The 70,402-nt window shown below is 48.6% G+C and overlaps 6 protein-coding genes and 1 pseudogene across 6 annotated transcripts; 3 read left to right on the top strand and 4 right to left on the bottom strand.

Annotated features, from left to right (window-relative positions):
* Positions 1 to 820: 820 nt before the first annotated feature.
* Positions 821 to 1,801, bottom strand: LOC140265124 (olfactory receptor 14J1-like). The gene has a single exon (XM_072361006.1). The coding sequence runs from the start codon at positions 1,799 to 1,801 to the stop codon at positions 821 to 823; it is 981 nt and encodes a 326-aa protein (XP_072217107.1).
* A 15,577-nt stretch (positions 1,802 to 17,378) lies between these two features.
* Positions 17,379 to 18,122, bottom strand: LOC140265180 (olfactory receptor 14J1-like). Its single transcript, XM_072361065.1, has one exon. It carries the CDS (start codon positions 18,120 to 18,122, stop codon positions 17,379 to 17,381), a length of 744 nt encoding a protein of 247 aa, XP_072217166.1.
* Positions 18,123 to 33,474: 15,352 nt separating this feature from the next.
* Positions 33,475 to 34,095, top strand: LOC140265123 (olfactory receptor 14J1-like). The gene has a single exon (XM_072361005.1). It carries the CDS (start codon positions 33,475 to 33,477, stop codon positions 34,093 to 34,095), a length of 621 nt encoding a protein of 206 aa, XP_072217106.1.
* Positions 34,096 to 34,401: 306 nt separating this feature from the next.
* Positions 34,402 to 44,654, bottom strand: LOC140265122 (olfactory receptor 14J1-like; annotated as a pseudogene).
* A 6,944-nt stretch (positions 44,655 to 51,598) lies between these two features.
* On the bottom strand, positions 51,599 to 52,522 carry LOC140265183 (olfactory receptor 14J1-like). Its single transcript, XM_072361067.1, has one exon. The coding sequence runs from the start codon at positions 52,520 to 52,522 to the stop codon at positions 51,599 to 51,601; it is 924 nt and encodes a 307-aa protein (XP_072217168.1).
* A 6,346-nt stretch (positions 52,523 to 58,868) lies between these two features.
* LOC140265072 (olfactory receptor 14J1-like) lies at positions 58,869 to 59,801 on the top strand. The gene has a single exon (XM_072360950.1). It carries the CDS (start codon positions 58,869 to 58,871, stop codon positions 59,799 to 59,801), a length of 933 nt encoding a protein of 310 aa, XP_072217051.1.
* Positions 59,802 to 65,555: 5,754 nt separating this feature from the next.
* LOC140265173 (olfactory receptor 14J1-like) lies at positions 65,556 to 66,521 on the top strand. Its single transcript, XM_072361058.1, has one exon. The coding sequence runs from the start codon at positions 65,556 to 65,558 to the stop codon at positions 66,519 to 66,521; it is 966 nt and encodes a 321-aa protein (XP_072217159.1).
* The last annotated feature ends 3,881 nt before the right edge of the window (positions 66,522 to 70,402 follow it).

Raw genomic sequence — 70,402 nt, 5'->3', positions numbered from 1 at the left:
TCATTAGGGGCAGCTTTCTACCCACCAGTATATGCACCAAGAATGGCACCTGTAGGTGATGGATAACTTTTCCCAGACCATGTGCAGGATTCCTATACCTCAGACAATCCTGGAGGCATTGACCACCTCTGTGTATAAAATGGAAGAAGCCCTGGAGGAAGCTTGGAAACTTCTGACATGATAACCCATATCCAAGAACTAGTCCTGTGCAGAGTCTCACAGGGAATAAGGAAGAGGGGAACTGACAACCAATCTGCAAACCAGCTGCTGCTGCTGGTCTCTCAGAGGCACTGCCAGATGTGAGCCTGAAAGCACAGACCCCAGCCAGAAGCCCAGGGATGGCCCATCAGTTCTTGCAGGTTGAAGGCACTGCACAGTTTGATGAACAGATGTGTGCTTCCTGCTGGATTGTGGGTTTCTGAGAACATCTGACCCCAAAAGCTCCAGTAATGTCTCACAAGAAGGACAGACAGAGTCACTGGACATCCTTTATTCTGTTAAGGTTCACAGAGAGCTCAGGGATATGACTTAGCAGAGGGATGTTAGAGTTAGTGTACAGTGGTTAGGCTGTGGTTGGACTTGATGATCTTCAAGGTCTTTTACAACCTGGATAATTTTATGATTCTATGTTTATGTGCAGTGTGTCTGGGCTACAATACAAAGGTACAAGCTGAATAAAAATTGATTTGAGTAATGATGTTTTACAGAAAAACATTACAGTACTTTAAAAAAAAAAAAAAAGAAAGAATTATTATTCTTTAATAAGAAATAAATCACACACATAAAATGGCACAGAACAAACAATAAAAGAGAATTTAATTCAGTAAAAAGCTGCATTATAAGTCATGAATTCAAAAAATCGGCCGTTCACTGCTTTTGAAACACATTTGGTCATCACTTTCCTCACAGCATCTTTGACCTCCTGGTTCCTCATGCTGTAGATGAGAGGGTTCACTGCTGGAGGCACCACCGAGTACAGAACTGCCACCATCAGGTCCATGGATGGAGAGGACATAGAGGGGGGCTTCAGATAGGAAAAAGAGGCAGTGCTGAGAAAGAGGGAGACCACAGCCAGGTGAGGGAGGCATGTGGAGAAGGCTTTGTGCTGTCCCTGCTCAGAAGGCATCCTCAGCACGGCAATGAAGATCTGCACATACGACACAACTATGAAAACAAAGCAACCAAAGGCTAAACTGACACTAAAAATGATGAACACAACTTCCCTGATGTAGGAGCCTGAGCAGGAGAGCTTGAGGATCTGGGGGATTTCACAGAAAAACTGGTTGACAACATTGCCTTGGCAGAGAGGCAGTGAAAACGTACTGGCAGTGTGCAGCAGGGAATTGAGAAGCCCAGCGCCCCAGGCAGCTGCTGCCATGGTGGCACAAGCTCTGCTGTCCATCAAGGTCCCGTAGTGCAGGGGCTTGCAGATGGCAACGTAGCGGTCATAGGACATGATGGTGAGAAGGGAATACTCTGCTGAGACAAAGTAGAAATAGAAAAAGATCTGTGCAGCACATCCTGCGTAGGAGATGGCCCTGGTGTCCCAGTGGGCATTGGCCATGGCTTTGGGGAGAGTGGTGGAGATGCAGCCCAGGTCGAGGAGGGCCAGGTTGAGCAGGAAGAAGTACATGGGGGTGTGCAGGCGGCGGTCGCAGGCTACGGCTGTGCTGATGAGGCCGTTGCCCAGGAGGGCAGCCAGGTAGATGCCCAGCAAGAGCCAGAAGTGCAGGAGCTGCAGCTGCCGCGTGTCTGCCAACGGCAGCAGGAGGAACTCGCTGATGGAGCTGCTGTTGGGCATCTGCTGTTCCTGGGCTTGGAGTCCTGTTCAGAGTGAAGAAGATAATGACAAGTCCAGACCATTCTCAGACACACTCCTTCTGCTGTGCTATGAAATATGTTGATTCTCTTACTATAATGTTCATTTAGCACATGTACTTGCATTTCATTTCATGAAGTTTAGCCATACTTAAGAAGAAGAAGCCTGTGAAGCTTTAAACTTCCTTTGATTTTCTGATCTTATCCCATTTCCCTGGATTTTTTCATATTGTTCATGCCAGATGTCTTTACCCCAAATGCTTTTATAGCACCCAACCCCGGCCTCCGTTCCCTTCAATCTCTGTTTGAAAAAGCTGCCTGTTGGCAGGATATGTGAATTATTCATGTCTTCAGAGTATGATAATAATTACAACTGGTTCCACCCTGCTAGACAGGAGAGACTGAAAGCAAATCACTTGTGACGGATAGCAAAACATCCAATGTATGGAAGAAAAATTCTCAGAGCAGTGAGATCCGCTTTTAGATTTTTGCCTCCAATCCTTTTTTCCTTCCCTCAGTACAGGAAAGAAAAAAATCCCTGCCTTGTCTCTCCTCTCGCAAAGTACTCTTACAAGCATCCTGCTGTGCAGTGGAGCTGTGATCCCCTGCCCCAGGCAGCAGCTGTGGCAGCACAAGCCCTGCCGGGGGGCTCCTTCCCCCCACACGTCTCCCCGCAGCACCCTGGGCATCTCCCCGGGCAGGCTGAGTGCTGAGCCTGGCAGGCGGCAGAGTCCCATAGCCGGCACACAGCCCCTGGGGCACAGCAGGGACCCTGCTCTGCAGGAGAGATCTGAGCAAACGCCTGCAGCCCTCAGGGCTGTGCTCTGATGCTGCAGCATAGAAGCCCTCAGCTGGAGCAGAAGGCTTTTTCCACAGTAATGAAACATGCAGTGTCTGAAGCCAGATCTGCTATTGAATGTCCCATTTATAGTTAACCCTCTATGAACAGCAGCTGCATGGCCTGAAGTGAGACTTACCTTGTCATGGTCTGTCAGCAATGTTCCTGCAGTGAGCTCAGAAGGCTGCTCTCACCTCACGCATCCTGGAAGCTCTCTCCCCTTTCTCTCCTCTCCTTCTGTCACCTGCAGGCTGTGCTGTGCACAAGAGCTGCTCCTGGGAACAGCTGTCTCTGCAGCACCACACACTTTTATGAGCTTCCTGTGTCTCAGGAGCCCAGCCCAGCTCAGTAACAGAGGATGTCATGTTTATCCTTCCCACTCGTCTCTCCTGAGATGATTGGGGTTTTCATGGTCAACAGCTCCTGAAAGACAGCAGCATCATGACAGTACATTAAAATCTGTTGAATTTAACACCAGATTTCTAGTGGTCAGTGACTAGTTCCAGACATGTGGTGAGTCCTCCCAGAGAGTGTTTGCTGAAACTAAAAGGGCACATAGACAACGACACAATAACATGGAATCATAGAATCACCAAGGTTGGCAAAGACCTACAAGATCATCCAGTCCAGCTGTTCACCTATCACCAATAGCTCCCACTAATCCATGTTCTTCAACACAACATCCATTCATTCCTTGAACACCTCCAGGGTCCATGAATCCACCACACCCCTGGGAAGTCCATTCCACGTCCCAAATTGAAGGACGCTGTTTTTGGTCTTGGTGAACTTCATCCCATTGGCTTCAGCCCAGCTCTCCAGCCTTTCCAGATCCCTCTGTAGGGCCTTGCTAACTCCAGGCAGATCCACACTCCCAGCCAATTTGGTGTCATTTGCAATCTTACTTAGGGTTCACTCAATGCCCTGTTCCAGGTCAATAATAAAGAAACTGAAGAGGAAAGGCACCAGCACTGACCTCTGGGGAACACCAAGTAGGCACACAGGTAGGCGTCCAGGTGGGTCTTGAATATCTCCAGACAAGGAAACTACACAACCTCATTGGGCAGCCTGTTCCAGTGCTCCATCACCCTCACCGTAAAGAAGTTCTTGCACACATTCATGCAGAACTTCCTATGCTCCAGTTTCCGGCCATTTCCCCTTGTCCTGTCTCCACACACTGCTGAAAAGAGTTTGGTCTCACCACTTTGCCACCCACACCTCAGGTATTTATAGACCTGGATCAGGTCCCATCTCAGTCTTCTTTTTCAAGGCTAAACAGACCCAGCTCACTTAGCTTTTATTCATATGACAGATGATCCAGAACCTTCGCAATCTTTGTAGCCATTTACTTCAGTGTTTCCAAGAGATCCATGGTTTTTTTTTTGGCCACAAGGGCACACTGCTGGCTCATGGCTAACCTGTCATCCATCAGGAAACCCAGGTCCCTCTCTGCAGAGCTCCTCTCCAGAAGCTCATCCCCCAGCCTGTCCTGGTGCATGTAATTATTCCTCCCTTTGTGCAAGACTCTACACCTGCTTTTTTAAAGCCCCATCTGGATTCTTACTGCCCAGCTCTCCAGCCTGTCCAGGTCTCGCAAAATGGAAGAACAGCCCACAGGCATGTCAGCCAATTCTCCCAACTTCGTTTCATCAGCAAACTTGATGTGTATGGCCACTATTCCTTTCTCAAGTTTGCTGATAAAGATGCTGATCAAGACTGGACACAGCCCTGACCCCTGGGAAACACCGCTACTTACAGGTCACAAACCAGACACTGCACCGCCAACGACAACAATCTGTGCTCTGCCAGTCAGACAGTTCTCAACCCACCTCACTGTCCACTCATCTGTCCCACACTTCCTCAGCTTTGTTCTATGGATGTCATGGGGAACAGTATCAAATGCCTTGCTGAAATCAAGGTAGATGACATTCATCGCTCTCGCCCCATTTACAAAACCAGTGAAAATGTCATAGAAGGCTACCAGGTTGGTCGAGTATGACCTCCCCTTGGTGGACACATGCTGACTACTCCTGATAAACTCCCTTTCTTCCAGTTGTCTGTAGATGGCATCCAACACAAGCTGCTCCATCACCTTTCCAGGGAATGAGGTGAGGCAGCCTAGCCTGTAATAACCCAGATCTTCCTTCTTGCCCTTTTTGAAGACTGGAGCGACACTGGCTGTCCTCCAGTATTCAGGCACCTCCCCCATTCTCCAAGACCTCTCAAAGATGATAGAGAGCGGTTCAGCAATCACTGCTGCAATCTCCCACACCACTCATGGATGCACCCCATCAGGTCCCATGGCTTTAAGAACATCAGTGTGGCCTAGGTGCTCACGGACCACCTCTTCCCAGACTAAATGCAAGCAAAGTCTTCATTCCTCAGACCCTCTCACTAAGCTCCAGGCTCTGGGATTTCTGAGGGAGAGCTTTTTCACTGAAGACAGAAGCAAAGAATGCCTTCAGTATCTCCAGCGTCACAGCATCCCCCGTCACCAGAATACCCCCCTCACTTAGTAGGGTACCCACTGTCTCCCTAGTCTTCATAACATACTTAAAAAAAAAAAAAAAAAAAAAAAAGAATATATATATATATATATTTAATGAGTGTCAACCAATTTATGTAATACTATGTTCTGCTTGCAAGGAACTGTGTGAGAGAGGTGGGCCAATCAGGGCTGGTTCTGCGTTGAGGTGTTTATAACTGGACAATACAGACTGTTAATGGAAAGATAAATGGTAGTAAGGGTGTATATGGGATCTTAAAAACAGTATTGTTTGACAAACTGTCTTGACGGTATAATAAAGTGTAATTGTTGATGGCATATGGAAGTGTACCAGAGGGTGTGTGGAAGTGTAAATGAGGGTACAAACAGTGGAAATGTTTGCAGAGGAAAAAGGGTTGAAGAGAAAGTGAGTTTATCTGCACTGACATGAGCGCAACCCCCCGCACCGTTCCTCTGTGAGCAGAGCAGAGCAGAGACACAGTCCCCATGTATCATGTAGTGCTATTCTGCTTACCAAATGGATGAGCTCGCAACGGAAGAGGCAGATCTTCCTCTCTGCTCCATCTGTGGCATACTCTGGAGTTCACAGCATTGCAAAGCAATGGCACATCAATGTTCTTGCAATGATGACAGTTTAGTATGCTCTGGGCTCTTATTTCAATTGCATCTAAAGAAGTCTAGGGTCATGCCAGTTGACAGGTAGCTGGCAAATGTTGTCTCACTGTAAGGAAGAGTAGAAAGATAATATGGGCAATTATGAACCTGTCAGTCTCACTCCAGTGCCTGGTAAAACTATGGAGACAATGATGGTGGGAGTTATGGAAAAACAGCTGAAGGAAATTCTGCCATTGATCACAGCCAACACAAGTTCTCGAGGGGACGGTCCTGTTTAAATTCAGGTCATTTATGACACATTTATCCATTTAGCTGACCAAGGGAAGCCAGCTGATGTTATCCTTGATGATTTCAGTTGAGCTTCTGATACTGTTTCTTACAGCACTCTTCTGAGCAGAATGTCCTGCATACGGCTAGACAGAAACAGAACATGGTGGGTGATCAGTTGCCCATTAGGTCAGGCCCAAAGGATTATAGTCAATAGTTTTCATCAGGCTGGTTGATGGTCACTGTAATGGCTCCCTAGGGCTGCATTTTAGATCCAATTTACTATCATGTTTTTGTGGATGACTTGCATGCAGGACTTGAAGATGTTCTGAGCAAGCTTGCTGATGAGACCAGAGGAGGAGGTGCTGTTGCATCCACAGAGGGTGAAGAGGGCTTGCAGAGAGATGTGGACAATCATAGAAGTGGGTACCAGTTGGTACTAAGCACCAAGTGCATAAAGTATAACAAGTGCCTGATTGTGCGCCTGTATAGGGGCAACCCTGGACATACACACTGACTGGATAAGGAACAACGGAGGGCATTCTGACTGAAAAGGATTGGGGGTCCTGCTCAGCATCAAATTGAATTTGAGTATGCAATGTGCCCAGGAAGCCAGGAAGGCCAACAGTCCTCTGGAGTGCATCACGTAAGGTATTGCCAGCTGGGTGAGGGAAAGGATCATCCCTCTCTGCTCTGCATTGCTACACCTGGAGCACTGGGTGCTATTCTAGGCACCACGTAGTATAAAGAACATCAAACAATGGGAGGGTGTGCAAAACAGGACACTGGAACAGAGAGATCTGAAGTTCAGAGTTTCATTGGGATTGACTACATGATCAGATTGGGCCTTTCTTACATCCCACATCCTGCGATGAGACACAGGGCACACATGGGACATGAACCTCACAGTGTCCTTGCACCACATGCAGAGCCTGGGATCATCTGTCCTTCTGTCTTTCATTTGACATCATACAATTGTCCATCCACTGCCCCAGGAAGGGCCCTGAGCCAACATGAGGGACAGGATCTCCCTGCCAAGTCTGGAGATCAAGGTTTGGCCTTTCTGCTTCATAAGACAAAGGGGGAGTTTCTCAGCATCAGAGCCACCATGCCAGTGCCTTTGCCTGCCTGAAGTTGTGGCTTCCAATTATCTGCTCTAACAAGTCCCTTGGGAAGCTTGCTTGTTAATGTTCCTCAGTGGGCCCATTAATGCTCCAAGTAACTTCACTGTTACTTCTGACTTTGTCTTGTTGAGCACTTTGAGCTGTTTTCTCTCTGCGCTGGAGGTTGATGGACTTAGCAACAAATGCCGCCTGGGGCTCCTTACCACCTAAAGAGCCTCCTGAGCCTTGTGCCTTCCTGTCATTCTCTTCAGGTTTTCAGAACTTGTTCAGCAAAATGGAGAGATACCTGGAGAAAGCTTAAAGTGGCCGAATCCGGCAGGCGATTATTGTTTATTTATTCATATTTGAGTTTAAACAAAACATTTAAGCAGCACTGCGCAACTGGTACCAATCTGGAATGTTCCCAATGAGTTCTGTTGTGTTACTGTGTGGACAAAGGTCCTCCTCAACCTCCCCACCCCATTTCTACTCACATTGGCCCCATGGGACTTGCATCACTTTTCTTCACATCACTGTTCTCCTCTGCAGCCACCCGCTCAGTGTTAAAACTCCTTTACACCAACTCTCACTATTTTTCCACAGAAAACCAGCTGCACATGTAAAAGGAAAGATTTCTCTCTTTTTTTTTTTTTTTTTGGCCAACAAACTGCAGGAAAGGTGTTGCAATTGAATGAACAGTAAAACACAGTGATCAACTGCATACCATGTCCATGCCGCATCTATTGAGGTTTGTCTTTCACAGGGAATATTTGTACAAGAAATGAGTTAGACACAGTCATGATGCTGTTTTCTTTCAGGAGCTGTTGGCCATGAGGACCCAGGGATATCTCAGGGGAGAGGAGTGGGAAGGATGAAAATGCCATCCTAATCTGCTGGGCTGGGCTGGGCTCCTGGGACACAGGGAGCTCATACAAATGGGCAGCGCTGCAGAGAGACAGCTGTGCCCAGGAGCAGCTCTTGTGCACAGCACAGCCTGCAGGTGACAGAAGGAGAGGAGAGAAAGGGGAGAGAGCTTGCAGGATGTGAACGGTGTGAGCGGGATGTGAGCTCAGTGCAGGAGCATTGCTCACAGATCTCGACACGGTAAGTCTCACTGCAGACCATGCAGATGTTATTCATAGAGGGTTAACTTAATCAGGGACATGCCATAGCAGATCTGGCTGCAGGCACTGCGTGTTTCTTTACTATGAATAAACCTTCTGCTTCAGCTGAGTGTTTCCGTTCTGCAGCATCAGAGCACAGCCCTGAGGGCTGCATGTCCCAGCACGGCTTCAGCCTGTGCATATGGGGCTGAAGGTGGGTGCCCAGAGCTGTCCTGCAGAGCAGGGTCCCTGCTGTGCCCCAGGGGCTGTGTGCCGGCTATGGGACTGTGCCGCCTGCCAGGCTCAGCACTCAGCCTGCCCGGGGAGCTGCCCAGGGTGCTGCGGGGAGACGTGTGGGGGGAAGGAGCCCCCCGGCAGGGCTTGTGCTGCCACAGCTGCTGCCTGGGGCAGGGGGATGACAGCACCACTGCACAGCAGAATGCTTCTGAGGGTACTTTGTGAGAGGAGAGCCAAGGCAGGGATTTCCCATTTCCTGTTTTTAGGGAAGGAAAGAGGATTGGAGGCAGAAATCTAAAAGGGGCTGTCAAATATGAACACAGCTCTGAAACTCTCAAATATTTCTTCAGTGCATCGGTTGTTTTGTGAACAGTCACACAGAATGCACAAAATGTGCTTTCAGCCTCTCCTTCCTAAAAGATAAAAGTTCTCCTTGTTTTCTGCAGACATTAATAGTTCACTTATCCCACAAATAGGCTGATTTCTCTAAGACAAACTGAAGTGCACAGAGGCTCGGGCTGGGGTCTCAAAGAGCAGCAGGAATAAAGAGGAAAATTTCCAGGAAACTGGGATATGATTAGGAAATGTGAAGAAAGAAACAGCTCCCTAATCTTCTTCTGTTCTTTTAGGGTTGGTGTAGCTCATGAAAATAAATTCAAGTTCTGGAGTTAAATGAACATTTTCCAGAAGGAAGAGAGAATTTTCATAATAAATGAGATGTGTCTCTGAGAAGGGTCTGGACTTGTCATTATCTTCTGCACTCTGAGCAGGACTCCAAGCCCAGGAACAGCAGATGCCCAACAGCAGCTCCATCAGCGAGTTCCTCCTGCTGCCGTTGGCAGACACGCGGCAGCTGCAGCTCCTGCACTTCTGGCTCTTGCTGGGCATCTACCTGGCTGCCCTCCTGGGCAACGGCCTCATCAGCACAGCCGTAGCCTGCGACCGCCGCCTGCACACCCCCATGTACTTCTTCCTGCTCAACCTGGCCCTCCTCGACCTGGGCTGCATCTCCACCACTCTCCCCAAAGCCATGGCCAACGCCCTCTGGGACACCAGGGCCATCTCCTACTCAGGATGTGCTGCACAGCTCTTTTTCTTTCTCTTCTTCCTCTCAGCAGAGTATTCCCTTCTCACCATCATGTCCTATGACCGCTACGTTGCCATCTGCAAGCCCCTGCACTACGGGACCTTGATGGACAGCAGAGCTTGTGCCACCATGGCAGCAGCTGCCTGGGGCACTGGGGTTCTCAATTCCCTGCTGCACACTGCCAGTATGTTTTCACTGCCTCTCTGCCAAGGCAATGTTGTCAAACAGTTTTTCTGTGAGATCCCCCAGATCCTCAAGCTCTCTTGCTCAGAATCAAATCTCAGGGAAGCTGTGTTTCTCATTTTTACTTTCAGTTTAGCCTTTGGGTGCTTTGTTTTCATGGTTGTGTCCTATGTGCAGATCTTCCTTGCTGTGCTGAGGATGCCCTCTGAGCAGGGAAGACAGAAAGCCTTCTCCACATGCCTCCCTCACCTGGCCGTGCTCACCCTGCTTGTCATCTCTGGCTTTTTTGCCTACCTGAAGCCCCCCTCTGTCTCCTTCCCATCCATGGACCTGATGGTGGCACTTCTGTACTCGGTACTGCCTCCAACACTGAACCCTATTATATATAGCATGAGGAACAGGAAGGTCAAGGATGCAGTGAGGAAAGTGATTACTAAATGTGTTTCAAAAGCTGTGAACTGCCCATCTTTTGGAATTCATATAATGCAATCCAGCTTTTTTCTAAATCAAGCTCTCTTTTGTTGACTGTTCTGTTCATTTTATATGTGTAATTCATTATTATTCTTTATATATATATACTGTAATGTTTTTCACTAAAATATCATTAGTCAAATCAATTCCTACTCAGTTTGTACCTTTCTAGTGTAGCCCATACACACTGTACATAACGAACCAGGCTCTCTGTGAAGCTTAACTGAATAAAGAACATGCAGTGACTCTGTCTGTCCTTCCTTTGGAGCTGACGGGGTCGGATGTTCTCAGAAACTCACAGTCCAGAAGGAAGCACACGGCTGTTCATCAGAATGTACAGTGATTTCCGCCTGCAACAGCTGATGGGCCATCCCTGGGCTTCTGGCTGGGGTCTGTGCTTTCAGGCTCACATCTGCCAGGGCCTCTGAGAGGCCAGCAGTAGCAACAGGTTTGCACGTTGGTTGTCAGGTACCTCTTACTCATTTCATTTCATAGTTGTGTCCTATGTGCAGATCTTCCTTGCTGTGCTGAGGATGCCCTCTGAGCAGGGACGGCTCAAAGCCTTCTCCATGTGCCTCCTTCACCTGGCCGTGCTCTCCCTGCTTGTCATTGCTGCCTTTTTTGCCTACCTGAATCTCCCCTCCATTTCCTCCCCACTCCTGGATCTGACTGTGGCAATTCTGTGCTCAGTGGTTCCTCCAACACTGAACCCTATTATATACAACATGAGGAACAGGGAAATCAAGTGTGCTCTCAGCAAGGTGTTGCAATACGCATTATTTCAGCTTCAATAAAGTGCACATCTTCCTCACAAGATTCCCAGTGATGGTTCTTTATGTTTTAAGCATTTTTGGTTGTTTGACTGTGTGTGATATAGCAACCTGCAAAAAAATGTTATTGAACTTATAATTTATTTCACTTATTTCCTACCTACTTTCCATTTTCTCACTCCAAGAGCTCATGTAAACATGGAACCAGATTCCTCGAATAGGTTAAAGGTTTCATAAAAAGCTTTAAATATAGTCTTTTCCTTTTCTCTTCTCTCTTCCTCCCTTGTCTGGGTCTGGGGGAGGTACAGCCACAGACAGCAGCACAACATGCTCTTTTCATTCCTGCTCTCTTCACACTGCCACAGTGCTCTAAATTAATCTGAACTGTGAAAGCCTGAAGGTCTTGTTGGTCTCACGACAGTCCTGTTTTCTCTACAGCAGCACTCCGGAGCTGCTGTCAGTAGCCGGCAATACGAATGGCTGTGTCAGAGCTGGTCTCCTTGCTGGCACTGCCATAACAAGACGGCCCCATCAGAGCAGGGCCAGAGAACTGGAGGCCTCTTCCAAAGCTGGTGTAAGGAATATACCTCAGGAGCTACTGCCTGAGAAGACTTCGAGATCTTCTGGTTCTCTTCACTAAGTGATAATGATAGTTTCACGAGTCACAAGGAGATCTTAAAGGTCTCAAGGCAATGCTGTGGTTTAGAATTTGTTGTGTTAAAGCTATTTACTAAGACTGACCAATAATAATAATAATAATAATAATAATAATAATAATAATAATAATAATAATAAATGCATTATGATTATATAGATCTATATTTGTATATATACACATGCAAACATACAATATATTTTCACATATATATGACATTTGCAGTTGTAAAAAGATATGCATAGATACTAATTCATATGCATATCTGTTTACAAGTCAGGACCTGCTGCAGGGGTTTTAACAGCCATAGGGTTCACTGTAGGAGATGAAGCAACTGTTGGGCTGTTCCAGGACTTAGAGCAACTGCAGAGCTCATTGCCAGAGCTGGAATCACCACAGGACCTGTCACTGAAGTTGGAGCCGCCACTGGGCTCATCGGAGGGCCTGGAGTGACCACAGGGCTGTACCTCCTGGCATAGTGCATCTTTCTTGGGAAGAATTTGATTCATTTTCTTATCACAATGTTTGGAACAGCCGTGGGGAACTGAATCCCTTTTCAACCCCAGGGTTTTACATCTGGAGATGAGACACCTGCACTGACTTCCTCGGCTGAATGATGGCCCTGCAAAGGGGAATTCAGATGGTCCCTGTCCTTGTCTGCATGTCTTTTTTATTAAGGGTCAGGAGAAGAGCTTTCCAGATGAGGCATTTCCACTTCTGCTAGGCAAACACAATCTGTTAGGACAAACTGATACAGTAAAAGAGTTAATCTCAAAATCAAAAGTTAGTTACGTGGGCCCATAAACAAGTAGGATGTGTAGTTAACATAAAGGAAGAACATCCTGCATAATAAAGGAAGCATTGCCCAAGAAGCTGTCCAGGACCAGGCAACTTCTATCAAACATGACAGGGTAAAAAGGACAGAGCGAGGAAGACTTTGAACCTTCGCGAGAAAGACATCTGACTTCATCCCCACGAACACTGAAGGGAGTCCACCCACTACAAACTGTGCATGTGCCAGAGGGAGAGGCAGTATGTAAAAGAGTTACTGGAAACAGTGAATAAGTAGTTGGGCTCCAGGAAATTTATTGAATATGTATGAGCTTGGCTTTGAAATATGTAATGCTTCTGCTTGCTGGTGTGCAAGGCAGATGGAGTGATCCCCCTTTGCACCCGACACCCACTAAATGCATTCCTGTTTTATAACTTCACACTGGGTCATAGAGTTTATTCCTGAGGTCAATTTGGTGGCCCAGATGGAACCAGCTCTATTCAGCAGCAGGACCAGCTGAGAGGGGGGACACATTTGGCGCACCCTGAGATTTCTCTGAAGGACTCCCTTCCTCACCTGATCACTGCAGGGACAGACAAGGACCATCCATAGGCAGACCAGGTACGTGTATGGCAAGGGGAGCCCATAAGTCCTGAGGAGACATCCTACTCAGGGTTCAGCCATCCATGCTGCCCTTAGGGAGGTGAGCTCATGGCTTAGGTTGCCAACTGGGGTAACAAGACTCTTTGGGGGAATACCTGTTAAAGGGACATGTAAGTCATAGGCATGGAAACAAGAGCATGTGCTCTCCCCCAGTAGGCTGGCAATAGGACGGACCTAGGCTGGCCTCTCCTATGGGTATGGGATATAGTGGATATCCTGTCAAATGGTAACCTGGGTTCTCCTTGCTGTAATGATGAGGCTTGTAGATTGTGTGGCCAGTATTATCATCTGCTGTAAGTGTTTGGAACCGTGAGTCAATCTGTCTCTGGGAAAAACCTTAAAGGTTGCAACTGGTCAACCAGGGTACGAGCGTTATTAAGATTCCAGCTAGAAGACATTGTCAGCATTGTGTACTATGAATAAGCCATGGATTTTGATCTAAGTGTCAGAGTGACTGTGGTGTGAGTGAGACACAGCACAGCTGTGGGACAATTGCCGAGTCCCGATCTGAGTTTCCTCCCTCCTGCGAGGGAAATGGCCAGAGATGGACGAAGTGAAAGACTCTGTGTTGTCTGTCCACTCGTATGTACTTTCTGCTTGTATGTAAGAAGACGGGAGTTTGTACTCTATAGATTAGGAAGAGGGTCCAGAGGAGCTGCGTACGTTCCACCCGACAAATGAGTGTCAACCCATTTATGTAATCTATGTACTGCTTGTGAGGAACTGTGTGAGGGAGGTGGGTCAATCAGTGCTGCTTCTGTAGCGAAGTGTTTATAACTGAATGATAGGGATTGTTAAGGGAAAGTTATACGGTATTAAGGGTGTTTATGGGAACCGAAGAACTGTATTGTTTGACAAACCTTTTGATGGTAAAAAAAAGTGTAATTGTTAATGGTATGTGGAAGTGTAAATGAGGATACAAGTAGTGGAAAAGTGTACAGAGGAGAAAGAGTTTAAGAAAAAGTGGGTTTGTCTGCACTGACATGAGAGCAACCCTCCTCACCGTTCCCCTGCAAGCAGAGCAGAGCAGAGACACTGTCCCCATGTAGCATGTGGTGCTATTCTACTCACCAAATGGATGAGGTCACAACAGAAGAGGCAGATCTTCCTCTCTGCTCCATCTGTGGCATACTCCAGAGTTCACGGCATTGCAAAGCTATGGCACATCTACATTCTTGCACTGATGACACCTTAGTATGCTCGGGGCTCTCATTTCAATGGTGTCTAAATTAGCCTAGGGTCATGCCAGTTGACAGTAAGCTGGCATATGTTGTCTCATTGTAAGGAGGAGCAAGAAAGTTGACATGGGCAATTATGGACCTGTCAGTCTCACTCCAGTGCCTGGTAAAATTATGGAGATAATGATGGTGGGAGTTATGGAAAAACAGCTGAAGGACAATTCTGTCATTGGTCACAGCCAACAGAAGTCCCCAAGGGGAAGGTCCTGTTTAACTTCAGGTCCTTTTATGACACCGCTATTCATTTAGCTCACCAAGGGAAGCCAGTGATGTTATCCTGGAGGATTGCAGTACAGCTTTTGAAACTATTTTTCACAGCACCCTTCTGGACAGAGTATTCTGCATACGGCTAGACAGAAACAGAACGTGGTGGCTGAGCATTTGGCTATCAGGTCAGGCCCAAAAGATTATAGTCAAGGGTTTTCATCGGGCTGTTAGATGGTCACTGTCAGGTTTCTCCAGCGCACATTTTTAGGGCCCCTTCTCTTTCGTGTTTTTGTGGATGACTGTAATGGGTTAAGTGAAAATCCACCTGCGCCCATGACAGGGGGACAGCCGGCCCACAGGGCCGCTGGCCCAAAAGGAAAGGGAAAAAGAAAAGAAAACAGTGACAACGATCTAAGGAGGCACACTTATTTACTAAATACTATGTCGGAATACAGGATAACACAATATAATACAATATAATACAAATTAAGGCAAACAAATCAAGTAAAATAGGAGAGAGAGTGAGTCCCAAAAACTGAGAGGCCTACTGTAACTCTAGGCGAAATGGCTGGAATTCTCCCACATACTCCCCCCCTGGCTGGCAGGATTCAAGAGAGCAAGTCCAGCCCCAAAGTGAGATTATATAGTGTCCTTGCCTCGTGACTCATCATTGACCGTGGTGTTCTCTGGGATATGTAGTCTTCTTCTGTGAGTAGCACACTCGGTAAAATCATCCATACTTTACATGATGTTATGATGTGGAATACTGGTAGCAAAATTACAAAAGTACAAAACCATGACAATGATTTACATGCAGGACTAGAAGATGTTCTGAGCAAGTTTGCTGATGAGACCAGATGAGGAGGTGCTGTTGCTTCCACTTAGGGTGGAGAGGACTTGCAGAGAGATGTGGACAAGTCAGAGAAGTGGGTACCAGTTGGTACTAAGCACTAAGTTCATAAAGTATAACAAGAACAAGTGCCTGATTATGCAACTGGGTAGGGGCAACCCTGGACACACACTCTGACTGCATACAGGGTACTGGATGGTGGTGTGACTGACATGTAACTATCCGGATCTTCCTCCTTGCCCTTTTTGAACACCAGAGCGTCATTGGTACTACAAAGGTAGTCACAACAGCACCTGAGGATTTTGACTATCCGTGGGATGCTCAAGCCAGCATGCTCCCATTGCTATGTGTCATTAATGTGTTCCAGGTTATGTCTCAGATTAAATAATTATTTGAGAATTTCACTGAGAGATCTGCCCCAAGGAGAGACAGCTCTGCATGGCAGAGGGTGTAGGATGGTCTGGGCAGCTTCCAGGAGCGGTGGGCACCCCCAGGGCTTTGGAACTTCATCTCTGAGCAACTGCAGGATCCTGAGAAACTGGAAGAATATGGGGGGAAGGTCTGCTGTGGCCCTGGTAATCCCATAGAGGCACAAACGACGGCAGCGTGCCAGGGCCTGGCCCACACCTACTGAGCTGTATTCAACACTCTTCAGCATCCTCAAGGGGAAGAGAGCTGGATCTGCTGACAGTGCTGCAGCCTCTGCAACTCCTGGCACAGACCCTGCAGCAGCTCCAAGGCTTTGCTGCACGTCCTGCAGTTGCTCCAAGATCTGGGACAGATCCCGCTGTCACTTCTCCCTTTATAATGAGCTCTGCAGTCACTCTGCAACAGGTCCTGTAGCTGTTCCAAGTATTGCTATAGCAAAATGAAACAAATTCCTCCCAGAGGAGGTGCGCTGTGCCAGCAGGTACAGCCATGTGGTTGCTCCAATCCTTCGAATCAGCCTAGTGGCTGCCCCAGTTTCTGTCACAGGTTCTGTGGTGATTCCAGATAGGGCAATGAGATGCGCTCCTGCAACAGCCCAGCGGCTGCTACAGCTCCTACAGTGAACCCTGTGGCTGTCAAAACCCCTGCCAAAGGTCCTGGAATTGCAAACTTATATGCATACATATTAGTATCTATGCATATATGTTTGCAACAGCATATATTGTCTATATGTGAAAATATACCATATATATAACGTGTATGTTTGCAAATACTTATGTATATGCACTTGTCGTTATGATTACACTTTATTCTCTGTTTCAGAAAGTGGCTTTATTTCAACCCACAAATTCTAAACTGCAGCACTGGCCTCAGTCCCTTACAGATCTCCTTGGGACTCCTGAAATTGACCCAGTCACTCAGTGACGAGCACCAGAAGATCTCAAGGTCTTCTCAGGGAGCAGCTCCTGAGGTACATTCCTTAAACCAGCTCTGGAAGAGGCCTCCAGTTCTCTGGTCCTGCTCTGATGGGGCCCTCTTGTTATAGCAGTGCCAGCAAGGAGACCAGCTCTGACACAGCCGTTCATATTGCTGGCTACTGACTGCAGCCCCGGAGTGCTGCTGTAGAGACAACAGGACCGTCATGAGACACACAAGACCTTCAGGCCTGCACAAATGAGAGGACTTGAGAGCACTGTGGCACTGTAAATAGAGCAGGAATGAAAGGAGCACGTTGTGCTGCTGTCTGTGGCTGTACCTCACCCAGACCCAGTCAATTCAGGAAGAGAGAAGAGTTAAGGAAAAGTCTATTATGAAAGATTTTTAAGGAATCTTTTAACCTATTCAGGGAATCAGGTTCCATGTTTACATGAGCTCTTGGAGTGAGAAAATGGAAAGTAGGTGGGAAAGAAGTTAAATAAAATTTTATTTATAAGTTCAACAACATTATTTTTTTCTGGGTTGCTATATCACACACAATCAAACAATCAAAGATGCTTAAAACAAAAAAGAACATTCACTGGGAATCCTGTGAGGAAGATGTGCACTTTATGAAAGCTGGAATAGTGAATATTACAACACGTTCCTGAGAGCGTGCTTAATCTCCCTGTTCCTCATGCTGTAGATAATAGGGTTCAGTGTTGGAGGAACCACTGCATACAGAAGAGCCACTGTCAGATCCAGGAGTGGGGAGGAAATGGAGGGGGGCTTCAGGTGGGCAAAAAAGGCAGTGCTGACAAATAGAGAGACCACGGCCAGGTGAGGGAGGCACGTGGAGAAGGCTTTGTGCCGTCCCTGCTCAGAGGGCATCCTCAGCACGGCAAGGAAGATCTGCACATAGGACACAACTATGAAAACAAAGCACCCAAAGACTAAACTGACACTAAAAAGGAGCACCACAACTTCCCTGAGGTTGGAGGCTGAGCAGGAGAGCTTGAGGATCTGGGGGATTTCACAGAAAAACTGGTTGACAACATTGCCTTGGCAGAGAGGCAGTGAAAACGTACTGGCAGTGTGCAGCAGGGAATTGAGAAGCCCAGCACCCCAGGCAGCTGCTGCCATGGTGGCACAAGCTCTGCTGTCCATCAAGGTCCCGTAGTGCAGGGGCTTGCAGATGGCAACGTAGCGGTCATAGGACATGATGGTGAGAAGGAAATACTCTGCTGAGATGAGGAAGACAATGAAAAAGAGCTGTGCAGCACATCCTGCGTAGGAGATGGCCCTGGTGTCCCAGAGAACGTTGGCCATGGCTTTGGGGAGAGTGGTGGAGATGCAGCCCAGGTCGAGGAGGGCCAGGTTGAGCAGGAAGAAGTACATGGGGGTGTGCAGGCGGCGGTCGCAGGCTACGGCTGTGCTGATGAGGCCGTTGCCCAGGAGGGCAGCCAGGTAGATGCCCAGCAAGAGCCAGAAGTGCAGGAGCTGCAGCTGCCGCGTGTCTGCCAACGGCAGCAGGAGGAACTCGTTGATGGAGCTGCTGTTGGGCATCTGCTGTTCCTGGGCTTGGAGTCCTGCTTAGAGTGCAGAAGATAATGACAAGTCCAGACCCTTCTCAGACACACTCCTTCTGCTGTGCTATGAATTATGTTGATTCTCTTACTATTATGTTCATTTAGCAAATGTACTTGCATTTCATTTCATGAAGTTTAGCCTTACTTAAGAAGAAGCAGCCTGTGAAGCTTTAAACTTCCTTTGATTTTCTGATGTTTTCCCATTTCCCTGGATTTTTTCATGTTTCATGCCAGATGTCTTTACCCCAAATGTTTTTATAGCACCCAACCCCGGCCTCCGTTCCCTTCAATCTGTGTTACAAAAAGCTGCCTGTTGGCAGGATATGTGAATTATTCATGTCTTCAGAGTATGATAATAATTACAACTGGTTCCACCCTACTAGACAGGAGAGATTGAAAGCAAATCACGTGTGACAGATAGCAAAACATCCAATGTATGGAAGAAAAATTCTCAGAGCAGTGAGATCCGCTTTTAGATTTTTGCCTCCAATCCTTTTTCCCTTCCCTCAGTACAGGAAAAAAAAAAAAAAAAAATCCCTGCCTTGACTGTCCACTTGGAAAGTACCCCCAGAAACATTCAGTTGTGCAGTGGAGCTGTGATCCCCTGCCCCAGGCAGCAGCTGTGGCAGCACAAGCCCTGCCGGGGGGCTCCTTCCCCCCACACGTCTCCCCGCAGCACCCTGGGCAGCTCCCCGGGCAGGCTGAGTGCTGAGCCTGGCAGGCGGCAGAGTCCCATAGCCGGCACACAGCCCCTGGGGCACAGCAGGGACCCTGCTCTGCAGGACAGCCCTGGGCACCCGCCTGCAGCCGTGCTGGGACACGCAGCCCTCAGGGCTGTGCTCTGACACTGCAGCACGGAAGCCCTCAGCTGGAGCAGAAGGCTTTGTCCACAGTAATGAAACATACAGTGCCTGCACCCAGATCTGCTATTGAATGTCCCATTTATAGTTAGCCCTCTATGAACAGCAGCTGCATGGCCTGAAGTGAGACTTACCTTGTCATGGTCTGTCAGCAATGTTCCTGCAGCGAGCTCAGAAGGCTGCTCACACCTCATGCATCCTGGAAGCTCTCTCCCTTTCTCTCCTCTCCTTCTGTCACCTGCAGGCTGTGCTGTGCACAAGAGCTGCTCCTGGGAACAACTGTCTCTGCAGCACCATCCACTTTTATGAGCTTCCTGTGTCTCAGGAGCCCAGCCCAGCTCAGTAACAGAGGATGTCATCTTTATCCTTCCCACTTGTCTCTCATGAGATATCTGGGGTTTTCATGGCAAACAGCTCCTGAAAGACAACAGCATCATGACAGTACATTAAAATCTGTTGAATTTAACACCAGATTTCTAGTGGTCAGTGACTAATTCCTGACCTGTGGTGAGTCCTCCCAGAGAGTGTTTGCTGAAACTAAAAGGGCACACAGACAAGGACACAATAGCATAGAATGATAGAATCACCAAGGTTGGCAAAGACCTACAAGATCATCCAGTCCAGCTGTTCACCTATCACCAATAGCTCCCACTATTCCATGTCCTTCAACACAGTATCCATTCATTCCTTGAACACCTCCAGGGTCCGTGAATCTGCCACACCCCTGGGCAGTCCATTCCACGTCCCAAAGTGCAGGACTCGGCACTTGGTCTTGTTGAACCTCATCCCATTGGCTTCAGCTGAGCTCTTCAGCCTGTCCAGATCCCTCTGTAGGGCCTTTCTACTCCCAGGCAGATCCACACTCTCAGCCAATTTGGTGTCATCTGCGAACTTACTGAGGGTGCACTCAATGCCCTCATCCAAGTCATCAATAAAGATGTTGAAGAGGACAGGTCCCAGCAATGACCCCTGGGGAACACCAGCTATGTGCACAGGTAGGCAGCCAGGCAGGACATGAATATCTGCATAGAAGGAGACTCTACAACCCAATTGGTCAGCCTGTTCCAGTGCTCCGTCACCCTTAACATAATGAAGTTCTTGCACACAATTTTGCAGTATTTCCTATGTTCCAGTTCCTGCCATTTCCCCTTTTCCTGTCTCCACACATTACTGATATGAGTCTGGCCTCACTACTTTGTTCCCCACACCTTAGATATTTATAGACCTGTATCAGGTCCCCTCTCAGCCTTCTTTTTTCAAGACTAAACAGACCCAGCTCACTTAGCCTTTCTTCCTAGGGGAGATGCTCCAGTCCCTTCAACATCTTTGTGGCCCTCTGCTGGGGTGTTTCCAAGAGGTCCCTGTCTTTTTTGTACTGGTGAGCCCAGAACTGGACACAGTACTCCAGATTAGGTCTTACCAGGGCAGAGTAGAGGGGGAGTATCACCTCCATTGTCCTGCTGGACACACACTTTTTAATGCACCCCAGAATGCCATTGGCCTTTTTGGCCATGAGGGCACACTACTGGCTCTTGGCTAACCAGGACACCCAGGTTCCTCTCTGCAGAGCTCCTCTCCAGCAGCTCATGTACCAGCCTGTCCTGGTGCATGCAATTATTCCCCCCTAGGTGCAAGACTCTACACTTGCTTTTGTTAAACCTGATCTGGTTTCTTACTGCCCAGCTCTCCAGCCTGTCCAGGTCTCGCTGAATGGCAGCACAGCCTTCAGGCGTGTCAGCCAATCCTCCCAACTTCCAGTCATCAGCAAACTTGCTGAGGGTGGCCACTATCCGCACGTCAAGGTCACTGATGATGATGTTGAACAGGACCAGACCCAGCACCGACTCCTGGGGAACATGGCTACATACAGATCACTAACCAGACTCTGCACCGCCAGTGACGACCCTCTGTGTTCTGCCAGTCAGCCAGTTCTCAACCCACCTCATTGTCCACTCATCTATCCCACACTTCCTCAGCTTTGTTCTATGAATGTCATGGGGGACAGTATCAAATGCCTTTCTGAAATCAAGGTAGACAACATCCACCCCTCTCACCCCATTCACCAAGCCATGGAAAATGTCATAGAAGGCTACCAGGTTGGTCGAGCACGACCTCCCCTTGGTGGACCCATGCTGACTACTCCTGATAAACTCCTTTTCATCCAGCTGACTGGAGATGGCATCCAGCACAAGCTGTTCCATCACCTTTCCAGGGACTGAGGATAGGCGGTCTAGCCTGTAATAACCCAGATCTTCCTTCTTGCCCTTTTTGAAGACCAGAGTGACATTGTCTGTCCTCCAGTCTTCAGGCACCTCTCCCATTCTCCAAGACCTCTCAAAGATGATAGAGAGTGGTTCAGCAATCACTGCTGCCATCTCCCACACCTCTAATGGATGCACCCCATCAGGTCCCACGGCTTTAAGAACATCAGTGTGGCCTAGGTGCTCACGGACCACCTCTTCCCAGACTAAATGCAAGTAAAGTCTTCCATTCCCCAGACCCTCACTAAGCTCCAGGCTCTGGGATTCCTGAGGGAGAGCTTTTTCACTGAAGACAAAAGCAAAGAATGCCTTCAGTATCTCCAGCGTCACAGCATCCCCCGTTACCAGAATACCCCTCTTACTTAGTAGGGTATCCACAGACTCCCAAGTCTTCTTTTTATTCATAACATACTTAAAACAAACAAACAAACAAATAAATAAATAAATAAATAAATAATAGAATATATATATATATATTTAATGAGTGTCAACCAATTTATGTAATACTATGTTCTGCTTGCAAGGAACTGTGTGAGAGAGGTGGGCCAATCAGGGCTGGTTCTGCGTTGAGGTGTTTATAACTGGACAATACAGACTGTTAATGGAAAGATATATGGTATTAAGTGTGTATATGGGATCTTAAAAACAGTATTGTTTCACAAACCTTTTTGATGGTATAAGAAAGTGTAATTGTTGATGGCACATGGAAGTGTACTTGACAAACTGTGGAAGTGTAAATGAGGGTAAAAACAGTTGAATAGTTTACAGAGGAAAAAGGGATAAAGAGGAAGTGAATTTATCTGCACTGACATGAGAGCAACCCCATGCACCGCTCCTCCGTGAGTTGAGCAGAGCAGAGACACTGTCCCCATGTATCATGTAGTGGTATTCTACTTAGAAAATGGGTGAGGTCACAACAGAAGAGGCAGATCTTCCTCTCTGCTCCATCTGTGGCATACTCTGGAGTTCAAGGCATTGCAAAGCTATGGCACATCTACGTTTGTTCTCTGATGACACCATAGTTTGCTCTGGGCTCTCATTTCAATGGCATCTACATAAGTTTGGGGTCATGCCAGTTTATAGGAAGCTGGCAAATGTTGTCTCATTGTAAGGAAGAGCGAGAAAGATGGCACGGGCAATTATGGACCTGTCAGTCTCACTCCAGTGCGTGGTAAAATTATGGAGGAAATGATGGTGGGAGTTATGGAAAATCAGCTGAAGGACAATTGTGTCATTGGTCACAGCCAACACAAGTTACCGAGGGGAAGGTCCTGTTTAACTTAAGGTCCATTTCTGTCAAGGTTATCCATTTAGTTGACCAAGGGAAGCCAGTTGATGTTATTCTTGAGGATTTCAGTAGAGCTTTTGATACTATTTCTCACAGTACCCTTCTGGACAGAATGCTCAGCATACAGCTAGACAGAGACATAACGTGGTGGGTGAACAGTTGGCCAACAGGTCAGGTCCAAAGGATTATAGTCAATGGGTTCCATCAGTCTGGTACATGGTCATTGTCAGGGTCCCCCTCGGTTCCATTTTAGGGCCACTTCCATGTTTTTGCAGATGACTGGCATGTGGGACTAGAAGATGCTCTGATCCTGTTTGCTGATGATACCAGAAGAGGAGATGCTGTTGCCTCCACTGAGGGAGGAGAGGACTTGCAGAGAGATGTGGACAAGTCAGAGAAGTGGGTACCAGTTGGTACTAAGCACCAAATGCATAAAGTATAGCAAGAACAAGTGCCTGATTGTGCACCTGGGTAGGGGCATCCCTGGACATACACACTGACTAGATATGGGACACTGGAGGGTGGACTGACTGAAAAGGACTGGTGGTCCTGGTCAGCATCATATTGAATGTGAGTCAGCAGTGTGCCCAGGCAGCCAGGAAGGTCAACAGTCCCCTGGAGTGCATCAAGGAAGGTAAAAGCATGCTGGGTAAAAAAGAGGCTGGGTAAAAATGTTGCCTGGGTAGGGGAAACCCTGAACATACACACTGACTGGATATGGGACACTGGAGAGCGGACTGACTGAAAACTATTGGGGGACCTGGTCAACATCAAATTGAATGTGAGTCAGCAGTGTTCCCAGACCACAAGGAAGGCCAACAGTCCCATGCAGCACAGGAAACAAGTTATTGCTAGGTGGATAACAGAAAGGATAGTTCCTGTCTGCTCTGCATTGCTACAGCCTCACCTGGAGCACTGGGTGTACTTCTGGGCACCGCAGTATGCAAAGAACATCAAACTATGGGAGGGTGTGCAAAACAGGACACTGGAACTGAGAGATCAGAAGTTCAGAGTTTCATTGGGATTGACTACATGATCAGATTGGGCCTTTCTTACATCCCACATCCTGCGATGAGACACAGGGCACACATGGGACATGAACCTCACAGTGTCCTTGCACCCCATGCAGAGCCAGGTATCATTGGTCCTTCTGTCTTTCATTTGACATCATACAGTTCTCCATTTCCTGCCCCAGGAAGGGCCCTGAGCCAACATGAGGGACAGGATCTCCCTGCCAAGTCTGGAGATCAAGGTTTGGCCTTTCTGCTTCATAAGACAAAGGGGGAGTTTCTCAGCATCAGAGCCACCATGCCAGTGCCTTTGCCTGCCTGTAGTTGTGGCTTCCAATTATCTGCTCTAACAAGTCCCTTGGGAAGCTGGCTTGTTAATGTTCCTCAGTGGGCCCATTAATACTCCAAGTAACTTCACTGTTACTTCTGACTTTGTCTTGTTGAGCACTTTGTGCAGTCTTCTCTCTGCGCTGGAGGTTGATGGACTCAGCAACAAATGCCGCCTGGGGCTCCTTACCATCTAAAGAGCCTCCTGAGCCTTGTGCCTTCCTGTCATTCTCTTCAGGTTTTCAGAACTTCTTCAGCAAAATGGAGAGTTACCTGGAGAGAGCTTAAAGTGGCCGAAGCTGGCAGGCGTTTATTGTTTATTTATTTATATTTGAGTTTAAACAAAACATTAAAGCAGCACTGTGTAACTGGTATTAATCCAGAATGTTCCCAATGAGTTCTGTTCTGTTACTGTGTGGACAAAGGTCCTCCTCAACCTCCCCACCCCATTTCTACTCACATTGACCCCATGGGACTTGCATCACTTTTCTGCACATCACTCTTCTCCTCTGCAGCCACCCGCTCAGTGTTAAAACTCCTTTGCACCAGCTCCAACTAGTTTTCCTTAAAGAACCAGTGGCACATGTAAAAGGAAAGATTTTTTGGCCAACAAACAGCAGGAAAGGTGTTGCAATTGAATGAACAGTAAAACACAGTGATCAACTGCATGCCATGTGCAAGCTGCATCTACTGAGGTTTGTCTTTCACAGGGAAAATTTGTACAAGAAATGAGTTAGACACAGTCATGATGCTGTTTTCTTTCAGGAGCTGTTGGCCATGAGGACCCAGCGATATCTCAGGGGAGAGGAGTGGGAAGGATGAAATTGTCATCCTAATCTGCTGGGCTGGGCTGGGCTCCTGGGACACAGGGAGCTCATACAAGTGGGCAGCGCTGCAGAGAGACAGCTGTGCCCAGGAGCAGCTCTTGTGCACAGCACAGACTGCAGGTGACAGAAGGAGAGGAGAGAAAGGGGAGAGAGCTTCCAGGATGTGTGAGGTGTGAGCGGGCTGTGAGCTCAGTGCAGGAGCATTGCTCACAAACCACAACATGGTAAGTCTCACTGCAGACAATGCAGCTGCTTTTCATAAAGGGTAAACTTATGTTAACTGCATGTTTCTTTACTGTGGAAAGAGCCTTCTGCTTTAGCTGAGGGCTTCCGTGCTGCAGTGTCAGAGCACAGCCCTGAGTGCTGCGTGTCCCAGCACAGCTGCAGGCTGTGCATATGGGGCTGCAGGCGGGTGCCCAGGGCTGTCCTGCAGAGCAGGGTCCCTGCTGTGCCCCAGGGGCTGTGTGCCGGCTATGGGACTCTGCCGCCTGCCAGGCTCAGCACTCAGCCTGCCCGGGGAGCTGCCGAGGGTGCTGCAGGGAGACGTGTGTGGGGAAGGAGCCCCCCGGCAGGGCTTGTGCTGCCACAGCTGCTGCCTGGGGCAGGGGGATCACAGCTCCACTGTACAGCAGGATGTTTGTGAGGGTCCTTTGCAAGAGGAGAGCCAAGGCAGGGATTTCCCATTTCCTGTTCTGAGGAAGGGCAAAAGGGATTGAGGGCAGAAATCTATAAGTGGCTGTCACAGCTCTGAGAATTTTACTTCAATCAATTGCTTGTTTTCTGAACAGTCACACATGATATTCTTTCAGTCTCCCCTTTCTCAAATCATGGAACCAATTGAATTTATCATATTTCTTAGCAGACATAAATAATTCACTTAACCTTGGAACAGGCAGCTTTTTCTAACTGAAGTTGAACAGCAGAGTGGCAGGGCTTGGGGTTGTAAGAGCAGTTGGGGTAAAGATATGAAACACATGAAACAGATGAATTTATTAAGGGAGACGGGATAAGAAAAGGAAATAAGAGGAAGGTTAGAGCTCCAAATGCTGCTTCTGCTTAAGGAATGCTGAACTACATGAAATTAAATGCAAGTAATGGTGCTAAATGTACACTGTTGTAGGAGAATGAAAACATGTCATATTATAGCAGGAGCAGTGTCTCTGAGAAGGGTCTGGAACTGTAATTATCTTCTGCACTCTGAACAGGACTCCAAGCCCAGGAACAGCAGATGCCCAACAGCAGCTCCATCAGCGAGTTCCTCCTGCTGCCGTTGGCAGACACGCGGCAGCTGCAGCTCCTGCACTTCTGGCTCTTGCTGGGCATCTACCTGGCTGCCCTCCTGGGCAACGGCCTCATCAGCACAGCCGTAGCCTGCGACCGCCGCCTGCACACCCCCATGTACTTCTTCCTGCTCAACCTGGCCCTCCTCGACCTGGGCTGCATCTCCACCACTCTCCCCAAAGCCATGGCCAACGCCCTCTGGGACACCAGGGCCATCTCCTACGCAGGATGTGCTGCACAGCTCTTTTTCTTTGTCTTCTTCATCTCAGCAGAGTTTTCCCTTCTCACCATCATGTCCTATGACCGCTACGTTGCCATCTGCAAGCCCCTGCACTACGGGACCTTGATGGACAGCAGAGCTTGTGCCACCATGGCAGCAGCTGCCTGGGGCTCTGGGTTTCTCAGTTCCCTGCTGCAGAGTGCCAGTACGTTTTCACTGCCTCTCTGCCAAGGCAATGTTGTCAACCAGTTCTTCTGTGAAATCCCCCAGATCCTCAAGCTCTCCTGCTCAGAATCAAATCTCAGGGAAGTTGTGCTTATCATTTTTACTATCAGTTTAGCCTTTGGGTGCTTTGTTTTCATGGTTGTGTCCTATGTGCAGATCTTCATTGCTGTGCTGAGGATGCCCTCTGATCAGGGACGGCACAAAGCCTTCTCCACGTGCCTCCCTCACCTGGCCGTGGTCTCCCTGTTTCTCATCACTGGCTTTCTTGGCTACCTGAAGCCCCCCTCCATTTCCTCCCCACTCCTGGATCTGTCAGTGGCACTTCTGTATGCAGTGGTTCCTCCAACACTGAACCCGATTATCTACAGCATGAGGAACAGGGAGATCAAGCACGCTCTCAGGAAGGTGTTGCAATATGCATTATTCCAGTTACAATGAAGTGCACATCTTTGTCTCAGGTTCCCTGTGATGGTTCTTTATGTTTTATGCATCTTTGATTGTTTGAATGTATGTTATATAGAAATCCGCAAAGAAATGTTATTGGACTTATAAATAAAATATTATTTCACTTCTTTCCGACATAATTTCCATTTTCTCACTCCAAGATTTCATGCAAACATGGAACCTGATTCCCTGAATAGGTTATAAGATTCCTTAAAAAACTTTCAAAATAGACTTTTCCTTATCTCTTCTCTCTTCCTACTTTGTCTGGGTCTGGTTGAGTTACAGCCACAGACAGCAGCACAACGTGCTCTTTTCATTTCTGCTCTCTTTACACTGCCACAGTGCTCTTAATAAGTCCTCTCATTTGTGCTGTCCTGAAGGTCTTGTGTGTCTCACGACAGTCCTGTTGTCTCTACAGCAGCACTCCAGGGCTGCAGTCAGTAGCCGGCAGTATAAACGGCTGTGTCAGAGCTGGTCTCCTTGCTGGCACTGCCATAACAAGGGGGCCCCTTCAGAGCAGGACCAGAGAACTGGAGGACTCTTCCAAAGCTGGTGTAAGGAATGTACCTCAGGAGCTGCTCCCTGAGAAGACCTCGAGATCTTCTGGTGCTCTTCACTAAGTGATGGGGACAGACTCAAGACAGTACTCAAAACGGGGACACTCTGTTTTGTGGTTTAAATTATATGCATTGAGTTAAATAGAAAAAGTATAACAATTATGACAAATATATTTATACATCTAAAAATATATTATATTACTACATATGTACAATACATTCATTTGCAAACATATATGCATAGATAATAATTTATATGAATAAATATTTTCAAATCCAGGACCTGTTGCAGGGCTTTTAACAGCCTCAAGCTCACTGTAGGAGCTGAAGAGGCTGATGGGCTGTTGCAGGATTTGGAGCAATTGCAGAGCTCATTGCCAGAGCTGGAATCACCACAGGACCTGTCACTGAAGTTGGAGCAGCCACTGGGCTCATTGGAGGGGTTGGAGTGACCACAGGGCTGTACCTCCTGGCATGCCTCACTTCCCTTGGGAGGCATTTGCTTCATTTGATTAACTTCAATCCTAGAACCGTTGAATCACCAGGGCTGGAAAAGACCTGTAGGATCATCCAGTCCAACTGTTCACCTATTACCAATAGCTCCCAGTAAACCATGTCCCTCAACGCAACATCCAGTCATTCCTTGAATGCCTTCAGAATCGGTGATTCCTGCACATCCCTGGGCAGTCCATTCCAGTGCCTGACCACCCTTTCCGAGAAGTAATACTTCCTAATGTCTGGCCTGTATCTCCCCTACTGCAGATTCTAACCATTCCCTCTAGTCCTATGACTAAAGACACGAGAAAAGAGGCTGACCCCCAGCTCACTACAACCTCCCTTCAGAAAGTTACCAAAAGCAATAAGGTCTCCCCTGAGCCTCCTCATATGCCTTCATGTTCAGGGACACAGACAGTGGTGCCAGTGCCAATGCCCTGTGACTAAAGCCCGGTGTCCGCCGCTGTGCTTTCCCTGCTGCCTATTTCATGTCCCTCATCCTCCAGGTGACTCCAGATCTCCTAAATAAATGGCTGTGGTTAAGGCCATGTTTTCAGCAGGCCATCTAGACGCATGCTCCTGCCTCTGCCCTCCAGATTTCTTCATCCCTTGCTCTTTGTTCACTCAGATACCTCCCAATTATCTGTCTGATTTCTGACTTTCAAGGGGATTACTCAAATTTTCTCCATCACTCCAACGTCTGATGGACAGTGTTGTCAAATCCTTCACTGTGACTCTATCTATCCTTTCATATCTATCATTTTTCTTTTTCTTCTTTTCCTTTTTCTTCTTCTCTTCCTTTTTTTTTTTTTTTTTTTTTTTTTTTTTTTTTTAAGCACAATGTCTGAGTGATGTTCACTAATGTCAGTGAAAGTGAAAAAGTGATTTGAAGACAAAGATAGAAATGAATAACTTTGTACCCTCATTTACACTTCCACATACCCTCAAGTACACTTCCATTAGCCATTAACAATTACACTTTCTTATACCATCAAAACAGTTTGTCAAACAATACAGTTCTTCAGTTCCCATAAGACCCTTAATGCCATATATCTTTCCATTAACAGTCTGTATTATTCAGTTATAAGCACCTCAATGCAGAACCAGCACTGACTGGCCCACCTCCCTCACACACTTTCTCACAAGCAGAACATAGTATTACATAAATGGGTTGACACTCATTAAATAGGATAATAAAAAGTGCTTTTTAAAGTATGTTAAGAGTAAAAGGAAGACTAGGGAAACTGTGGGTCCCCTGCTAAGTGAGAGGCATGGTCTGGTGACAGGGGATGCTGAGAAGGTGGTGGTACCAAAGGCCTTCTTTGCTTCTGTCTGCAGTGAAAAATCTCGCAGGAATCCCAAGCCCTTAAGCTTAGTGGGAGGGTCTGGGGAATGGAAGACTTGCCTTTAGTCAGGGATGAGGTGGTCCATGAGCACCTAGGCCATACCAATGTTCATAAATCCATGGGACCGGATGCGGTGCATCTACGGGTGCTGAGGGAGCTGGAAGAAGTGACAGCCACTCTCTATAATCTTTGAGAGGTCTTGGAGAATGGGAGATGTGCCTGAAGACTGCAGGATAGCCAATGTCGCTCCAGTCTTCAAAGAGTGCATGAATGAAGATCCAGGTAATTATAGGCCAGGCAGCTTCACCTCTGTCCCTTGAAATGTGGTGGAACAGCTTGTGCTGGATGCCATCTCCAGACAGCTGGATGAAAAGGAGGTTATCAGGAGTAGTCAGCATGTGTCCACCAAGGGGAGGTCATGCTCGACCAACCTGGTAGCCTTCTATGACATTTTCACTGGCTTTGTAGATGGGGAGAGAGCAGTGGATGTCGTCTACCTTGATTTCAGCAAGACATTTGATACTGTCCCCCATGACATCCATATAACAAAGCTGAGGAAGTGTGGGATAGATGAGTGGACAGTGAGGTGGGTTGAGAACTGGCTGACCGGCAGGGCACAGAGAGTCGTCGCTGGCGGTACAGAGTCCGGTTTGTGATCTGTATGTAGCCGTGTTCCCCAGGGGTCAGTGCTGGGTCTGGTCTTGTTCAACATCTTCATCAGTGACCTTGACATGTGGATAGTGTCCGCCTTCAGCAAGTTTGTTGACAATACGAAGTTGGGAGGTTTGGCTGACATGCCTGTAGGATGTGCTGCCATTCAATGAGACCTGGACAGTCTGTAGAGCTGGGCAGTAAGAAACCAGTTGAGGTTTAACAAAAGCAAGTGTAGAGTCTTGCACTTAGGGAGAAATAATTGCATGCACCAGGACAGGCTGGGGGATGAGCTGCTGGAGAGGAATTCTGCTGAGAGGGACCTGGGTGTCCTGATGGATGACAGGTTGGCCATGAGCCAGCAGTGTGCCCTTGTAGCCAAAAAGGCCAATGGCATCCTGGGGTGCATTAAAAAGAGCATAGCCAGCAGGTCGAGGGAGGTGATCCTCCCCCTCTACTCTGCCCTGGTGAGGCCTCATCTGGAATACTGTATCCAGTTCTGGGCTCCCCAGTACAAAAAAGACAGGAATCTCTTGGGAAGAGTCCAGCGGAGGGCCACAAAGATGGTGAAGGGCCTGGACCATCTCCCCTATGAGGAGAGACTTAGGGAACTGGGCCTGTTTAGCCTTGAGAAAAGAAGGCTGAGAGGGGACTTGATCCAGGTTTATAAATACCTGAGGTGTGGGAGCCATAGTGGCGAGGCTGGTCTGTTTTCAGTAGTGCGTGGGGACAGGACTAGGGAAAATGGGCTGAAACTTCAGCATAGGAAGTTCCAAATGAATGTGCACGTGAACTTCTTTACAGTGAGGGTGATGGATCACTGGAACAGGCTGCCCAGGGAGGTGGTGGAGTCTCCTCCTCTGGAGATATTCAAGACCCGCCTGGACGCCTACCTGTGCAACATGGTGTGGGGAGCCTGCTTTGGCAGGGAGGTTGGACTCGATGATCTCAAGAGGTCCCTTCCAACCCCTACAATTCTGTGATTCTGTGATTCTGTGATGCTGTGTGGAGAAAGGACAAGGGGAAATGGCTGGAAACTGGAGCATAGGAAGTTCTGCATGAATGTGTGCAAGAACTTCTTTACGGTGAGGGTGATGGAGCACTGGAACAGGCTGCCCAATGAGGTTGTGTAGTTTCCTTGTCTGGAGATATTAAAGACCCACCTGGACGCCTACCTGTGTGCCTACTTTGTGTTCCCCAGAGGTCAGTGCTCGTGCCTTTCCTCTTCAGTTTCTTTATTATTGACCTGGAACAGGGCATTGAGTGAACCCTAAGTAAGATTGCAAATGACACCAAATTGGCTGGGAGTGTGGATCTGCCTGGAGTTAGCAAGGCCCTACAGAGGGATCTGGACAGGCTGGAGAGCTGGGCTGAAGCCAATGGGATGAAGTTCACCAAGACCAAAAATAGCATCCTTCAATTTGGGACGTGGAATGGACTTCCCAGGGGTGTGGTGGATTCTCGAACCCTGGAGGTGTTCAAGGAATGAATGGATGTTGTGTTGAAGAACATGGATTAGTGGGAGCTATTGGTGATAGGTGAACAGCTGGACTGGATGATCTTATAGGTCTTTGCCAACCTTGGTGATTCTATGATTCCATGTTATTGTGTCCTTGTCTCTGTCCCTTTTCAGTTTCAGCAAACACTCTCTGGGAGGACTCACCACATGTCTGGAACTAGTCACTGACCACTAGAAATCTGGTGTTAAATTCAACAGATTTTAATGTACTGTCATGATGCTGTTGTCTTTCAGGAGCTGTTTGCCATGAGGACCCAGGGACATCTCAGGGGAGACAAGTAGGAAGGATAAAAATGATATCCTCTGCTACTGAGCTGGGCTGGGCTCCCACACAGGAAGCTCATAAAAGTGTGTGGTTCTGCAGAGACAGCTGTGCCCAGGAGCAGCTCTTGTGCACAGCACAGCCTGCAGGTGACAGAAGGAGAGGAGAGAAAGGGAGAGAGCTTTCAGGATGCGTGAGTTGTGAGCAGCCTTCTGAGCTCACTGCAGGAACATTGCTGACAGACCATGACAAGGTAAGTCTCACTTCAGGCCATGCAGCTGCTGTTCATAGAGGGTTAACTATAAATGGGACATTCAATAGCAGATTTGGCTTCAGACACTGCATGTTTCATTACTGTGGAAAAAGCCTTCTACTCCAGCTGAGGGCTTCTGTGCTGCAGCATCAGAGCACAGCCCTGAGGGCTGCAGGCGGGTGCCCAGGGCTGTCGTGCAGAGCAGGGTCCCTGCTGTGCCCCAGGGGCTGTGTGCCGGCTATGGGACTCTGCCGCCTGCCAGGCTCAGCACTCAGCCTGCCCGGGGAGCTGTCCAGGGTGCTGCAGGGAGACGTGTGGGAGGAAGGAGCCACCCGGCAGGGCTTGTGCTGCCACAGCTGCTGCCTGGGGCAGGGGATCACAGCTCCTCTGCACAACTGAATGTTTCTGGGGGTACTTTCCAAGTGGACAGTCAAGGCAGGGATTTTTTCTTTCCTGTACTGAGGGAAGGAAAAACGGATTGGAGGCAAAAATCTAAAAGCGGATCTCACTCCTCTGAGAATTTTTCTTCCATACATTAGATGTTTTTCTATCCATCACACGTGATTTGCTTTCAGTCTCTCCTGTCTAGTAGGGTGGAACCAGTTGTAATTATTATCATACTCTGAAGACATGAATAATTCACATATCCTGCCAACAGGCAGCTTTTTGTAACAGAGATTGAAGGGAACGGAGGCCGGGGTTGGATGCTATAAGAGCATTTGGGGTAAAGACATCTGGCATGAAACATGAAAATATCCAGGGAAATGGGATAACATCAAAAATCAAAGGAAGTTTAAAGCTTCACAGGCTTCTTCTGCTTAAGCAAGGCTAAACTTCATGAAATGAAATGCAAGTACATGTGCTAAATGAACATTATAGTAAGAGAATCAACATATTTCATAGCACAGCAGAAGGAGTGTGTCTGAGAATGGTCTGGACTTGTCATTATCTTCTGCACTCTGAGCAGGACTCCAAGCCCAGGAACAGCAGATGCCCAACAGCAGCTCCATCAGCGAGTTCCTCCTGCTGCCGTTGGCAGACACGCGGCAGCTGCAGCTCCTGCACTTCTGGCTCTTGCTGGGCATCTACCTGGCTGCCCTCCTGGGCAACGGCCTCATCAGCACAGCCGTAGCCTGCGACCGCCGCCTGCACACCCCCATGTACTTCTTCCTGCTCAACCTGGCCCTTCTCGACCTGGGCAGCATCTCCACCACTCTCCCCAAAGCCATGGCCAACGCCCTCTGGGACACCAGGGCCATCTCCTACACAGGATGTGCTGCACAGCTCTTTTTCTTTCTCTTCTTCCTCTCAGCAGAATATTACCTTCTCACCGTCATGTCCTATGACCGCTACGTTGCCATCTGCAAGCCCCTGCACTACGGGACCTTGATGGACAGCAGAGCTTGTGCCACCATGGCAGCAGCTGCCTGGGGCGCTGGGGCTCTCTGTTCTGTGCTGCACACTGCCAGTACGTTTTCACTGCCTCTCTGCCAAGGCAATGTTGTCAACCAGTTTTTCTGTGAAATCCCCCAGATCCTCAAGCTCTCCTGTTCAGAATCAAATCTCAGGGAAGTTGTGTTCATCATTTTTAGTATCAGTTTAGCCTTTGGCTGCTTTGTTTTCATAGTTGTGTCCTATGTGCAGATCTTCATGGCCGTGCTGAGGATGCCCTCTGAGCAGGGACGGCACAAAGCCTTCTCCACGTGCCTCCCTCACCTGGCCGTGGTCTCCCTGTTTCTCTGCACCGCCTTTTTTGCCTACCTGAAGCCCCCCTCTGTCTCCTCTCCATCCATGGACCTGATGGTGGCACTTCTGTACTCAGTTGTGACTCCAACAGTGAACCCCCTCGTCTACAGCATGAGGAACAGGGAAGTCAAGGATGCAGTGAGGAAAGTGATGACCACATGCGTTTCAAAAGCTGTGAACTGCCCATCTCTTGGAATTCATGGCTTGTAATGCAGCTTTTTACTGAATAAAGATCACTTTTATTGTTTGTTTGTTTTGTGCCATTTTATCAATGTAATTTATTCTTCTTATTATTTTTTAAATATTGTAATGTTTTTCACTAAAACCTCAATATTGAAACCAGTTCTTATTTAGCTTGTACATTTGTAGTGTAGCCCAGACACACTGTACATAATGAGCCAGGCTCTCTGTTTACCTTAACAGAATAAAGAATATGCAGTGACTCCATCTGTCCTCCTTCTTGTGAGACATTTCTGAAGCTTTTGGGGTCAGATGTTCTCAGAAACCCACAATCCATCAGGAAGCACACAGATGTTCATCAGAATGTACAGTAGCTTCAGCCTGCAGCAGCTGATGGGCCATCCCTGGTCTTCTGGCTGGGGTCTGTGCTTTCAGGCTCACATCTGTCAGTGCCTTTGAGAGCATCTGCTGGTTTGCATGTTGGTTGTCAGGTCCCCTCTTCCTTATTCCCTGTGAGACTCTGCACAGGACAAGTTCTTGGACATGGGTTATCATATCAGAAGTTCCCAAGTTTCCTTCAGGGCTTCTTCCATTTTGTACACAGAGGTGGTCACTGCCTCCAAGATGGTCTGTGGTAGAGGAATCGTGCACAAAAGACTGATAAAATTTACCCATCACCTATAGGAGCCATTCTGGAGCATCAGCTGGTAGGAAAGCCCCGAATGAGATGACTGACACGAGGAGGTCAGGAAAAGGAAACTCTTCCAGCTGGCTGCTCTCCGGGCAATTTCCAAACTAAATGTTCAAGTGTTCCTCTCAGAGATGATCCCCAGCAGCTCTTTTGTTTATGGCAATTTCCCCATGAAAGTTGTGACCATCTGGCTGTTCTGTCAATTGAAGCACTTCAAATTGGCGTATCATGTTTCCTTGTAGAATCCTTGAGTTGTTTGCAGTTCTAAGCCATTCATGAGCCAGCAGTGTGCCCTTGTAGCCAAAAAGGCCAATGGCATTCTGGGGTGCCTTAAAAAGAGCGTGTCCAGCAGGTCGAGGGAGGTGATCCTCCCCCTCTACTCTGCCCTGGTGAGGCCTCATCTGGAATACTGTGTCCAGTTCTGGGCTCCCCAGTACAAAAAAGACAGGGATCTCTTGGGAAGAGTCCAGCGGAGGGCCACAAAGATGGTGAAGGGCCTGGACCATCTCCCCTATGAGGAGAGACTTAGGGAACTGGGTCTGTTTAGCCTTGAGAAAAGAAGGCTGAGAGGGGACTTGATCCAGGTTTATAAATACCTGAAGTGTGGGAGCCATAGTGGCGAGGCTGGTCTGTTTTCAGTAGTGCGTGGGGACAGGACTAGGGGAAATGGGCTGAAACTTCAGCATAGGAAGTTCCGCACGAATGTGCGCAAGAACTTCTTTACGGTGAGGGTGACGGAGCACGGGAACAGGCTGCCCTGGGAGGTGGTGGAGTCTCCTTCTCTGGAGATATTCAAGACCCGCCTGGACGCCTACCTGTGCAACGTGTTGTAGTGAGCCTGCTTTGGCAGGGGGTTGGACTCGATGATCTCTAGAGGTCCCTTCCAACCCCTACAATTCTGTGATTCGGTGATTCTCTTGTTGGTCTTAGTGCCTCCATCTGTCAGACATGAAAGAGATGATAAAATGCTGAGGGAAGCGATGGCATAGCAAAACAGCCAGCTGTGTGTTTGAGGAAATGACACTGTCAGTGAGAGCTGCCATGGGGAGCTTGGACGCCTTCCTCTGGCTTGGGAAGGATGTGGTTGGTAACAGCCAAAGGGTTTGGCTGTGATAAGGAAGCTTGCCATGTCAGGCACTGCAGCCTTTGAAACTGCCTTTCCACGACAGAGCATGAATCTTACCATAGGCAGCATGTCATGGGAAGTAGTGTCAGTGACCTGCATGAAAGGAACGTGCTGTTCCACATGGGGCCATTCTGGAAGTTTACTGGTCAGACTTTCTTCATGAGATCTCCCTAGATTGTTTCTGTCCTACTTCTACACTTGCTTTGTCTCTTTCCAGTTCTCCGCAGTGATGAACAGCCTTGTGGAGATGATGCAGAAGCTGCAGCTGAGGGACTGAGAGGAGGAGCGTCAGAAGGCAGCGGCTGCAGTGCGCAGCGTTTCAGTTGCTGCCCAACTCAGCACTCCAAGTTTGATTGCAGTCAATCAATAAACCATCACAATTACAGATTCACAGAGAGCGCATGGTTTGTCCAGTGGCATTCCATGAGCTGCTGCACCACTTTGGGTCAAGTAGCATCTACGCATCTTTGGCCCAGCACAGCCCATCCCAGCACTGTTCTTCCAGGCAGTGTTCTGAGTGATCCTGCTGTTGCCAACACCCATAGGGGTTTCCCATGGAGCTCCATGGCATACACAATAATATAATACGATTGAGGCGACTAAATCGAACAAAACAGAGAGAGAGTCCCCAAAAGCCGAGAGGCCTACTGTGAACTCTTCCCACTCCCTGAAAGTCCGAGAGAGAGAGAGAGCTCCAGCCTGGGAGCGAGATTATAGGTGTCCTCCTCCCGTGACTTATCTCTGGCTGCAACGTCCTCTGGGATATGTAGTTCTTCTCCGAGAGCTGAGTACTCGGGACGCTGCCATTCTACGGAACTGGAGCATGAATGATCCATACTGCACATGATGTTATGATGTGGAATACTGACAGCAGCACCACAAAACTATGACATTCCACCCCTTATTCTACATTATTACATCATGGTTAATATATATACATATATACACATATATAAAACTATGATAGCAAAATAACACAATGAAATGTAACAGAACTAAATGTATAATTATAATAACTAAAATACACTAAATGTGCAAATATATCCATAGATGCATAGAATTACTGACTGCACTCCCCCAGCATCAAATTCCCTTGTGGTACATATTGAACATCCCCATCCTTCTGCATCACCCACCAAGTACACCCAGGTCCCTGGGCAAAAACAGTTCCACGGACAGGTTTGCCCTTTCTAGAGGCTGGAAAGACCCAAACAGCTTTTCCCAACATGTTCTTTACATGTACAACAGGTACCTTATCTCCTTCTATAGTGTGTAGGAGGCTAGGTAGGGCCATCACGATTGACAGATCCTCTAGTATTGACCAACCAAGTGGCTTCTGCCAGATGCTTTTCCCAGTGCTTAGATGTTCCACCACCCATTGCTTTCAACATAGTTTTCAAGAGCTGTTTTGTTGTTCTTCAGGTTCATGAAGGGCAGGTCCTGTTTGACCAACCAATCTGATCTCCTTTTATGATCTAGTGACCCATCTGCTGGTTGAGGGAAAGGCTGTTGATGTGCTCTACCTAGATTTCAGCAAAGCCTTTGACACTGTCTCCCATACTGTTCTCCTGCAGAAGCTGGCAGCCCGTGGCTTGGATGGGTACACTCTCAGCTGGGTAAGGAGCTGGCTGGAGGGCTGGGCCCAGAGAGTGGTGGTAAATGGAGTTAAATCCAGCTGGCGACCTTTCACAAGTGGTGTTCCCCAGGGGTCAGTGCTGGGGCCTGTCCTCTTCAATATCTTTATTGATGACCAGGATGAGGGCATTGAGTGCGCCCTCAGTAAGTTCCCAAATTGGCTGGGAGTGTGGATCTGCCTGGGGGTAGCGAGGCCCTACAGAGGGGTCTGGACAGGCTGGAGAGCTGGGCTGAAGCCAATGGGATGAGGTTCAACAAGACCAAATGCCGGGTCCTGCACTTTGGCTACATCAACCCCGATCAACGGTACAGGCTTGGGGCGGAGTGGCTGGAAGACTGCGTAGAGGAAATGGACCTGGGGGTACTGACTGATGCTTGGCTGAACATGAGCCAACAGTGTGCCTGGATGGCCAGGAAGGCCAACGGCATCCTGGCTTGCATCAGAAACAGTGTTACTAGCAGGAACAGGGAGGTAATTGTCCCCCTGTACTCAGCTCTGGTGAGACCACACGTTGAGCACTGTGTCCAGTTTTGGGCACCTCACTGCAAGAAAGACATTGAGGCCCTGGAACGTGTTCAGAGGAGGGCTACAAAGCTGGTGAGGGGTCTGGAGCACAGGCCATATGAGGAGATGCTGCAGGAGCTGGGAATGTTCAGCCTGGAGAAGTGGAGGCTCAGGAGAGAGACCTCACTGGTCTCTATAACTTCCTGAAGGGAGGTTGTGATGAGCTGGGGGTCGGCCTCTTGTGCCATTAATGATTGGACTAGGGGAAATGGCTTCAAGCCTGTCATAGGTTACCCTATGCACCACCATCATTTTGGTGCCCGATGTGGGGCTCCAAGGATTGAGATAACAGCACATCTGTCCAGAGCGAGTTAACACAGGGCTCTGTGGAAGCTGCAGAATTGCTGGCCATGATGCTGATTGTTTCCCTGTTTGTGGAGCTTGTTGAGTCTTCTCATGAAGCTGCATTGCACAGCTCCTTGCTTGCTGCTTGTTTTCCCTTCTGCACTGTTTGTCAACTCTGGGGGCTGGATTCGGGTATTTATTTTGCTATGCTGTCTGACCTTGGTTTATATCACGATAAAATAGGCAGCTGACAAAGTGAATTTTTGTGCACATTCAGATCTGCGATCATCTTTGGGTTTTGTGTGTCGTTAATGTGTTTCAGGTTATGTCTCAGATTAAACAATTAATCAAGAATGTCACTGAGAGATCTGCCCCAAGGTGATACAGCTTTGCATGGCAGGGGGTGCGGGATGGTCGGGGCAGCTGCCTGGAGCCGTGGGCACAACCCAGGGCTTTGGAACTTCATCTCCGAACAACTGCAGAATCCTGAGAACTTGGTAGAATATGGGGGAAGGTCTGCTGTGGGCCTGGTAATCCCATAGAGGCACAGATGACTGCAGTGTGCCAGGGCCTGGCCCACACCTACCGAGCTGCGTTCAACACTCTTCAGCATCCTCATGGGGAAGGGAGCTGGATCTGCTGACAGTGCTGCAGCATCTGCAACTCCTGGCACAAACCCTGCAGCAACTCCAAGTTTTTGCTGCACGTCCTGCAGTTGCTCCAAGATCTGGACAGATCCCGCTGTCACTCCTCCCTTCATAATGAGCTCTGCAGTCACTCCTGCTACAGGTCCTGTAGCTGTTCCAAGTATTGCTATAGCAAAATGAAACAAATTCCTCCCAGAGGAGGTGCGCTGTGCCAGCAGGTACAGCCGTGTGGTCGCTCCAACCCTTCGAATCCTCCTAGTGGCTGCCCCAGTTTCTGTCACAGGTTCTGTGGTGATTCCAGATATGGCAATGAGATGCGCTCCTGCAACAGCCCAGCGGCTGCTACAGCTCCTACAGTGAACCCTGTGGCTGTTAAAACCCTTGCCACAGGTCCTGGAGTTGCAAACTTATATGCGTACATATTAGTATCTATGCATATATGTTTGCAACAGCATATATTGTCTATATGTGAAAATATACCATATATATAACATGTATGTGTGTGTAAATACAAATATACATGTACTTGTCATAATGATTACGCATTATTTATTCTCTGTCTCACAAATTAGCTTTACTTCAACCCACAAATTCTAAAGCGCAGCACTGTCCTGAGTCCCTTACAGATCTCATTTAGACTCTTGAAACTGTCCCTGTCACTCAGTGAAGAGCACCAGAAGATCTCAAAGTCTTCTCAGGAAGCAGCTCCTGAGGTACATTCCTTACACCAGCTCTGGAAGAGGCCTCCAGTTCTCTGGTCCTGCTCTGAAGGGGCCCTCTTGTTATGGCAGTGCCAGCAAGGAGACCAGTTCTGACACAGCCGTTCATATTGCCGGCTACTGACTGCAGCCCCAGAGTGCTGCTGTAGAGAAAACAGGACGGTTGTGAGACACACAAAACACACAAATTTGTGTCCAGCACAAATGAGAGGATGTGAGAGCACTGTGGCAGTGGAAAGTGAGCAAGAATGAAAGGAGCACGTTGTGCTGCTGTCAGTGGCTGTACCTCTCCCAGACCCAGACAAGGTAAGAAGAGAGAGGAGCTAAGGAAAAGTCCATTTTGAAAGCTTATTAGGAATCCTTCAACTTTTCCAGGGAGTCTGGTTCCAAGTTTTCATGAGCGCTTGGAGTCAGAAAATGGAAATTAGGTAGGAAAGAATTGTAATAAATTTTTATTTATAGGTTCAGTAACATTTTTTTGCAGGTTTTTATATCACACACAATCAAACAATCAAAGATGCATAAAACATAAAGAACCTTCACTGAGAATTGTGGTAGGAAGATATGTAATTTATGGAAGCTGGAACAGTGCATATTGCAACAGCTTCCTGAGACTGTGCATGATCTCCCGGTTCCTCATGCTATAGATAATAGGGTTCAGTGTTGGAGGAACCACTGCATACAGAAGAGCCACTGTCAGATCCAGGAGTGGGGAGGAAATAGAGGGGGGCTTCAGGTGGGCAAAAAAGGCAGTGCTGAGAAACAGGGAGACCACAGCCAGGTGAGGGAGGCACGTGGAGAAGGCTTTGTGCTGTCCCTGCTCAGAGGGCATCCTCAGCACAGCAACGAAGATCTGCACATAGGATACCACTATGAAAACAAAGCACCCAAAGCCTAAACTGTTAGTAAAAATAATAAACACAACTTCCCTGAGATTTGATTCTGAGCAGGAGAGCTTGAGGATCTGGGGGATTTCACAGAAAAACTGGTTGACAACATTGCCTTGGCAGAGAGGCAGTGAAAACGTACTGGCAGTGTGCAGCAGGGAATAGAGAACCCCAGCGCCCCAGGCAGCTGCTGCCATGGTGGCACAAGCTCTGCTGTCCATCAAGGTCCCGTAGTGCAGGGGCTTGCAGATGGCAACGTAGCGGTCATAGGACATGATGGTGAGAAGGGAACACTCTGCTGAGAGGAAGAAGACAAAGAAAAAGAGCTGTGCAGCACATCCTGCGTAGGAGATGGCCCTGGTGTCCCAGAGGGCGTTGGCCATGGCTTTGGGGAGAGTGGTGGAGATGCAGCCCAGGTCGAGGAGGGCCAGGTTGAGCAGGAAGAAGTACATGGGGGTGTGCAGGCGGCGGTCGCAGGCTACGGCTGTGCTGATGAGGCCGTTGCCCAGGAGGGCAGCCAGGTAGATGCCCAGCAAGAGCCAGAAGTGCAGGAGCTGCAGCTGCCGCGTGTCTGCCAACGGCAGCAGGAGGAACTCGCTGATGGAGCTGCTGTTGGGCATCTGCTGTTGCTGGGCTTGGAGTCCTGCTCACAGTGCAGAAGATAACGACAAGTTCAGATCATTCTCAGATACACTCCTCCTGCTATACTATAATAATTTTCCTTTTCCTTTGGAAAATGTTCACTTTACTCCAGAACTTGAAGTTATTTTCATGAATTTCACCATCCCCTAAAGAGTAGAATATTAGGGAGCTCTTACTTTCTTCTCATTTCCTAATTATATTACAGCCACCTGGATAGTTTCCTCTTTCCTGCAGCTGCTCTTCAAGACCCCAGCCCCAGCATCTTTCCACTTCAAATCATCTCATAGAAATCAGCCTGTTTGCTGGAGAAGTGAACTAATTATGTCTGCAGAAAACAACTATCACTGAAACTGACTGTATCCTTTTAGGAAGGAGAGGCTGAAAGCACAACCTGTGTGACTGTCCACAAAATCACCAATGCATGGGGAGCTCCTAAAACTGGAGAGTCTCAGAGCTGTGTACAAAGTTGACAGCCCCTATTAGATTTCTGCCCTGAATCCTCATCCCTTCCCTCAGAACAGGAAATGGAAAATCCGTGCCTTGGCTCTCCTCTGGCAAAGCACGCTTACAAACATTTTGTTGTGCAGTTGAGCTGTGATCCCTCTGCCCCAGCCAGCAGCTGTGGCAGCAGAAACCCTGCCGGGGATCTCCTTCCCCCCACATGTCTCCCCCTGCACAGCAGGGACCTGCTCTGCAGGACAGCCCTGGGCACCCGCCTGCATCCTCGGCTGCACAGCCTGCAGCTGTGCTGGGACACGCAGCCCTCAGGGCTGTGCTCTGATGCTGCACCACGGAAGCCCTCAGCTGGAGCAGAAGGCTTTTTCCACAGTAAAGAAACATGCAGTGCCTGCAGCCTGATCTGCTACAAAATATCCCAGTACAAAATGTCCCCTCTATGAAAAGCAGCTCATGTCTGCAGTGAGGCTTACCGTGTCGTGATCTGTCAGCAGTGCTCCTGCAATGAGCTCAAAGCCTGCTCACTGTGTACACATCCTGCAATCTCTCTCCCCTTTCTCTCCTCTCCTTCTGTCACCTGCAGGCTGTGCTGTGCACCAGAGCTGCTCCTGGGCACAGTTTTACCTCTACAGCACCACCTACTTTTATGAGCTCCCTGTGTCCCAGGAGCCCAGCCCAGCTCAACAGCAGAGGATGTCATCTTTATCCTTCCCACTCGTCTCCCCTGGGTTGTCCCTGCGTCTTCATGGTCAACAGCTCCTGCAAGACAACAGCATCATGACTGTGCTTTGAAATCTGATGAATTAAACACCAGATTTCTAGCGGTCAGTGACTAATTCCAGACGTGGTGAGTCCTCCCAGAGAGTGTTTGCTGAAACAAAAAGGGCACTCAGACATGTTCAGGATATCATAGAATCATAGAATCACCAAGGTTGGAAAAGACCTAAAAGATTATCCAGTCCAACTGTTCTACTATCACCAATAGCTCCCACTAATCCATGTCCCTCAACACAACATCCAGTCATTCCTTGAACACCTCCAGGGTCGGTGACTATACCACACCCCTGGGCTGTACATTCCAGGTCCCAAAGTGCAGGATGTGACATTTGGTCTTGTTGAACCTCATTCCACTGGCTTCAGCCCAGCTCTCCAGCGTGTCCAGATCCCCCTGGAGGGCCTTGCTACCCACAAGCAGATCCACACTCCCAGCCAATTTGGTGTCATCTGCGAACTTACTGAGGGTGCACTCAATGCCCTCATCCAGGTCATCAATAAAGATGTTGAAGAGGACAGGTCCCAACAATGACCCCTGGGGAACACCAGCTATGTGCACAGGTAGGCGGTCAGGCGGGACATGAATATCTGCATAGAAGGAGACTCTACAACCCAATTGGTCAGCCTGTTCCAGTGCTCCGTCACCCTTACCATAATGAAATTCTTGCACACAATTTTGCAGAATTTCCTATGCTCCAGTTCCTGGCCATTTCCCTTTTCCTGTCTCCACACATTACTGATATGAGTCTGGACTCACGACTTTGTTCCCCACACCACAGATATTTATAGACCTGTATCAGGTCCCCTCTCAGCCTTCTTTTTTCAAGGCTAAACAGACCCAGCTCACTTAGCCTTTCTCCATAGGGGAGATGATCCACGCCCTTCACCAACATTTGTGGCCCTCTGCAGGAAGTGTAAATGAGGGTACAAATAGTGGAATAGTTTACAGAGGGAAAAGGGTTTAAGAGGAAGTGAGTTTATCTTCACAGACGTGAGAGCAACTCTTTCATGTATTTGTGGATAACCTGCATGCAGGACTAGAAGATGTTCTGAGCAAGTTTGCTGGTTGGAGGTGTTGTTGCCTCCACTGAGGTTGGAGAGGTCTTGCTGAGACATGTGAACAAGTCAGAGAAGTGGGTACCAGTTGGTACTATGCACCAAGTGCATAAAGTATAACAGGAGCCTGATTGTGCACCTGGGTAGGGGCAACCCTGGACATACACACTGACTGGGTATGAGACACTGGAGAGAGGTCTGACTGAAAATGATTGGGGGTCCTGGTCAGCATCAAATTGAACGTGTTAGCAGTGTGTCCAGGCAGCCTGGAAGGCCAGCGGTCCCACAGAGCACAGGAAACAAGTTATTGCTAGGTGGGTAACAGAAAGGATAGCTCCTGTCTGCTCTGCATTGCTGCAGCCTCACCTGGAGCACTGGGTGTACTTCTGGGCACCGCAGAATGCAAACAACATCAAACTATGGGAGGGTGTGCAAAGGAGGGCACTGGAACTGAGAGATCAGAAGTTCAGAGTTTCATTGGGATTGACTACATGATCAGATTTGGCCTTTCTTACATCTCACATCCTGTGATGAGACACAGGGCAGTCATGGGACATGAACCTCACAGTGTCCTTGCACCCCATGCAGAACCTGGGATCTTCTGTCCTTCTGTCTTTCATTTGACATCATACAATTGTCCATCCACTGCCCCAGGAAGGGCCCTGAGCCAACATGAGGGACAGGATCTCCCTGCCAAGACTGGAGATCAAGGTTTGGCCTTTCTGCTTCATAAGACAAAGGGGGAGTTTCTCAGCATCAGAGCCACCATGCCAGTGCCTTTGCCTGATTGTAGTCATGGCTTCCAATTATCTGCTCTAACAAGTCCCTTGGGAAGATGGCTTGTTAATGTTCCTCAGTGGGCCCATTAATACTACAAGTAACTTCACTGTTACTTCTGACTTTGTCTTGTTGAGCACTTTGTGCAGCCTTCTCTCTGCACTGGAGGTTGACGGACTCAGCAGCAAATGCCTCCTTGGGCTCCTTACCACCTCAAGAGCCTCCTGAGCCTTGTGCCTTCCTGTCATCCTCTTCAGGTTTTCAGAACTTGTTCAGCAAAATGGAGTGATATCTGGAGAGAGCTTAAAGAGGAATAATCCAGCAGACATTTATTGTCTGTTTATTTATAGTTGTGTTCAAACAAGACATTAAATCAGCACTGTGCAACTGATGTCAATCCAGGATGCCCCCACTGAGTTCTATTCTGTTTCTGTGTGGACAAAGTTGCTCCTCAACCTCCCCATCCTGTTTCTACTCACATTGGCCCCATGGGACTTGCATCACTGTTCCTCACATCACTCTTCTCCTCTGCCGTCACCCGCTCAGTGTTAATCCTGCTTTGCACCAACTCCCACTGGCTTTCCACAGAGAACCAGCTGCACAAGGGCAAGGAAAGAATTCCCTTTTTTTTTTTTTTTTTTTTTTTTTTTTTTGGCCAGCAAATGCAAGGAAAGGAGATGCAATTGGATGAGCAGTAAAATACAGTGATCAACATTTACAATACAGTGATTCCATATCCAACCTGCTTCTACCGAGGTTTGTCTTTCACAGGGAATATTTGTACAAGAAATGAGTTAGACAGAGATAGGAAGGGATAGATAGAATCATGGTGACAGATCTGACAACAAAGTCCATCAGATTTTTGAAGAATGGAGCAATTCCAGTAATCTCCCTGGGATAGATCAGCCAGGTAGTTGGGAGGAATACACTTAAAACTTAACAGGACTCGTGAGTATTTCACACATCAAGAAGGGTTAACACATTCTCATTGATTTCTATCTTTTTCTTCAAAAAAGAAGAAGTGCTCCCCAAGTCTATCCGTTCTTCACCCACCATTAGAACTTCACCAACTAAGAAAAAATTGACGAGTCATTGTTATTGGTGACTCTGCGCTGAAGGGAGCAGAAGGGCCAATATGTAGGCCAGACCCTCTACATAGAGAGGTCTGCTGCCTCCCAGGTGCCCGGGTTAAGGATGTGAGGATGAAACTTTCTTCCCTAGTCCACCCCTCTGACTACTATCCCCTGTTACTATTCCAAGTTGGTAGTGATGAGTTAGGCAGAACTTCCATGAGGACTCTGCAAAAGGATTTCAGAGCCTTGGGGCGACAGGTAAAGGGTTCGGGAGCACAAGTTGTATTCACCGCTATCCCTCCTGCTTCAGGGAAGAATGAGGGATTCAATATAACGGGCCAACAGATCAATACCTGGCTCCGAGCTTGGTGTGCCCGACAGGGGTTTGGGTTTTTTGACCTTGGGTTCCACCGGTCAAAAGGGATCTTAAGGAGAGAATTGGGTAGGTTCATCCAGAGGGCTTTAAACTAGGTATGAAGGGGGGTGGGGCAGTAGCTGGGGCCACCAAAATGGAAACTGCATGCAATGTTCCTGTGCTTGCAGGAGAGGGGTGTGCTTCTAAGCCCCCAAAGTCCTGGCCCTTGGTGAAGGAGGAGGATGACTCGCCCCCTTGTAGGAAAAACACGAGGGCTGGTGTTAAGCTGGTGGCTGTGGAAACACCTAATAGTAGTCACAAGGCTATTAGGGCTGCTGCTGATTGCAAGGAGGCCAAACTCAGGTGCTTTTACGCTAATGAACACAGCATGGGTAATAAACAAGAGGAGCTGGAGGCCATTGTGTGTTCAGACAATTTTGATATAGTTGCCATCACTGAAACATGGTGGAATGACTCCCACAGCTGGAGTGCAGTGATTGAGGGCTACCAACTTTTCAAAAAAAATAGGCTAGGTAGGAAAGGCGGTGGTGTAGCTCTCTATGTTAAAAAAGATTGTGAATGCGTGGAAATCAATAACGGTGATGACAGGGTTGAAAGCTTATGGATCAGAATAAAAGCTAAGGCCAACAATACCGATGTTATTGTGGGAGTTTGCTACAGGCCACCTACCCAGGATTAAGACTTGGATGGGATGCTTTATAAACAATTGGGGGAGGCCTTGAGGTCACTCCCTTTCGTTCTGGTCCGTTCCCGGACATCTGCTGGAATTACAATACAGCAGATAGGGAACAGTCTCAGAGGTTCCTAGAGTGTGTGGGAGATAACTTCCTGACACAGCTGGTGAAGGAGCCAACAAAGGGAAGCAAAATTCTGGACCTGCTGTTTGTTAACAGAGATGGTCTGGTGGGGGATGTAAAGGTTGAAGGCCGTCTGGGACAAAGTGATCATGAAATGCTGGTCGAACCACGGAGGGGATTCAGCAGAACTGCCACCTTGGATTCCAGAGGGCGGACTTCAACCTCCTTAGGACCGTGGTTAAGAGGATCCCCTGGGGGGTAACTTTGGAGAGCTTGGGAGCCCAGGAAGGCTCTGCCTCTGGTGGCGCAGTGGTATAAGTTGCTGCTTGCAACACCAGAGGCCCGGGGTTCGAATCCCCCCTGTGGCGGGGATTGCTGCTCTGCTACACAGAGGGCTCGAATCCTGGGAGTTGGACTCGATGATCTCTAAGGTCCCTTCCAACTCGCACGATACTGTGATACTGTGATACTGTGAAGGCTGGGAATACTTTAAGTAAATTGTCCTAAAAGCACAGGAGCTGACTGTCCCAAAATTGTGAAAGATGAGCCGACGGGCGAGGAGGCCGGGCTGGATGACCAGTGATCTTTGGCTCGATCTAAAGAACAAAAGGAGAGTTTACGGTCTCTGGAAGAATGGGGGAGCTACTTCTGAGGACTACAGGTTTGTAGTGAGGCTGTGCAGGGAGAAATTTAGGAAGGTCAAGGCACAGCAAGAACTGAGCTTGGCTTCTAAGGTTAAGGAGAATAGTAAATGTTTTTATAAACACATCAATGCCAAGAGGAAGGCTAAGGAAAATCTCCATCCCTTGTTGGATTCTGAGGGCAACTTGGTCACTGAGGATCGGAACAAGGCTGAGGTACTTAATACCTTCCTTGCCTTGGTCTTCAATAGTTATGTTTGTAACTCCCTGGAAACGCAGCCCCCTACACTGGTAGATGGGAAGGGGGAACCAAATGAGCCTTGTGTGATTCGCGATGAGATGGTTCTGGACCCACTTCAAAAACTGAATGTTTATAAGTCCATGGGGCTTGATGGTTTGCACCCTAGAGTGCTGAGGGAGTTGGTGGATGTAGTCACCAAACCACTGTCCATCATTTTTCAGCAGTCTTGGGTGACTGGGTATGTCCCGGTGGATTGGAGGCTGGTGAATGTGACGCCCGTCTTCAAAAAGGGCCGGAAAGATGATCCTGGCAGCTACAGGCCCATCAGTCTCACCTCGGTGCCTGGGAAGGTTATGGAAAGGATAATCTCAGGTATCATCATGGACCAACTAAAGGTCAGCCAAGGGATCGGGCCTAGTCAGCATGGATTTATGAATGGTAGATCCTGCCTGACTAACCTGATTTCATTCTATGACAAGGTGACCCGCTTGGTAGATGAAGGAAAGGCTGTCAACATGGTCTACCTGGACTTCAGTAAGGCCTTTGACACTGTCCCCCATCACATTCTGGTAGAGAAGCTGGCTGCCCGTGGTTTGGATGGGTGTACGCTCCACTGGGTGAAGAACTGGTTGGATGGCCGAGCCCAGAGAGTTGTGGTCAATGGAGTGGAATCCAGTTAGCAGCCAGTAACAAGTGGTGTCCCCCAGGGCTCAGTGCTGGGACCGCTTTTGTTTAACATCTTCATTGATGATCTGGATGGGGGGATTGAGTGCAACCTCAGTAAGTTCGCAGACAACACTAAGCTGGGAGGGAGTGTTGATCTGCTTGAGGAGAGAAGGGCACTACAGAGGAACCTGGATAGATTGGATCGATGGGCCAAGGTTAACGGCATGTGTTTCAATAGGGCCAAGTGTCGGGTCCTGCATTTTGGTCACAACAACCCCAGGCAACCCTACAGACTTGGGGAACTGTGGCTGGAAAGCTGCCTGATGGAAAGGGATCTTGGTGTGTTGATGGACAGTCAGCTGAATATGAGCCAGCAGTGTGCCCAGGTGGCCAAGAGGGCCAATGGCATCCTGACTTGTATCAAGAATGGTGTGGTGAGCAGGACTGGGAACTTCATCCTGCCCCTGCAATAGCATTGATGAGGCCTCACCTCGAGTACTGTGTCCAGTTTTGGGCACCTCAGTACAAAAAAGACATGGAGGTGCTGGAGCAGGTATAGAGAAGGGCAACGAGGCTTGTGAAGGGCTTGGAGAATCAGCCCTACGAGGAAAGGATAAGGAAGCTGGGGCTTCATGAGTGCATGCTTGATCTCCCTGTTCCTCATGCTGTAGATAATAAGATTCAGTGTTGGAGGAACCACTGTGTATAGAAGTGCCACTGTCAGATCCAGGAGTGGGGAAGAAACGGATAACGGCTTCAGGTAGGCAAAAAAGGCAGTGCCAACAAGCAGGGAGACCACAGCCAGGTAAGGGAGGCACGTGGAGAAGGCTTTGTGCCGTCCCTGCTCAGAGGGCATCATCAGCACAGCAAGGAAGATCTGCACATAGGACACAACTATGAAAACAAAGCAGCCAAAGACTATGCTGCTGCTAAAGAAGAGGAACACAACTTCCCTGAGGTAGGAGGCTGAGCAGGAGAGCTTGAGGATCTGGGGGATTTCACAGAAAAACGGGTTGACAACATTGCCTTGGCAGAGAAGTAGTTGAGTCTTCCCAACAGCATCCCATTAAACATTGCTACCGTGTGACAGATGACAGCAGAGGGGCAGTCTGACATGGAAGTGCACATGAAGCAAAGGTTTGCCACTGAATTCCTCCAAGCGGAAAACAGGTGCACTCGTTGACATTCACCAAAGCTTGCTGAATGTTTCTGTAGACCAAGTAGGTGGACGTGAGCAGAAGGAGGAAGTGATAAGTGTGTTTCAGCAGTGCTAAGTGTGGGTAACCTTTGCTTGGTACATTTGCTTATGAGCATGGCATGTAGGCTCCTCTTCCCTCCCCTCAGTTTCCCATTGGTGTTCTCCAGGCTTCTCCTGACCTCCTCATGTCAGTCATCTCATTAGGGGCAGCTTTCTACCTACCAGCCTAGGCTCCAGAATGGCTCCTGTGGAACCTGGGTAACTTTAATCAGACCTTTGTGCAGGATTCCTCTACCACAGACCATCCTGGAGGCAGTGACCACCTCCGTGTACAAAATATAAGAAGCCCTGAAGGAAGCTGTGATCAGTGGAGTGGAATTGTGATCGATGGAGTGAAATCCAGTTGGCGGCCGGTCACAAGTGGTGTCCCCCATTGCTCAGTGCTGGAACAGCTTCTGTTTAACATCTTCATTGATGATCTGGATGGGGGGATTGAGTGCACCCTCAGTAAGTTTGCAGACGACACAAAGTTGGGAGGGAGTGTTGATCTGCCTGAGCGGAGAAGGGCACTACAGAGGGACCTGGACAGATTGGATCGATGAGCCAAGGTGAACAGTGTGATTTTCAATGGGACCAATTGTTGGGTCCTGCATTTTGGCTACAGCAATCCCAGGCAACCCTACAGGCTTGGGGAGGTGTGGCTGGAAAGCTGCCTGATGGAAAGGGACCTTGGTGTGCTGATGGACAGTCAGCTGAATATGAGCCAGCAGTGTGCCCATGTGGCCAAGAGGGCGAGTGGCATCCTGGCTTGTATCAAGAATGGTGTGGTGAGCAGGACTGGGGAACTCATCCTTCCCCTGCAATAGCATTGATGAGGTCAAACCTCGAATACTGTGTTCAGTTTTGGGCACCTCAGTACAAAAAAGGCATGGAGGTACTGGAGCAGGACCAGAGAAGAGCAATGTGGCTTGTGAAGGGCTGGGAAAATCGACCCGAGGCTGAGGAAACTGGGGCTGTTTAGTCTGGGGAAAAGGAGGCTGAGGGGAGACCTTATTGCTCTCTTCTAGTATCTGTAAAGAGTTTACAGTGAGAGCAGGGCAAGTCTCTTCTTACTGGTGACAAGTGACAGGATGAGGGGAAATGGCCTCAAGTTGCTCCAGGGCAAGTTCAGGTTGTACAGTAGGAAACATTTCCTTACAGAAGGGGTAGTTAAATGTTAAATGTTAAATGATAAATGTTAATGTAGACAAAACAGTGGATGTGAGCAGAGTGAAGCAGTGGGAGGTGAGTTTCAGCAGTGGTAAATGTAGGTCACCTTTGCTGGTGCAGATGGTTATAAGCAGGGCACATAGGCTTCTCTTCCCTCCCCTCAGGCTCCCATATCTGTTCTCCAGGCTTCTCCTGACCTCCTCATGTCAGTCATCTCATTAGGGGCAGCTTTCTACCCACCAGTATATGCACCAAGAATGGCACCTGTAGGTGATGGATAACTTTTCCCAGACCATGTGCAGGATTCCTATACCTCAGACAATCCTGGAGGCAGTGACCACCTCTGTGTATAAAACGGAAGAAGCCCTGGAGGAAGCTTGGAAGTTTCTGACATGATAACCCATATCCAAGAACTTGTCCTGTGCAGAGTCTCACAGGGAATAAGGAAGAGGGGACCTGACAACCAACGTGCAAACCAGCTGCTGCTGCTGGTCTCTCAGAGGCACTGACAGATGTGAGCTTGAAAGCACAGACCCCAGCCAGAAGCCCAGGGATGGCCCATCAGTTCTTGCAGGTTGAAGGCACTGCACAGTTTGATGAACATATGTGTGCTTCATGCTGGATTGTGGGTTTCTGAGAACATCTGACCCCAAAAGCTCCAGTAATGTCTCACAAGAAGGACAGACAGAGTCACTGGACATCCTTTATTCTGTTAAGGTTCACAGAGAGCTCAGGGATATGACTTAGCAGAGGGATGTTAGAGTTAGTGTACAGTGGTTAGGCTGTGGTTGGACTTGATGATCTTCAAGGTCTTTTACAACCTGGATAATTTTATGATTCTATGTTTATGTGCAGTGTGTCTGGGCTACAATACAAAGGTACAAGCTGAATAAAAATTGATTTGAGTAATGATGTTTTACAGAAAAACATTACAGTACAAAAAAAAAAAAAAAAAAAAAAAAGAATAAATAACACACATAAAATGGACAGAACAACAATAAAAGAGAGCTTGATTAAGAAAAAAACTGCATTATAAATCATGAATTCGAAAAGATCGGCCATTCACTGCTATTTAAATACATTTGGTAATCACTTTCCTTATTGCATCCTTGACCTCACGGTTCCTCATGCTGTAGATGAGAGGATTCACTGCTGGAGGCACCACCGAGTACAGAACTGCCATCATCAGGTCTGTGGATGGAGAGGAGATAGATGGGGGCTTCAGGTAGGCAAAAAAGGCAGTGATGAGAAACAGGGAGACCACAGCCAGGTGAGGGAGGCACGTGGAGAAGGCTTTGTGCCGTCCCTGCTGAGAAGACATCCTCAGCACAGCCATGAAGATCTGTACATAGGACACCACTATGAAAACAAAGCACCCAGAGGCTAAACTGGCACTAAAAATGAGAAGCACAACTTCCCTGATGTAGGAGGCTGAGCAGGCGAGCTTGAGGATCTGGGGGATTTCACAGAAAAACTGGTGGACAACATTGCCATGGCAGAGAGGCAGTGAAAACGTACTGGCAGTGTGCAGCAGGGAATTGAGAACCCCAGCACCCCAGGCAGCTGCTGCCATGGTGGCACAAGCTCTGCTGTCCATCAAGGTCCTGTAGTGCAGGGGCTTGCAGATGGCAACGTAGCGGTCATAGGACATGATGGTGAGAAGGGAACACTCTGCTGAGGCAAAGAAGGCAAAGAAAAAGAGCTGTGCAGCACATCCTGCGTAGGAGATGGCCCTGGTGTCCCAGAGGGCGTTGGCCATGGCTTTGGGGAGAGTGGTGGAGATGCAGCCCAGGTCGAGGAGGGCCAGGTTGAGCAGGAAGAAGTACATGGGGGTGTGCAGGCGGCGGTCGCAGGCTACGGCTGTGCTGATGAGGCCGTTGCCCAGGAGGGCAGCCAGGTAGATGCCCAGCAAGAGCCAGAAGTGCAGGAGCTGCAGCTGCCGCGTGTCTGCCAACGGCAGCAGGAGGAACTCGCTGATGGAGCTGCTGTTGGGCATCTGCTGTTCCTGGGTTTGGAGTCCTGTTCAGAGTGCAGAAGATAATGACAAGTTCAGACCATTCTCAGAGACACTCCTCCTGCTATACTATACTTTTTTCCTTTCCCTTTGGAAAATGACCGTTTAACTCTAGAACTTGTATTTATTTTTATGAGCTTCACCATCTCTTAAGGAGTAGAAGATTAGGGAGCTATTTCCTTCTGCTAATTTCCTAATCATATCCCAGCCTCCTGGATAGTTTCCTCTATACTGCAGCCGCTCTTGGAGACCCCAGCCCCAGCATCTGCGCACTTCAAATTGTCTCACAGAAATCAGCCTGTTTACATGACAAGTGAACTTATTATGGCTGCAGAAAACAAAGAGAACAGAAACGGATCGTATCCTTTCAGGAAGGAGAGTCTGAAAGCACAACCTGCGTGACTGTTCACAAAACAACAGATGGACAGAAGAAATACTGAGGTGTTTCATAGCTGTGTTCAAAGATGACAGCCGCTTTTAGATTTCTGCCTCCAGTCCTCTCTCCTTCTTTCAGAACTGGAAATGGAAAATCCCAGCCTTGGATCTCATCTTGCAAAGTACTCTCACAAACATTCTGCTGTGCAGTTGAGCTGTGATCCCCTGCCCCAGGCAGCAGCTGTGGCAGCACAAGCCCTGCCGGGGGGCTCCTTCCCCCCACACATCTCCCTGCAGCACCCTGGACAGCTCCCCGGGCAGGCTGAGTGCTGAGCCTGGCAGGCGGCAGAGTCCCATAGCCGGCACACAGCCCCTGGGGCACAGCAGGGACCCTGCTCTGCAGGACAGCCCTGGGCACCCGCCTTCAGCCCCATATGCACAGTCTGCAGCCGTGCTGGGACACGCAGCCCTCAGGGCTGTGCTTTCATACTGCAGCACGGAAACCCTCAGCTCAATCAGAAGTCTTTTTCCACAGTAAAGAAGCATGCAGTGCCAGAAGCCAGATCTGCTATGGAACGTCTCAGTTTTAGTTAACCCTCTATGAATAGCAGCTGCATGGCCTGCAGTGAGACTTACCGTGTCATGGTCTGTGAGAAATGTTCCTGAAGCAAACTCACAGCCTGCTCATGCCATACACATCCTTCAAGCTCTCTCCCCTTTCTCTCCTCTCCTTCCCTCAGCTGCAGGCTGTGCTGTGCACAAGAGCTGCTCCTGGGCACAGCTGTCTCTCTGCAGCACTGCCCACTTGTATCAACTCTCTGTGTCCCAGGAGCCCGGTTCAGCTCAGCACACCTGAGGATTTGAGTTTCTCTTCCTCCCTGCTTCCCTTGGAGATTTCCCTGGGGCTCCAGGGCTGGAAGCTCCTGATAGACAGCAGGCTCATCTCTGTAAAATACACTTGGATGTCTGATGAATTTGTCACAAGTGGACAGACAGATACCAGTAGCATGGCTTTGGATTGCGGAATCAAACTCTCTAAGACAGAGTTAGGTTATAAAGTAGGAATACGTTTATTAGGCACCGGGTGCAAGTGGGACCACACCTACCTTGCACACCAGAAAGCAGAAGGGTTACATATTTGAAAGCCAAGCCGATACATATCCAACAAATTTCGTGGAACTCATCTACATATTCGTTGTTTCCAGTAACTCATTTACATACTGCCCCTCACTCTGGTGCACTTTATAGTGGGGGTCTCCCTCCAGTGGTCTAGGGGATGAAGACAGATATCTTCTTCACGAAGGCTTGAAGTCTTCCTTGCTCTGACCTATTTACGTTGTCGTGCTTGATAGAAGTAGTCCGATTCTGGCCTAGTTCTTGAGACATGTTCCCTTTAGTGTGCAGGATGTTCTTCCCTTGTCTTAACCGCACATCCCACTTGTTTATGGGCCCAAATACCTAACTTTTGACTTTGAGATTAACTCTTTTACTATGCCATTTTGTCCTAACAGATCGTGTTTGCCTAGCAGAAGTGCAAATGCCTCATCTGGAGAGCTCTGCTCCTGGCCCTTAATAAAAAAGACACGCAGACAAGGACAGGGACCCTCTGACTTCTCCTTTGTAGGATCATCATTCAGCTGAGGCAGTCAGTGCATGTTTCTCATCTTCAGATGTAAAAGCCTGGGGTTGAAATGAGATTCATTTCCCCACAGACGCATGGGAGATGGGACTCCTCTTGGCTTAGAGCAGATGTGCACAAGGAGTTGCCCCTGTTTGAAGGTGAAAAACCACCTGGGATTGAATCTGGCTGTAGCGATAAAGGCTTTGTAAAGTATGCTAGCAGGAAAAGGGAAGACTAGGGAGAATGCCGGTCCCGTACTATGTGAGGGGGGTGCTCTGGTAATCAGGGATGCAGAGAAGGTAGAGATACTGAAGGAGTTCTTTGCATCTGTCTTCCGTGAGAAAGCTCACCCTCAGGAATCCCAGACCCTGGAGCTTACTGAGAGGGTCTGGGGAATGGAAGACTTGCCTTTAGTCAGGGAACAGGTGGTCTGTGAGTTCCTAGGCCACACATGTTCATAAAGCCATGCAACCCAAAGGGGTGCATCCGCAGGGGCTGAGGGAGCTGGCAGAGGTGATTGCTGAACCACTCTCTATCATCTTTGAGAGGTCTTGGAGAATGGGAAAGGTGCTTGAAGACTGGAGAATAGCCAGTGTCACTCCGGTCTTCAAAAATGGGCAAGAAGGAAGATGCAGGTAATTACAGGCCAGTCAGCCTCACCTCTGTCCCTGGAAAGGTGACGGAAAAGCTTGTGCTGGATGCCATCTCCAGGCAACTGGAGGAAAAGGACGTTGTTAGGAGTAGTCAGCATGGGTTCACCAAGGGGAGGTCATGCTCAACCAACTTGGTAGCCTTCTATGACATTGTCACTGTCAGGGTGGATGGGGGGAGAGCGGTGGATGTAGTCTACCTTGATTTCAGCAAGGCGTTTGATACTGTTCCCCATGACATCCTTGTAAGAAAGCTGAGGAAGTGTGGGACAGATAAGTGGACAGTGAGGTGGGTTGAGAACTGTCTGACTGGCAGAGCACAGAGGGTTGTCATTGGTGGTGCAGAGTCTGGTCTGAGACCTGTAGGTAATGGTGTTCTACAGGGGTCTGTGCTGGGTCCGGTCTTGTTCAGCATCTTTATCAATGACTTTGACGTGGGGATAGTTGCCACCCTCAGCAAGTTTGCTGATGATACAAAGTTGGGAGGATTGGCTGACACGCTTGAAGGCTGTGCTGCCATTCAGCGAGACCTGGACAGGCTGGAGAGCTGGGCAGTAAAATCTTGATGAGGTTTAACAAAAGCAAGTGTAGAGTCTTGCACCTAGGGGGGAATAATTGCATGCACCAGGACAGGCTGGGGGAAGACCTGCTGGAGAGGAGCTCTGCTGAGAGGGACCTGGGCGTCCTGGTGGACGACAGGTTGGCCATGAGCCAGCAGTGTGCCCTTGTAGCCAAAAAGGCCAATGGCATTCTGGGGTGCATTAAAAAGAGCGTGGCCAGAAGCTCGAGGGAGGTGATCCTCCCCCTCTACTCTGCCCTGGTGAGGCCTCATCTGGAATACTGTGTCCAGTTCTGGGCTCCCCAGTACAAAAAAGACAGGGATCTCTTGGAAAGAGTCCAGCGGAGGGCCACAAAGATGGTGAAGGGCCTGGAGCATCTCCCCTATGAGGAGAGACTTAGGGAACTGGGTCTGTTTAGCCTTGAGAAAAGAAGGCTGAGAGGGGACTTGATCCAGGTTTATAAATACCTGAGGTGTGGGAGCCATAGTGGCGAGGCTGGTCTGTTTTCAGTAGTGCGTGGGGACAGGACTAGGGAAAATGGGCTGAAACTTCAGCATAGGAAGTTCCGCATGAATGTGCGCAAGATCTTCTTTACAGTGAGGGTGACAGAGCACTGGAACAGGCTGCCCAGGGAGGTGGTGGAGTCTCCTTCTCTGGAGATATTCAAGACCCGCCTGGACGCCTACCTGTGCAACGTGGTGTAGGGAGCCTGCTTTGGCAGGGGGGTTGGACTCGATGATCTCTAGAGGTCCCTTCCAACCCCTATAATTCTGTGATTCTGTGATTCTGTGATAAAGACCCCCAAACAGGACAAAGGCCTGACAACATCAGGCTCCCATCTGTCTGCAAAGGGCATCTTCCACTTGCTCTCCCTGATAAGGAAGACAGGAAGAGACACTGTTGGTCTCCTCTGTTTGCCATTTCCATTAGCTCTGACCTGGCAGCTCTGCCATCCCCAGGCAGAGCTCAGTGCACTCTCACAGAGGGCAGAAGCACTTCCTTGTCTCCTCGCCCATCAATCATAAAGGCTCTGTATCCCCCTTGCGCTGCAGTGCACTTGTGGACACCATTAAACTGTGTCCCTGTGGTCCAAAGAAGAGCTCATACCTGCACCTCTTCCATAAATTCTAGGTTATTGTGTGTTGGATTTTGCATTAGTGCAAAACCACCGAATTAAACATCCTGATTGGAAAGCATCATTGGACATAGCCCGACTGGTTAGCTCATCTATGGTATTAGTGTGCAGAAGGTGGCACACAGACATTTGTCCGGTCGTGGGTGTTGGACTTGACGTAGAAACATGGACACTCCAAGGGCATGGCTTTCCTGAAGGCCCTGTGCTGCACTTGCAGCTGCATGTGAGTTCACCAGACAGCCGGTGCTATCCCCTATCTGGCCTCCAGCTGATGCTCAGGAAGGAGGTGTCTATCACATGGATTTCCCACACAGTTTACAAGCACTGGCAGACACCCAAAAACAGCCCAGGCACCTTGGGCATCACATCAGAGTCTGTGTGTGAGCAACTGCCGCCCTGCTGAAGGGCTGAGGACTCAGAGCAGGAGCTCACATGCAGGCAACACCTTGTGCACATCGGAACTGGACCAGAGGAATCCCAGCTCCTGTGTGTCCGTGGGGAGCTGAATCCCATTTCAGCCACGAGGTTTCCCTTTATGGTTGAGATGTCCGCAGTAACTCAGCTGAATCACTGCTTTGCACAGCACAAGTCCACCCCTCTCTGTCCTTGTCTGTGTGCCCTTTTTTGTTTCATCAAACGATGTCTGGTAGGACTTCCATATGTCTGGAATCAGTCACTGACCACTGGACATCTGGTGTTTAATTCATTAGATTTCAAAGCAGAGTCATGATGCTGTTGTCTTTCAGGAGTTGTTGGCCAAGAGGAGCCAGGGACAACTCAGGGGAGAGGAGTGGGAAGGATAAACATGACATCCTCTGCTGCTGAGCTGGGCTGGGCACCTGGGACACAGGGAGTTCTTACAAGTGGGCAGCGCTGCAGAGAGACAGCTGTGCCCAGGAGCAGCTCTTGTGCACAGCACAGCGTGCAGGTGACAGAAGGAGAGGAGAGAAAGGGGAGAGAGCTTGCAGGATGTGTGCACAGTGAGCAGGCTTTGCGCTCATTGCAGGAGCATTGCTCACAGATCACGACACGGTAAGCCTCACTGCAAACCATGCAACTGCTTTTCATAGGGGATTATCTAAACTGGGACATTTTGTAGCAGATCTGGCTGCATGCACTGCATGTTTCTTTACTGTGGAAAAAGCCTTCTGCTTGAGCTGAGGGATTCCATGCTGCAGTGTCAGAGCACAGCCCTGAGTGCTGAATGTCTCAGCACAGCTGCAGGCTGTGCAGCCAGGGCTGCAGGCGGGTGCCCAGCGCTGTCCTGCAGAGCAGGGTCCCTGCTTTGCAGGGGGAGACGTGTAGGGGGAAGGAGCCCCCCGGCAGGGTTTCTGCTGCCACAGCTGCTGCCTGGGGCAGGGGATCACAGCTCTGCTGCACAGCAGGGTGTATGTGAGGGTGCTTTGCAAGAGGAGAGTGAAGGCAGGGATTTTCCTTTTCCTGTTCTGAGTGAAAGCAGAAAGGATTGGAGGCAGAAATCTAAAAGGGGCTGTCAACTTTGAACACAGCTCAGAGACTCCCCAGTACTACTCCAATCAGTTGGCTGTTTTGTGAACAGTCACACAGGTTGTGTTTTCAGCCTCACCTACCTAAAGGGAAACAATCAACTTAAGTTATATCTCTTTTCTGCAGGCATTAATAGTTCACTTGTCCAGCAAACAGGCTGATTTATCTGAGAAAAACTGAAGTGCACAGAGGCTGGGGCTGGGGTCTCGAAGTGCAGATGCAGTAAAGAGGAAACTATCCTGGAAGCTGGGGCATGATTAGGAAATGAGAAGCAAATAAGAGCACACCAGTTTTTAACTCGTTATGTGATGGTGAAGCTCAGGATAGTATATACAAGTTCTGGAGTTAAATAATTATTTTTCTAAGTGAAATAAAAATTTATATACTATAGCAGGAGGAGCGCTCCCCTCAGACAGAGAATGTTCAAGACTTGTTGTTATCTTCTGCACTAAGAGCAGGTCTCCAAGCCCAGCAACAGCAGATGCCCAACAGCAGCTCCATCAGCGAGTTCCTCCTGCTGCCGTTGGCAGACACGCGGCAGCTGCAGCTCCTGCACTTCTGGCTCTTGCTGGGCATCTACCTGGCTGCCCTCCTGGGCAATGGCCTCATCATCACAGCCGTAGCCTGCGACCGCCGCCTGCACACCCCCATGTACTTCTTCCTGCTCAACCTGGCCCTCCTCGACCTGGGCTGCATCTCCACCACTCTCCCCAAAGCCATGGCCAACGCCCTCTGGGACACCAGGGCCATCTCCTACGCAGGATGTGCTGCACAGCTCTTTTTCTTTGTCTTCCTCATCTCAGCAGAGTATTTCCTTCTCACTATCATGTCCTATGACCGCTACGTTGCCATCTGCAAGCCCCTGCACTACGGGACCTTGATGGACAGCAGAGCTTGTGCCACCATGGCAGCAGCTGCCTGGGGCGCTGGGCTTCTCAGTTCCCTGCTGCACACTGCCAGTACGTTGTCACTGCCTCTCTGCCAAGGCAATGTCATCAACCAGTTTTTCTGTGAAATCCCCCAGATCCTCAAGCTCTCCTGCTCAGAATCAAATCTCAGGGAAGTTGTGGTTATCATTTTTACTATCAGTTTAGTCTTTGGCTGCTTTGTTTTCATGGTTGTGTCCTATGTGCAGATCTTCCTTGCTGTGCTGAGGATGCCCTCTGAGCAGGGACGGCACAAAGCCTTCTCCACGTGCCTCCCTCACCTGGCTGTGGTCTCCCTATTTCTCATCACTGCCTTTTTTGCCTACCTGAAGCCCCCCTCCATTTCCTCCCCACTCCTAGATCTGACAGTGGCACTTCTGTATGCAGTGGTTCCTCCAACACTGAACCCTATTATCTACAGCATGAGGAACAGGGAGATCAAGCATGCTCTCAGAAAGGTGTTGCAGTACGCATCATTCCAGTTATAATAACGTGCACATCTTTGTCTCAGGTTTCCCAGTGATGGTTCTTCATGTTTTATGCATCATTGATTGTTTGAGTGTGTGTTATATAGAAATCCGCAAAGAAATGTTATTGAACTTATAAATAAAATTTTATTTCACTTCTTTCGCACATATTTTCCATTTTCTCACTCCAAGATTTCATGCAAACATGGAACCTGATTCCCTGAATAGGTTATAAGATTCGTTAAAACACTTTCAAAATGGATTTTTCCTTAGCTTTTCTCTCTTTCTACTTTGTCTGGGTCTGGTTGAGTTACAGCCACAGACAGCAGCACAACGTGCTCTTTTCATTCCTGCTCTCTTTACACTGTCACAGTGCTCTTAATAAGTCCTCTCATTTGTGCTGTCCTGAAGGTCTTGTGTGTCTCACGACAGTCCTGTTGTCTCTACAGCAGCACTCCGGGGCTGCAGTCAGTAGCCGGCAGTATAAACGGCTGTGTCAGAGCTGGTCTCCTGGCTGGCACTGCCATAACAAGAGAGCCCCTTCAGAGCAGGACCAGAGAACTGGAGGCCTCTTCCAGAGCTGGTGTAAGGAATGTACCTCAGGAGCTGCTCCCTGAGAAGACCTCGAGATATTCTGGTGCTCTTCACTAAGTGACGGGGACAGACTCAAGACAGTACTCAAAACGGGGACACTCTGTTTTGTGGTTTAAATTATATGCATTGAGTTAAAAAGAAAAAGTATAACAATTATGACAAATATATTTATACATCTAAAAATATATTATATTACTACATATGTACAATACATTCATTTGCAAACATATATGCATAGATAATAATTTATATGAATAAATATTTTCAAATCTAGGACCTGTTGCAGGGCTTTTAACAGCCTCAAGCTCACTGTAGGAGCTGAAGGGGCTGATGGGCTGTTGCAGGATTTGGAGCAATTGCAGAGCTCATTGCCAGAGCTGGAATCACCACAGGACCTGTCACTGAAGTTGGAGCAGCCACTGGGGTCATTGGAGGGGTTGGAGTGACCACAGGGCTGTACCTCCTGGCATGCCTCACTTCCCTTGGGAGGCATTTGCTTCATTTGATTAACTTCAATCCTAGAACCGTTGAATCACCAGGGCTGGAAAAGACCTGTAGGATCATCCAGTCCAACTGTTCACCTATTACCAATAGCTCCCAGTAAACCATGTCCCTCAACACAACATCCAGTCATTCCTTGAATGCCTTCAGAATCGGTGATTCCTGCACATCCCTGGGCAGTCCATTCCAGTGCCTGACCACCCTTTCCGAGAAGTAATACTTCCTAATGTCTGGCCTGAATCTCTCCTACTGCAGATTGTAACCATTCCCTCTAGTCCTATGACTAAAGATACGAGAGAAGAGGCTGACCCCCAGCTCACTACAACCTCCCTTCAGAAAGTTACTGAAAGCAATAAGGTTTCCCTGAGCCTCCTCATATGACTTCAGGTTCAGGGACACAGACAGCAGTGCCAGTGCCAATGCCCTGTGACTAAAGCCCGGTGTCCACCGCTGTGCTTCCCTGCTGCCTATTTCATGTCCCTCATCCTCCAGGTGACTCCAGATCTCCTAAATAAATGGCTGTGGTTAAGGCCATGTTTTCAGCAGGCCATCTAGATGCATGCTCCTGCCTCTGCCCTCCAGATTTCTTCATCCCTTGCTCTTTGTTCACTCAGATACCTCCCAATTATCTGTCTGATTTCTGACTTTCAAGGGGATTAATCAAATTTTCTCCATCACTCCAACGTCTGATGGACAGTGTTGTCAAATCCTTCACCGTGACACTATCTATCCTTTCATATCTATCATTTTTCTTTTTCTTCTTTTCCTTTTTCTTCTTCTCTTCCCTTTTTCTTTTTCTCTTTCTTTCTCTCTCTCTCTCTTTTTTTTTTTTTAAAGCACAATGTCTGAGTGATGTTCATTAATGTCAGTGAAAGTGAAAAAGTGATTTGAAGACAAAGATAGAAATGAATAACTTTGTACCCTCATTTACACTTCCACATACCCTCAAGTACACTTCCATTAGCCATTAACAATTACACTTTCTTATACCATCAAAACAGTTTGTCAAACAATACAGTTCTTCAGTTCCCATAAGACCCTTAATGCCATATATCTTTCCATTAACAGTCTGTATTATTCAGTTATAAGCACCTCAATGCAGAACCAGCACTGACTGGCCCACCTCCCTTACACACTTTCTCACAAGCAGAACATAGTATTACATAAATGGGTTGACACTCATTAAATAGGATAATAAAAAGTGCTTTTTAAAGTATGGTAAGAGTAAAAGGAAGACTAGGGAAACTGTGGGTCCCCTGCTAAGTGAGAGGCATGGTCTGGTGACAGGGGATGCTGAGAAGGTGGTGATACCAAAGGCCTTCTTTGCTTCTGTCTGCAGTGAAAAATCTCTCAGGAATCCCAGGCCCTTAAGCTTAGTGGGAGGGTCTGGGGAATGGAAGACTTGCCTTTAGTCAGGGATGAGGTGGTCCATGAGCACCTAGGCCATACCAACGTTCATAAATCCATGGGACCGGATGCAGTGCATCTACGGGTGCTGAGGGAGCTGGAAGAAGTGACAGCCGCTCTCTATAATCTCTGAGAGGTCTTGGAGAATGGGAGAGGTGCCTGAAGACTGGAGGATAGCCAGTGTCACTCCGGTCTTCAAAGAGCGCATGAAGCAAGATGGAGGTAATTATAGGCAAGGCAGCTTCACCTCTGACCCTTGAAATGTGGTGGAACAGCTTGTGCTGGATGCCATCTCCAGTCAGCTGGAAGAAAGGGAGGTTATCAGGAGTAGTCAGCATGTGTCCACCAAGGGGAGGTCGTGCTCAACCAACCTGGTAGCCTTCTATGACATTTTCACTGGCCTTGTAAATGGGGCGAGAGCGGTGGATGTCATCTACCTTGATTTCAGCAAGGCATTTGGTACTGTTCCCCATGACATCCATAGAACAAAGCTGAGGAAGTGTGGGATAGATGAGTGGATAGTGAGGTGGGTTGAGAACTGGCTGACTAGCAGAGCACACAGTGTCATTGTTGGCGGTGCAGTCTGGTTGGTGACTTGTAACTAGCGGTGTAACCCAGGGGTCAGGGCTGGGTCCAGTCTTGTTCAACATCTTCATCAGCAAACTTGACAAGGGAATAGAGGCCACCAACATCAAGTTTGCTAATGACACGAAGTTGGGAGGATTGGCTGACATGCCTGAATGCTCTGCTGCCATTCAGCGAGACCTGGACAGGCTGGAGTGCTGGGCAGTAAGAAACCAGATGAGGTTTAACAAAAGCAAGTGTAGAGTCTTGCACCTAGGGAGGAATAATTGCATGCACCAGGACAGGCTGGGGGATGAGCTGCTGGAGAGGAACTCTGCTGAGAGGGACCTGGGTGTCCTGGTTGGCCAAGAGCCAGCAGTGTGCCCTCATGGCCAAAAAGGCCAATGGCATTCTGGGGTGCATTAAAAAGAGTGTGTCCAGCATGTCAAGGGAGGTGATCCTCTACTCTGCCCTGGTGAGACCTTATCTGGAGCACTGTTTCCAGTTCTGGACTTCCCACTACAAAAAAGACACGGACCTCTTGGAAGCACCCCTGCAGAGGGCCACAAATGTTGGTGAAGGGCGTGGAGCATCTCGCCTATGGAGAAAGTCTAAGTGAGCTGGGTCTGTTTAGCCTTGAAAAAAGAAGGCTGAGAGGGGACCTGATCCAGGTCTATAAATATCTGTGGTGTGGGGAACAAAGTCGTGAGTCCAGACTCATATCAGTAATGTGTGGAGACAGGAAAAAGGGGAAATGGTAGGAACTGGAACATAGGAAATACTGCACGATTGTGTGCAAGAACTTCATTATGTTAAGGGTGACTGAGCACTGGAACAGGCTGACCAATTGGGTTGTGGAGTCTCCTTCTATGCAGATATTCATGTCCTGCCTGGCTGCCTACCTGTGCACATAGCTGGTGATCCCCAGGGGTCATTGTTGGGACCTGTCCTCTTCAACATCTTTATTGATGACTTGGATGAGGGCATTGAGTGCACACTCAGTAAGTTCACAGATGACACCAAATTGGCTGAGAGTGTGGATCTGCCTGGGAGTAGCAAGGCCCTACAGAGGGATCTGGACAGGCTGGAGAGCTGGGCTGAAGCCAATGGGATGAGGTTCAACAAGACCAAATGTCACATCCTGCAATTTGGGAGCTGGAATGGACTTCCCAGGGGTGTGGTGGATTCACGGACCCTGGAGGTGTTCAAGGAATGAATGGATGTTGTGTTGAAGGACATGGATTAGTGGGAGTTTTTGGTGATAGATGAACAGCTGGACTGGATGATCTTGTAGGTCTTTGCCAACCTTGGTGATTCTATGATTCTATGCTATTGTGTCCTTGTCTGTGTTCCCTTTTAGTTTCAGCAAACACTCTCTAGGAGGACTCACCACATGTCTGGAATTAGTCACTGAGCACTAGAAATCTGGTGTTAAATTCAACAGATTTTAATGTACTGTCATGATGCTGTTGTTTTCACGAGCTGTTGACCATGAAAACCCCAGATATCTCATGAGAGACAAGTGGGAAGGATAAAAATGACATCCTCTGCTACTGAGCTGGGCTGGGCTCCTGGGACACAGGAAGCTCATAAAAGTGGGTGGTGATGCAGAGACAGCTGTTCCCAGGAGCAGCTCTTGTGCACATCACAGCCTGTAGGTGACAGAAGGAGAGGAGAGAAATGGGAGAGAGCTTCCAGGATGCGTGAGGTGTGAGCAGCCTTCTGAGCCTGCTGCAGGAGCATTGCTGACAGACCATGACAAGGTAAGTCTCACTGCAGTCTACTCAGCTGCTGTTCATAGAGGGCTAACTATAAATGGGATATCCAATAGCAGATCTGGCTGCAGGCACTGTATGTTTCTTTACTGTGGAAAAAGCCTTCTGCTCCAGCTGAGGGCTTCTGTGCTGCAGCGTTAAAGCACAGCCCTGAAGACTGAGTGTCTCAGCACAGCTGCAGGCAGTGCAGACGGGGCTGAAGGCAGGTGACTGAGGCCCGGGGAGCTGCCCAGGACTTTGCAGGGAGATGTGTGGGAAGAAGGAGCCCCCTGGCAGGGGTTCTACTTCCACAGTTGCTGCCTGGGGCTGGGGGATCACAGCTCCACTGCACAACAGGATGTTTGTGCGGGTGCTTTGCAAGAGGAGAATCAAGGCAGGGATTTTCCATTTCCTGTTCTGAGTGTAGGGGAAAGGATTAGGGGCAGAAATCTAATAGGGGCTGTCAACTTTGAACACAGCTCTGTGACTCTCCAGTTCCGGGAGCTCCCCATACACTGGTTATTTTGTGGACAGTCACACAGGTTGTGCTTTCAGCCTCTCATTACAAAAAGAATACAGTCAGTTTCAGTGATAGTTGTTTTCTGCAGACATAATTAGTTCACTTGTCCTGTAAACAGGCTGATTTCTGTGAGACGATTTGAAGTGCACAGATGCTGGGGCTGGGGTCTCAAAGAGCAGATGCAGTAAAGAGGAAAATATCCAGGTGGCTGGGATATGATTAGGAAATGAGAAATTAGTAAGAGCTCCCTAAAATTCTACTCTTTAGGGGATGGTGAAATTCATGAAAATATATTCCAGTTCTGGAGTTAAATGATCATTTTCCAAAATAAAAGGAAAATTATTATATTATATCAGGAGGAGTTTGTCTGAGAAGGGTCTGGACTTGTCATTATCTTCTGCACTCTGAGCAGGTCTCCAAGCCCAGGAACAGCAGATGCCCAACAGCAGCTTCATCAGCGAGTTCCTCCTGCTGCCGTTGGCAGACACGCGGCAGCTGCAGCTCCTGCACTTCTGGCTCTTGCTGGGCATCTACCTGGCTGCCCTCCTGGGCAACGGCCTCATCAGCACAGCCGTAGCCTGCGACCGCCGCCTGCACACCCCCATGTACTTCTTCCTGCTCAACCTGGCCCTCCTCGACCTGGGCTGCATCTCCACCACTCTCCCCAAAGCCATGGCCAACGCCCTCTGGGACACCAGGGCCATCTCCTACGCAGGATGTGCTGCACAGCTCCTTTTCTTTGCCTTCTTCTTTTCAGCAGAGTTTTCCCTTCTCACCATCATGTCCTATGACCGCTACGTTGCCATCTGCAAGCCCCTGCACTACGGGACCTTGATGGACAGCAGAGCTTGTGCCACCATGACAGCAGCTGCCTGGGGCGCTGGGCTTCTCAATTCCCTGCTGCACACTGCCAGTACGTTTTCACTGCCTCTCTGCCAAGGCAATGTTGTCAACCAGTTTTTCTGTGAAGTCCCCCAGATCCTCAAGCTCTCCTGCTCAGCCTCTTATCTCAGGGAAGTGGTGCTTCTCATTTTTAGTATCAGCTTAGTCTTTGGTTGCTTTGTTTTCATAGTTGTGTCCTATGTGCAGATCTTTATGGCCGTGCTGAGGATGCCCTCTGAGCATGGTCGGCACAAAGCCTTCTCCACGTGCCTCCCTCACTTGGCCGTGGTCTCCTTGTTTCTCAGTAATGGCTTTTTTGCCTACCTGAAGCCCCCCTCATTTTTCTCCCCAACCATGGATCTGATGGTTGCATTTCTGTACTCGGTGGTACCTCCAGCATTGAACCCCCTCATCTACAGCATGAGGAACCAGGAAGTCAAGGATGCAGTGAGGAAATTGATAAACAAATTTGTATCAAAAGCACTGAACTGCCCATCTTTTGGAATTCATGGCATGTAATACAGCTCTTTACTGCTGCAAACTCTTTGTTTTGTTTTGTTTTGTTTTGATCATTTCTTATAGGTGTAATGTATTAATTTTTATTTTATTTTTTTTAGATACTGTAATTCTTTTCATTAAATGAACCAGGCTCTCTGTGAACCTTAAGAGAATAAAGGATGTGCAGTGACTTGTCCTCCTTCTTGTGAGACATTTCTGGAGCTGTCGGCGTCAGATATGCTCAGATACTCACAATCCAGCAGGAAGCACACGGCTGTTCATCAAACTGTGTGGTGAATTCAGCCTGCAGCAGCTGATGGGTCATCCCTGGGCTCCTGGCTCGGGTCTGTGCTTTCAGATTCACATCTGTCACTGCCTCTGTGTTGTGGTTTTGTGATGTCTGTTGTCGGTATTCCACAACAGAACATCATAGAATCACAAGGTTGAGAAGGACCTATAATATCATCTAGTCCAACCGTCCTCCTTTACCATACCTACAGAAAACCCCTAACCCATATCTCCTAGCTCCCTGTCCAGTCACTTCTTGAACACTGCCAGTGATGGCGACTCCACCACTTCCCTGGGCAGACTATTCCAGTGCCAGACCACTCTCTGAGAGAAAACGTTCCTTCATATGTTCAGCCTAAACCTCTTCTGATACAAATTGTGGCCATTTCTTCAGTCCTGTTTGTTGCCTGGCAAAAGAGGCCAAGCCGCTCCTCATCACAGCCTCCCTTCAGGAAGTTATAAAGTGCAATGAAGTCTCCCCTGAGCCTCCTCTTCTCCAGGCTAAACAATCCCAGCTCCCTGAGCCGCTCCTCATAAGACTTGTGCTCCAGACCCCTCACCAGTTTTGTTGCCCTTCTCTGGACACGTTCCAGGGCCTCAGTGTCTTTCTTGCAGTGAGGAGCCCAAAACTGAACACAGTACTCAAGATGCGGCCTCACCAGAGATGAGTACAGAGGGATGATCACCTCTCTGCTCCTGCTGGCCACACTATTTCTTATACAAGCTAGGATGCTGTTGTCCTTCTTGGCCTCCTGGGCACACTGTCAGCTCATATTCAGCCAAGCATCAACCAACACCCCCAGGTCCCTTTCCTCTTCACAGTCATCCAGACACTCTGCCCCAAGCCTATAGAGCTGCATGGGGTTGTTGTGGCCAAAGTGCAGGACCCGGCACTTGGCCTTGTTGAACCTCATCCCATTCACCTCATCCCAGCAATTCAGCCTACCCAGATCCCTTTGGAGGGCCTCCCCACCCTCAAGCAGATCAACACCACCTCCCAACTTGGTGTCATCTGCAAGTTTACTTAGCTTGCACTCAATTCCCTCATCCAGGTCATCAATGAAGATGTTAAACAAGATTGGCCTCAGAACTGACACTTGGGGGACACCACTTGTAACGGGTCGCCAGCCGGACTTAACTCCCACTACTCTCTGAGCACGATCCTCCAGCCAGTTCCTTACCCAAAGAAGGGTATACCTGTCTAGGCCACGGGCAGCCAGTTTCCTCAGTAGGATACTGTGAGAAACCATGTCAAAGGCCTTGCTGAAGTCCAGGTAGACTACATCAACTGCCTTACCCTCATCTACCAGCCTGGTCACCCAATCGTAGAAGGAGATGAGATTGGTTAAGCACAACCTGCCTTTCATGAATCCATGCTGGCTAGGCCTGATCCCCTGGATGCCACGCATATGCCATGTGATCTCAGCCAAGAAGATTTGCTCCATAACTTTACCCGGTACCGAGGTCAGGCTGACAGGCCTGTAGTTCCCCACATCCTCCTTACTACCCTTCTTGTAGAGGGGAATCACATCAGCAAGCCTCCAATCCTCTGGGACCTCTCCAGTTAACCAGGAGCGCTGGTAGATGGTTGAGTGGCTCAGCAATCACCCTTGCCGGCTCCTTCAGCACTTGATGGTGGAGCCCATCTGGTCCCATGGACTTGTGACAGTCCAGGTGGAGGAGGAGCTCTTTAACTGTCTCCAGCTGAATCACTGGGGGTGTATTCTGCATTCCATCACAGACTTTCAAATCAGGGCATGAAGTGCCCTGAGGACAACTGTTCTGCCCATTAAAGGCAGGTGTAAAGAAGGCACTGAGGACCTCAGCCTTCCCTTATTCTCAGTGGTCACATTCCCTGTTGTATCAGGTAAGGAATGGACACTTTCCTTGGTTCTCTTCCTGTTGATATATTTGTAAAAAGATTTCTTATTTTCTTTTACCATCGTGGCCAATCTACATTTGATCTAGGCTTTAGCCTTCCTAACTTCCTGCCTGCATTCCTTAGCAACCTCCTTGTAGTCTCCCCAAGTAGCCTGTCCCTTCTTCCAGAGGCCGTAGATTCTCTTTTTCTTCTGGAGTCTCAACAATTGTTCCCTGTTCATCCTACGGCTCGCCTTACAGCATTCAAGGACAGCCTGTTCTTGTGCCTTGAAGATTTCCATTTTGAGGAGCATCCAGGCTTCCTGGACCCCTTTACCCGTAAGGAGCTACTCCCAAGGGACCTGTGCTGCAGGTGTCTTGAACGGGTTAAACTCCACCCTCTCGAAGTTCAGGATAGTAGTTTTGCTAGTCACCCTTCTGACATCTCCAAGAATAGAGAATTCTACCATTTCATGGTCGCTCTGCCCAAGACAGTCCCCAGCCTTCTCATCTCCTACCAGTCCTTCACTATTAGTGAAGAGCAGGTCTAGCAGGACACCACCCCTGGTAGGCTTCTGTACCAGCTGCGTAAGGAAGCTGTCTTCCATACAATCTAGAAACCTCTTAGACTGCTTCCTCTGGGCTGTATTGTATTTCCAAAATATCAGGGAAGTGGAAGTCTCCCAAGAGAATGAGTGCTGGTTATTGTGTGACTTCAGTAAGCTGCTCGTAGAAAGCCTCAAACCATCTCTTCATCCCCATTAGGTGGTCTACAACAGACCCCCAGCAAAATGTCACCCCTACAGGCCTTCCCCCTGATCCTTACCCACAGACACTCAACTTTACCATTCCGAAGCCCAAGCTATTCGATATCAAAACTCTCTTTAATATAAAGGGCCACACCACCACCCTTCCTCATCTATCTTTTCTGAAGAGCTTGTAACCATCCATCACAGCACTCCAGTCATGGCAGCGGTCCCACCATGGATTGGTAATAGCAACTAGATCATGGTTTTCCAGATGCACAATCGCTTCCATCTCCTCCTGCTTGTTGCTTAAGCTGCATTCATTGGTGTAGATGCACTTCAGCTGAGTCATCTGCCTCATCCCCAGCTCAAGCATCATTCCCCTAGGCTCATCTCTGGTGAGCACTGTTTGGTCCTCTTCCCCATCATGGCTAGTTTAAAGCTCGTTCGATAAGCCCCTCTATCTTCTGCGCTAGGATTCGTTGCCCCCTTTGAGATAGTTGGGTTCCATTCATGGATAACAGGTCTGAGGCCAAGTAAACTGCCCCATGATCAAAGAACCCAAAGTTTGTGGCTTAACACCAGCCTCTGAGCCAATGATTCATTGCTTGTGCTTTCCAAGCCTGCTCTGTTTCCCTCACTCCCTGAAGGTATAGAGCAAAAAAATCGCTTGAGCTCTTGCTCTTCGAACTAAACAGCCTTCACAGCCTTGTGTGCCTCTGGTGACGCAGTGGTAGAATTGCTGCTTGCAACACCAGAGGCCCGGGGTTCGAATCCCCCCTGTGGCGCAAGTGGCAGAAATGCTGCTCTGCTACACAGAAGGGCTCGAATCCCGGGAGTTGGACTCGATGATCTCTAAGGTCCCTTCCAACTCGCACAATACTATGATACTGTGATATGATAAACTCCTGAAATTTCTTTTCACAGTTTGTAGGCTTCTCTGAGCAGTTTCATCACTGCCCACCTGAACTATGAGTAGTGAAAAATCATCAGTGGACCAAACCAGCT

This window comes from Excalfactoria chinensis, unplaced genomic scaffold, assembly GCF_039878825.1.
Source record: "Excalfactoria chinensis isolate bCotChi1 unplaced genomic scaffold, bCotChi1.hap2 Scaffold_68, whole genome shotgun sequence".
NCBI lineage: Eukaryota > Metazoa > Chordata > Aves > Galliformes > Phasianidae > Excalfactoria > Excalfactoria chinensis.
The sequence above is the reverse complement of the archived record's forward strand: the minus strand, read 5'-3'. Positions and strand labels throughout refer to the sequence as shown.

Excerpts from the sequence above, each read along its gene's own strand:
- LOC140265124 (XM_072361006.1), bottom strand. The coding sequence starts at position 1,801 with ATGCCCAACAGCAGCTCCATCAGCGAGTTCCTCCTGCTGCCGTTGGCA.
- LOC140265180 (XM_072361065.1), bottom strand. The coding sequence starts at position 18,122 with ATGTACTTCTTCCTGCTCAACCTGGCCCTCCTCGACCTGGGCTGCATC.
- LOC140265123 (XM_072361005.1), top strand. The coding sequence starts at position 33,475 with ATGTCCTATGACCGCTACGTTGCCATCTGCAAGCCCCTGCACTACGGG.
- LOC140265183 (XM_072361067.1), bottom strand. The coding sequence starts at position 52,522 with ATGCCCAACAGCAGCTCCATCAGCGAGTTCCTCCTGCTGCCGTTGGCA.
- LOC140265072 (XM_072360950.1), top strand. The coding sequence starts at position 58,869 with ATGCCCAACAGCAGCTCCATCAGCGAGTTCCTCCTGCTGCCGTTGGCA.
- LOC140265173 (XM_072361058.1), top strand. The coding sequence starts at position 65,556 with ATGCCCAACAGCAGCTTCATCAGCGAGTTCCTCCTGCTGCCGTTGGCA.